The sequence below is a fragment of the Parus major genome, chromosome 2 (genome assembly GCF_001522545.3).
Source record: "Parus major isolate Abel chromosome 2, Parus_major1.1, whole genome shotgun sequence".
Classification (NCBI taxonomy): Eukaryota; Metazoa; Chordata; class Aves; order Passeriformes; family Paridae; genus Parus; species Parus major.
In genome coordinates this window covers 143,465,780-143,529,790 of record NC_031769.1, presented here as the reverse complement: position 1 = coordinate 143,529,790, position 64,011 = coordinate 143,465,780, and the positions used below count along the sequence as shown (strand labels likewise).

The window sequence follows — 64,011 nt, the reverse complement described above, 5'->3', positions numbered from 1 at the left end:
CCTTCCCACACCTTCCCTTCCCACACCTTCCCTTCCCTCTTTCCTTTCCTTTTCCTTTCCCACACATTATGCATTAGAATATAATTAACTACTATTTCTTCCTCTTAGCACTTGAAATACAGCTATTGCAAGTGGCTGGCCTGGTTTCAAGTGCTTCAGTGATATTATCAGTCTACCCAGGAGCCCCTTGAAAGTTTGATTGCAATTAGTGTTTTCCTAGACGTGGATCTTACCTTGTTTCAAAGGGTTGCCATGCTCAGGATTCAAGCAGGTCCCAGGAGCCTGCCCATGGTCCACATGACTCAGTCCCTCTCTGCTCACTGCTGCACTCAGGACAAAGAGCTTCTCTAAGCCACAAAAAAAAAAAAAAAGAAAAAAAAAGGAAATAATTTACCAATCAACAGTAATAGGACAAGAAATATCAAACCCACTCAAAACCAGTAGCTTATTAGCTGCTCAAGTTCATGAATAGACTGGGGATAATGTGGAACCTGAAAGTGACCTGGATTCAAAAGGAAATTAGACAAAGGTTATCAGACACAAGGACATGCCTCCAGAAGTGTCTGCCCTGTAGGTCACTAGGATACTCTGAGATTAACTCTGTATTTGCCACCTTCTTTACCCTGCACTTCCCATCTCCTACCACCATTGCCATGAAAGGCTGTTGGGTCAGATGACCTTTATTTGGGTGCAATGTAGTGACAATTTAGATAATGTGAACTAACACATCTGACCCTGTAGTTACAGCAGACCACTAAAGAGGGACAGCACAAAACTCATCAATTACCATGTGATCATCTGTTTGATGGGCAGTGGAAGCATAGCTAGGAAACAATAGACAAACAAAGGAAAGGCCTCACACAAGGAGTGAGTTGCCATGGAGCCATCACCGGCATGGAAAGGTTAAGGATTCTGTAATCCAAATCTCTCCAGGGTTTTCAGTTTGCAAATGAAAAAACTGTAATTAAGAAAATATGTCTATATCTGCAAGGTGATATTTTCCAGCCCCTTTTTGTCAATGACAAAAAAAAAAAAAAAATGGTTTAGTTTCAGCCAACACTGCCATCTCAGAAATAAATGAAACTTTTTATATCCTTCTCCATTCCAGCTATATTGACATTGCTTTTGTTGGCACTTCCAGAGAACAAGACTGAGGTAAGGACACCCTGCCAGTACCTCCTCAGAGGTGTCCCTGGATGAGTTTAGCTTTGTGCCTGTTGTCAGGGGATGTCCAAATGACAGCCTCTGATTAACTCTATTACATTCTCAGGTCTCAGCAGGATTTTCACTCATGATCTATCAGATGTCTTTGCAGAGTCACATTTTCATACTGGTAGCTCACCTACTAATTTCTGTATGAAATTTTAACTCTTTAAAACTTCCTTTTAATCTTGCAGCCCATCCTTTTTCAGAGGAGCAGGACTTCACCTTTTCTGTAATCTTGCTGTGCTAATTACTGTCCTAGCAAGTCACATTTGACATGAGAAACCAGCAGTACACGGATCTGGGGCTCTCCTGATCTCCTCAGAGGCTTTGCTAATACTGCCCACTATTTTTCCACTGGTCAAATGTTCATTCATAAAATCTCAGCATCTGTTTTGGTGTCAAGAATACGTTATGTGTCTCTGAAACACCTTAGGTGCATAGCACAGTCCAAGTCACAATGTCTCCCAAAAGGCCTATAAGTGTTCTCAAAAATATATGTTCTGTTTTTCCTGGGGAACCTACCAGAACTCTGCTGATGCACCAAGTGTAGAAAAATATTTTACTTCAGCCTTGTCTCCTGGAATTTCTCCCCAAGTAGGGAGGAGAGGGTGACTCCTTGTTATAAACAAATATATTTCTTTGGGGCTTGTACTGGTGGGATATTTTGTTTGTTTGGAGAGCCTTTGAAAAGACTATTCAGTCATCACTGAGTTCACCAGCTTTGCTGCTGTTAATTTTTTCAATTGTTGTCAGCCTTACAGCAATAAACAAATTAAGTTTCTCTCTCAGGCTCTACCTGCAGACAAGAACTGCAATAATGAGTTTAACAGGTGGGAGGCTGAGGTCTTCCAGTTGAGCTCTGGACTCTTCAACAGTTTGCTTACCCCAGGGATGCTTCTTCAGTGCCATTGGCCCCTTGACCTTCCAGAGGATGAAACAAAGGAGATCTTATGTTTCTTGCCTCTGTGATTTCTATACAAACTCCCTAAGTGGGAAATGAGTTTAATGTTGCATAAACTAAGCTTAACCCATTTATTTGCTAGAGATTTTTTTTTTCTTGTTAGTCCTGTAGCATTACTGTTGCTTGATCTCACTTTAGGTTGTGCATCCAACCTAGAATTAATAACTGTCACTTGATTTCTTATGTGAAGCACCTCACTCCCCACACTCCTTATCAACTGTCTTGTGATGGATTATGTCCAAGTTAAATAAAAACTATCAAAGTCATCAACCTGCTTCAATCATCTACTCTAAAAACAAGTCAAATCTTGTAAACTCAGGGAAATCACAAAAGGTTCATGCATATGAAGACAAAGGATAATCCCAGCATATTCCTGGACTCTTTCTCTGGATCTATCAAAGCAAGCACTAACAAAACAGATTATTTTCATGTCAACTACGTGTCAGCTTTTGATGCCACACTGAATGGATGAAGAGATGGATGAAGAGACCATGTGAGAAGTACTTAGGGTGAGGTGAACCTGACCTAAGCAACAGGAGCACTAACAGTAAGAGAACTGGAAGTGGATATAACAAAGGAAGAAAAAGAAGCTGTCATGACTCTGCACCTTTACAGAGACTGCTGATATCCTGTGTACCAAAAGTCCTCCTTCAAGCACTAATACAAAGAGGCAGCTTTGAAGGGAAAAGCAGTTAACAGAGCTAAGAGGGATCAAAGGTGACATCTAAGTGACAAGAAAAGCTGAAATGTTCTGTGGAGACCACTTTAAGGTATCAAGCAATGGAGTCAGATTTGAAGTGGCAAACAAACCTGAAACACATGCAGATGGTTTTCAAGTGGCATGCATAAGTGAGAAAGGGAGCATGTAAGTTTAAGGTGTCAAGCAGAGCTGAAACAGCTAAAACAGCCAAAGCTGGAGCAAAGCAGCATTTTTGCTAAAAAATTCCTGCAAAGGCATCTTGCTACCCAGCATAAGAACTGTGTCCATTCATCTGGGCCAGTGAGAGGATGTCCAGGGAATCCTAGGAAGAGCACATACTTGATGCTGGCAGATGGACCTCCTGCAGTAGTTGAACTCACATGACCCTGGATGAAGAAATGTGAATTGCTGAATAATGAGGAAAAAGTAACATCTGTTTATATACTACACTTAGATATTGTACTTCTATTCAACTATGTCCTGAGTCACTGACAACTTGAAGGAAGGTCTGGGGTCAGACCCTTACCAACATATCCTGAAAGGGGTTTCTTGTGCGTGCCTTTCCAAGCTTATTTTGTTCTGACCCCTAAAACAAAATTACTGTTTCAAGTGTCTGGGCAGCCTATTTCAACCTTCAGGTCTTGTAGAGGTTCTTGTGTGACTGTTTATTTTTCCCTTTTTTCCTTCAAAGAAACCAAACAGTTTTGTGGTCAAGAGACCTGACAGCTGAGTCACATTCTGATCATGTTGGTGCCGTTTGACCTGACCATATTACTCAGCCAGACAAAATAACTACCTACATTTTCAGAGTTTTATGTTCCAGGAGGCATTTGGTTGCCCCATTCTTTCCACTCTGGATATTTTATTTGAACCATTCAGAGGCAAATAGCCAGCTCAGGCTGTTGTTCCTGAGGTCTGCCTCATGCCTTGTCTAACTGATCAGATGTCTCAGTGCAGAACAGATCTCAGGTAACTCTTTCCAGAGAACTCACTATGCCAAGTAAACAGATTAATGTATTTTAGGCTGGAGAATCTTTCTAACAAATATTTTTTGGGGGTCTCAAGCTGTGAAACTGCACAGCTTTTAAGGTTGTATGCAATGTATTTTGTGATCATGCCAAGAGAAAGGTAGTTTTGGAAACATTAGCAGCTTTCAGTTGTACTTGCATCTGTCTTCCTGTACAACCTTCTGCTAATGCTTCTTTTTCTTCCTATGCCTGTGTGGATTTCTTCAAAGGAAATGAAGTCAGTTATTGCATTTGGCTGTTCATTTGGTTTGGTTTCCATCATGAAATTTATAGAGGTACACAAGAGAGTTGAAGGTAGAAGTGCATAAAGAAAATTCACTGCTAAGTTTCTGTCATAACTGAGCTGGGAAAGCTGCACACATCCCATTCCATCATCTTTCCCTTCTGTATTATTCTAGAGAACCAAGTAATGTCACTGTTATGAAAAGGGTTTGGGATTTGAAAATGGGACAGCAGTCATTAAGAATTCTTTTATTCTGATATGTGAGACACCTGAAGGCACTGACCAGTAGTTATCCAGCAGCTTTTTTATCTGTGGGTGATGCCTGTGTGAGGCAGGGATCAAGGTTCCTACAGAACTGTCTCTTCCCCCTAATTTATGAAAAGTGATGGCTCTCAATGCCATTTGTTTTAATGGTCTGAACACCTCCATTACAAGGATGAACAAAATTATCACAGCCCAAAACTGAACACATCACTGTAAATTTTTGAGTCATATTGAGTCCTTCATGACTAAAAGAACAATGGAGACAATGTCACCTCCCAAAGAAGAGGAAGACATGAGAATTATATGAAAATGCCTTTAGGACATAGCTTTGAAGTCTGACTGAGGGAAGAATTGTTTTATAGACAGACAGAGGGTAGTGCTCATGCCAAAGTGTTCAGAGTCACTGACTTCACTCATTAACAGTGGAATGGAGTGTGAAGTCATCCATTGATGATCTTGTAGCAAGACAACTGAATAAAGGTATGCAAAGAGAGGAAGGCTGGTTGTAAAATATTAGCACAGAGGTGGAGGTTGTTGAGCTATACAAGTCCTTAGGTAAGCTATTTAAAACTGGTTGGTTTAGCTTCAAAAAGCCAAAGATTAAGCAATTGCTAACTGACAATAATTTACTAAAGGTGTCCTATATTCTGTTTGCAAACAGCAGAAAGGTGGCTGAAACTGGTAAATCCAAAATGTGAATACCATGAGCTACAGCAAGCAGCAGGGATTTATAGACAGCTCTGCAGTGATTGACACAATGGCATTCACGAGCCTCAAAAAATGCTTGTTAAATTCTAGGCATATTTACCTTTTAAAGCTGAGTGGAAGAACTTGTGTTTCTGGCCAGCTCTGGTGTGACTTTTGCTCCTCACCATTCCTGTATTGATTCTTATCTCTTCTCCCTACCAAAACATCCTTTCCTTTTTCTCTTGATCAATTTGTCCATTCATACACCAAATAGCAAAGTGGAATAAACCTTCCACAAGAACCAGCAGGCCTCTGTGCAATGGCCTCTGGTGATGGAGCCTGCCTGAATCTCCATCCCTGGAGGTGAGGAGGTAGAGCAAGCCTCTTGTCCAAATGCCACTGTGCTGGCAGGGAGTGGAAAGGCCTCTGGGATGTGTGTTCCTGCCAGTCCTTGTTGCTAAAGATGTTCTGAGTGTGAAAAAAATTGGCCATGAGACAAGCTCCTGTTTTATGCCTTTATTAGAATTCAGCTCTTGGGGTGGGGGCCCGAGGAGTTGCTGGCACCACAGCTATTCCCACACTGTCAGCTCCAAGGAGGAGGCACAATTCAGCTTTGCAGCACACACTGCAGAGCTGGGGCTTCCATCCTCATGAGAGCAGCCAGGAGGCCTGTTATTCTGGCTCATTGTCTAGGGTGGCCAGTCCTTTCCAGTCCTCTTTAGGTCATGGTGATGCAGGAAGATGGTTTCTGAGCAGGCTTAGGTGACGCAGGAAGATGATCTTTCATCATAGCTTGCTAGAATGTTTCCTTGTCCTTTTATTCCTCTGTTAGCTCGTTGTTTTGGTGTCTTGCATGCTTTAGTTTACATATTATTCGGTTGCACAGCTCTCTGGGAGTTGTTTTGTTCCAGTGTGGCACAGCTCCCATGGGAGTTGCTTTGTTCCATGGCATAGCCCCTTAAGGAGTTGCTTTTGTTACAGCGTGGTAGGGAAGTCAGGGAAAGGGTACAGGAATGTCTCATAACAAGTCTTAAAACACTTCAGAAACTGCTAAGTAATTAACATTACTAATAACCATCAGAGTAAACAAGGGGTACAAGGTTCACAAATGGGATAAGAACATTAACTGTACATAATTAAACACAGTGTTTTAACTGGGGTGGATTTCTTGAGAGATTTTGTTCATGACAGGTGTAAGCAGGGAGAAACATAGGCAAATATTGCACAAAGTTCACAAGATCTTTAACTCTTCAGTGGTTCCAGTGTGCAATCAGGATCTTAGCGAGGTCCCATAGCTGGGCTACTGTGCCAGGTCACAAACCAAACTAGTCACCATGTACTACAGTCTCCTTTGCACTCGCACAAGAAATATCCATAGACCTGTCTCAGTTCTCGTGCTTCTGATGGGGGGAAGTATCTCCAGTGCTTTGTGGGATGGAAATCTTATTTTCCAGTTGGTGAAATTATAAAACACTCAATGTATTTCCAATTTTTGTGTGCTTGAAGGCAACACATTGGACTGGCTGAGGTATGTCTGGAAACTTCAGTGATACTTACACTATTAAACTAAACTGGTTTGGACTGGGTAATTGCTGGGTTGCTCCTTGGCACAGATTCTATCCCTCTTCTAGACAAGGCCTGGACACAGCTGGTGGGACAGCAGGAGCTGGGACTGCTCCCAAAAAGCAGGTTGAATGCAGCCACCCTTTTTAGTACAGAGACTCCAGCTGTTCTGACAGGAGGTTTATCATCTCTCTTGCTTCAATATATTTTGCACTTTTTGCGAGAGAAAACAAAATCTTGTGGTGCGCTGGGAACCTGGAGAGAAGCCTGAACTTCCAACTTGCAATTTAATTTTGTTCTCAGTGCTGCTGCTCATAAGAGAAAGAAGCCTGTAGAGTAGATGTTTCCATCTACTTGAGGTCATGGGATCATGAAATCAATAAATAGCCTGGGTTGGAAGAGACCTTAAAGACTATCGAGTTCCAAATCCCAGCCATGGACCAGGACACCTCCTGCTAGGCCACATTGTACAGAGCTTCACCCAAATTCAGCCTCAGAAAGCAGTTTTAAAAAGGTCATTATTTTAGATGTTCTTCTTGTCAACAAAAGAATATTTAGAATCTTTAATCTCTTTTTATTTGGGCCGGCGTCGTTCTTCAGTCTGTTATTTACATTACTGGGTGCCTTGCTTTTAAACCAAAGTGAGAATTAAGCTTTTTCAGTATCTATGCAAATGTCTTGAGCAAGGTGCTTAAATGTGAAAGCACTATGTCAATGAATGAGATTTGAAAACACTGCTAGAATTAAGTCCAGAAATCCTCTTACACCTCCATAATATTACTTCTTTATTGTGAGTAAAGGAAGTAAAGGAGGTACATAGAAGGAGGTAGGAGGAAGGAAATGCTAAATAAAGCACGGGAAATTTTTCTTTAACCTGTAAGGAAAGGATGTGGGCTTAAAAACTGTCACCTTAGAAAAAAAAAAAGGTGGGAATGTACTAGAGAGGGGGAAAAAAACCAGGAGTAGTGATTTCTTAAGCACTTTTGAGACCCAAAGGCCTGACATAACTTTTTTCCCTGAGACCCACAGTGGTTTAGCTCTTTCCCACCATTGACAAAAAATGTCCCAGTCTCCCAGAGCTCCACATTCTTGGCATTGGCAGTATGTCTTACTAAACACTTTTGTCCAAACCATGTCTGGATATCTATTTTCTTTTTCTTTTTCACTGTATTGCTGTTGCTACTCTACTTCAAAGGGTATTGGCATGTGCAGTTGCAGAACTTTTCAGAGAATGTGGGGAGTTAGCACCTAATTTTATCCTCTCAAAGACAATGTCACCTTTCCCTTTACTAGGACAGAAGATATAAATACCTGCCGAACAAGCTGCCTGACATTTTAGTGCTGCAAAGTCTGCTTTGTTCATTGTCACGCTTATCTGAGGTCCTGCAAGTACATCATCATAAAGCTGGTCTTATTAGCAATACAAAAGAATTGATCCAAGTCAGAGGCTGGATTTCAAACTCTTTAGTATTTGAAAAGTAAATTTCTGAGATGTTCTGAAATCAGCGAGTTCAACGTCCCTTCCTGGAGTAATTAGATTTTGTTAAGTGCAACAAGAGTTGTATTCCATATGCTGCATCATATTATTAAGTGTAATTTTATTATCTCTTATTAAAAAAAAACAACCCAGCACTTTGCTGTAAAAGAGTGCTGTTATTAGACTACATGATCACTGGAGCTGCACTGAGCAAAGTTCATTCAGTCACAGCCTTCAGATACACATCTAGCCAGCACCCCTGACAGCTTTGTACAGAAGGTGTTGACAGCCACTCCCAATGTTTTTTGCAGACACATCAGTAGGAAGAACCATTAATTTCCTCATACAGATCAGGTAGAGAGGGTTTTGACATTTTACAAAAAAGCAGTCATGGAAGGAGCAAGATGAAGTATTGAGCCTAATTTTACTGTGGTAAGCACAAGGTCAACTCAATAACAAGAAAACAATCTTCTCAGATTTTCTCAGCATATCCTCTTCTACTGTGTTGGTGAATATGTTTCCTTTTCTTGAGTACATGGAATAAAGTTGTCAGTAACAGTTTTGTAGGTTTCTATTTTGTTGTTCCAGATCCATACCTCTGTAGGTAGAAAGTGACAGGATCAGCAACTTGTTTTCCCTCTTCTTTTTTGCTCATTTAAGCAGTATTTTTAAAATGCTATCTTGAAAGATCAGTTGAAAATTTTACTTACATTTACCAGTTTGATTAATTCTCCTAAATGCAGGAATATCTTACTTAAATAGAATATAATTCTGAATTCCCTCCATTTGCTGAGTTTACTATCTCAGTTATTACTAAATCAATTTTTTCTACTTTTCTGAGGAGAGGTTTTTGCCAACTAGCTTCTAAACCTCTAATAAATATTACCCAATACATTCAGGCGGCTTTTCCACCTGAATCCCTTAGCTTGCCTACTGTGACACATTTTTGAATATGGAAATAAGGGAAAGACTGGAGCTGAACAGTCTATGCCTAGAAAATAGACACTGCAGCCTGCTGAAAGCACAAATGCTGATTAAAAAGCAAGAGCAGGCAAAAATAGTACAACTTTTTTACTTGTAGTCTTGTACCCACTTTTGCAAATGTGGCTTCAGACACCACCCTTTAGCAAACCACAGAAGGAAGGCAGAGCTCTCCTCTGGGGGGAAGGGAGAATGATGTGCAGGGAGCTGTGTCTGAAAAATGCCTCAGGTTTTGATTCTGAATAGTCCTCCCCTTCTCAATGGCTTGTAGTGATCTGTGTGCAGCTCACCTGGAACATCCACTGGTGGTTCAGGCACTCTAAAACTGGAATCCTTCCTGCAGTGCATTTCTGCTGGCTTCACAAGTCTGCAGGTGAGACCTTATTTCGAAACTTCCTGCTGGACATAAAAGAGAACTTAGTGATTTTTTTTCCTTTGAGCAATTCCTTGCTTTCTCTATGTTTATAGAGTAAGTTTGGAAGATGCAGAAAACTGTGGGTGGATGGGTATGGAATGTACGTGCTGCCAAAGATCACTTCATGACTGATACAATGAGGTAAACAGTGTTAATACACCATTATTTTCACTCAGGATTTAATTCTGTAATGCTAATAAAGAAATTATTTTCAATCATATCTATTTAGACCTCTGATCAAAAATGGTATCATCCTCTGCTTCCTTACATACAGACAGCTCTAGCAATAACTTAGATCAAAGGAAACATGAAAAATTTGAGTTCTAGCTGGTTTTTGGGTCTATGTTGTCACTGGTGCCAGGAGGTGGTGCCACAGAGCAGGAAACAGTTTGGGTATGTCCTGACATGCATACCTTGCATGATCATGAGATTAGGACATGGTTTCACCTTCTTTCAAAGTATATTCAAGGATCTTTGCTGAATCCTGTCACAATTCAAATATCCCAAGGTAGAAACAGAATATTTGTTTGTCATTCTATTTGTATTCCTTCCACATTAAAGTTTCCTTTTTAGTAAGACATTTTATTAGAGAATTCACAGCTTCTAGACCATGAAAATTCCTCCATCCTTCCATCACAAGCAGACTTAAGAGTTGTGTGTCATGAGCTATCTCCCTTACTTTTTCTCCCTCCTTTTCTATTACCTTTCTCACAACTCTTGGGGATTTTTTTTCTGAAATAGATAGAAAAGGATTCAGTCATCTGAAGCAGGCTGAGGACCAGCATGATCACTCCTTTATAAATTCTAGAAAGTTTCTCTTGTTGCCTTTCCTCATTTGCCTGGTTTAAGACTGCTTGCAAAAGTCTTCACAGAGAAGAATTAGATCAGCAAGTCAAAAACTAAGAGCCATTTCATGTTTTCAGTCCTTGATAGCACCATGATGTTTGCAATCCAAATTGGACACTATTTCTACAGAGAACCTGCAACTGCTTGTAGCCATGTACAGGGACAGTGATCCTTCAGTAAACCTCCAAAGAATTCCTTCTTCAAAGATATGCTGTGCCTTGTAAGTCACACAAGAATGAGTAAATCACTGTTTTAAAGAATTTGAGCTTGGGTGTGCAACAGGACCCATTGCCACTAAGGAAAGCATTAGTATGTTCCTGAACCTAGAGATATGACTTTAAACACCACCCTTTTTTTTAGTGTTTCAACGTCATATACTTTCAGATTAGTTGGTTTTCAAACCAGTTTCCCCACTTCATGTTCTCAGTATCTTGATTATGAATTTGATATAACCAGGTTGCCATCCTTCTTCTGTTGCATGAAAATCTGTTGGCTCTGTTTCCTTTCCAGATCTGGTTTTTCCCCCGCCCCACTCTCTCTTTGTCAGGCTCATGCATGATCTTTGTAGCATCCAGACTTTGCACTGAATTTCACAACATGCTTTTTGTTTGCTGCCATTCTTCTTAAGTTTTGCTTCCTCCACTGCCTTAGTCCATGGTTCACACACTCAGCTGGAGGAGCTGCTGTGTTTTCTTTCCCATCAGGTGGTGAAGTCTTTGCTGCTGGACTCTGACCCCCTCAGCTCTGCAGCATGATGCTTTCAAACATTTGTTTTATATAAAGTATCTTAAATCTGAGCCTCACACATATAAAAAGTCTCTGGCTTCTCAGAGAAGTGCCTTAACTCCTCAGGATGAGATGTGCTTCCTCTCAGGTGGTCTCTGAAGTACCCCTACTCCCTCAGCAGTGGCACAATCTCTTTGTTTCTGGAGAGGAGGAGAGCTATGGAGTAATTTTACTGTCTATGTTGGAGTGCCTGGAGAATCCCAAATGTGTATCTGTGGCAGTGTAATATGTCTGGAGAAAGTTTCTGGAGTGGAGATCAGCAGACACAGAACAAGCCACGACCATGCCACTGAACCCCGTCCTTGGACCACATAAAACTGCCTGGGGGGGAAAGTCCTAGCTGGTGCTGGGTTCCAAGCTTTGCACTGAAGTTTGCAGTAGAGTACCCAGCCAAAACCATGCCAGATGTTTGTCTGACAATTTAAGAACACAGACAAATATATCCCAGTGTTCAAGAACATTCCCTGATACTGTGGAACTCAGTAGTAGAGCTTGAAATGTCCAGGAGGGCCCTGCTGTTTCAAAACCTCTTATCTTTATTCCCCCTTGAAGTGTTTATGGAGTTTTTTAAGGATTTGTCATGTTTCTTAGACTTTGCTTCCCTCAATAATACCAAGGTTATCAGCTATAATCTTTGTGTTTGGGACACCCAGGAGATACAACAGTCTGATCACAGAGCAGCACAGAGCCTTTCCCTCCTTGTCATACACAGGACAGGAGTGCCTGTCCCTTTGGGCACAGCCAGGGAAACAAAGACAGCCAGCAGAGCATGCTGAGGACACTGGGTGTGTTCTCAGAGCCTGGTAAACTTTACTGGCTGTATTAACACTTCAGCATACAGCAGCTTCCAGCCAATTCAGATTTGGTTACCTGCTGCTTTCTTACCCTGCAGAGCTGCCTTGCCTTTGTCATCCTGACTGCTGCTCTTCTGTTGAGACCAGCAAATCAAATGGATCCAGTCAGTTTGCCAAGCTCAGATTGCATTATTTCTAGCTCAAATTTGTCCTGAAGATGCTTATTGCTTTGAAAAATGTGTTTATAGACAGAGGTCAGTTTAGCACAGAGAATATTTCTGGTCATGCTCCCTGGTGTCCCACAGCTTGACAAGTCAGACAGGATGAATGACAAGCTACAACATGTCTTGTTTCCTGGGGGATTTTTAATTTCTTTTCTACAGTCCACATTTTTATTTTGTCTCTTTGCTGTGCTCCTCAGCCTTGTCTGTGTGTCTCCAATAGACCTTTGCTCTTCAGTATGGCTGATTCATAGGCAATGCTGGGATCAGGTTTGTTTGGATGCCCATGTACCGAGAGAAGGGCTAGCGTCCTTCAGCAGAGTCTGTGCACTCAGACCATTAGAAAGTCCCATAACCACATCACTGATCCCTTCCTATGCTTTGGAATAACCTCCCAATCTTCTGTACAGTGTCTCTGCTTGTATTGATGTCTCCCACACAGTTGCCTATTGTACTTAATATTTTCTGGTGTTTTGCTAGAATTTAGTTCTGTTCAGACATCTATTGACTTCAGTATTTTTGGTCTTTAACACAAACATCTATTATATTTGCTAATTTATTTTGGTTTGGGTATTTTTCCAAATGAAGTAGTAACTTGCAATAGCTCCTTCTGCATACACAGTATTTATCATGATGGTAGCTTGGACAATATTTCCATCTGACTTGTTTCTTTACATTTATTTTTCTTTAGAAGAGATAATTAAGTTTAGCTCCATTTTCTTTCCTTTATTCTCCATGATCATTCTGTAGAATTTCCATCCATATTACCATACTTGTTAGTTTTTCTCTGGAAACTGTTGAATGCTGGTGATCAAGATACTTTTACAATATTTCTTTGCTGTACTTTTAAGTGATGCTTTTCTACCATGGTGCCTTATGAGAGGCAGTGACTTTTCACATCACAGATCTTGGAGTAGAAGAAAGTTACTCCCTTCATCTGCCACTGACAGTGCATGGTGTGGTGTCAGGTGTTCAGGGTATCATCTTCCTTAAGGAAAGGACAAGGAACCCAATACCTGGCTGCTTCAATCACTGTATAAAGGAATTAGTAAGAGAAAGGTGTAAACCCCTCACACATGGTAGAAGATGTGTCTTATTGTTTGGTAAAATCCCATTCTCTACAACAGGAACTGTCAACACACACATTTACCTCCAAGTGCATCACACCTCTGGATGGTTGCAAATGGTTGAAAATGTTGGTTCCACCAAATTCTTCTCTCCAGTGCTCTGCATATCCAGTATTTCCCCTTGCCACCTTGAAAGCTACTTGGGTACCAACTGTTTCTGAAAATCAGAGTATGCTGTGGTACCTGTCAGTGAATTTTATGAGCTTGGTCCTTAGAACCATTTCCTCTGCTCAGTGATGTATGCAGAAGTCCTGTGGGGCAGCTGGGCTGTCAGGTTCCATTTCTGCTGTGGCAGTTTATAATTGAGTGCATTTTCATGCAGATCATTTTTCTTTGGGCACAATCTCTTTTGAGCATAATCACTTCTCAGAAATCAAATGCTCCCAAACCCCTGTAGCCATTAGGGAAACTGGTCATCTGGCACTTCATGGAGTTCATAAAGACACAGGACAACTGCATCTGAACTCCCCACTTATTCAAATTGAACATGAAGGGTTTTCATCCATGAAATTTATTAAACTCTGAAATGCTAAATGCTGGAAATGTAGTCACTGGTTTTCAGCAGTTTGAAAGACACATTCTGTGGTTCAATGTGCAAAACACAAATGGAGAGAGAAGGAGGGCACCTTTAACTTGGGCTTTGTGATTCCTTGTTCAGGCTGTGGCTGTGGCTCTGTCAGAAGCAGTAAGTGGGTTGAAGTGTGTGAATAAATATGGATGCTAATAGTGAAGCAGGGAGCAAGGTGCCTGTGGAAATTGCAGACCACATAGCTTTCTCAGTCTTGCTTGAAAAAGTGGCTTGAGAAATCATGGGGAGGAATTAATCCTCAGAGACAGAAAACAGCCTTGCAGGTGCTGTTTGTCTGTTCCTTGTTTTCTTGCAAGAGAAGGTCGGGGGGGTGGTGTACCCCACTGACCAATGATGATGATGTGGTAGTTTGCTAACCAGTAAGAGTTTCTTTTCTGTACTTTTCACGTATCGGTCTATATAAAAGACCTGAGGTAATAAACCGAGAGAAATTCTCCTGATTGACTCCCCAGAGAGTTTGTGTCGTTCTTCTCACTGTCCCTAATAGAGCGACAAATAAAGATTATGAAGGATTGACTACAGGACAAGAAAGCAACAAGAGCACATGGAATTGGAGCATGAGGGAATATTAAGGAGTGGGAACATGAAAAACAAGTAAATGTGGTTATAAAACACCATTTTGTCCTGAGTAGAGTGAGGATTAGATGCAGGATAGACTGCATCTGCATCAGAGACTAAATTTTGCAATGTGTAAAATTCTGCAAGAGTTCAGAAGTCAAACTTGTCTGGCAAATAAGTGAGCAGCAGTAAGGATCTCTGAGATAAATAGAAGTGTTCAGTATTTCTGTCCTCCTCACCCCTCTGTGCTCCTTCTTCCCACGTGAACAGAACAAAGTCAGGAACATCCCTTGTCCTGTATTCCCCCAGTGAGATTCTAGAGAACTTGAAAAAGGCAGTTTCATTGCAACACCTTCTCCCTGTGAGTTCTGGTAGAGGGAACATCTTGAGAGGTCTAAGATGCAGAATATAAATATTAAATGTTTGAAGGATACCGTGCATATGATGGAAATTGCCCAGACTCAAAACAGGCTCAAGTTGACAGAAGTTGCTTTAAGTACTTCTTTTATCCCTTAAACATCCCAGAATTTTGTAGGAGCATAAAGGGATGGAAATATCTTGCAAAAACAAAGGGAGTGAGTGGTGTCTTTGACATCATGTTTTCCAGAAAGGATTCTCAGTGTCACCTCGACTTGGCATCTCACTGTGACGTGGAGGAAGCTCCCTTTGCAAACTTTTCAGTGGAAAAGGATGTAGGGGGAATCCAGTGTCTGAGATAAGAGTTAAGTAGGACACAAGTGCACCTCAGCACTTCATCCTCTGCCTGCTTCCTGCACACTCAGTCAGAGTGACAGTGCCCTGATTACAGCCCCTTTCCAGCTGCTGCAGCTGCAGTCAGGCAGATGCTGGTTATGCAAAGGCTCCCCAGGGGTCACAAAAGCAGGTTTGGGGTAGCTGAAACCCAGCAAAGCAAAGCAAAGCTGCTACTGGACAGCACTGAGCATCTAAGAGTTAGGCAGGTTGTCTATAGCCATAGTATGTGTTCCCTGCACCACCAGCAGAGAAGAGGAACCAGAGGGGTCAGCTTTGCTGAACTTCTCCTCCTGCTAATTACAGAGGAAAATGAAGTGACTGGCTTACAGAAGGTGACTGCTTTACAGGTGGCTAAAGAGAGGTGAAATAAAGCCCTAGGTCTTGTCAAGATCCTGAATATTTTCCTTCAGAGAGCAAAATTGCTTCAGAGCATTTAGACAAGCATCAGGCATTGACCTTTAAAGGTAGAAATAAATGTTTTTGATTCTTTCGGTACTTTGTGCTCATCAGAATAAAAATTCCCAATACTTCACCTGCTTGTCTGCATAAAAAAGTCCCACTAGTGCCTGGTCCTTTATTTATTTACATCTGTGGAATGGATGTCTTTGCTTTAAGACTGTGTGATTGATTAGGCACACATGAACAACACTCTGCTAATGTTTAACACAGGGTAGGGTTTGCTCCTGGGCTTTCTGCAAATGCATCTGGCTAGAGTGAGTTACAGAATTGGACAGATTTACAGCCACCAGCTGACCACTGGTCTCTCCCTTCAGTCTGGTGATGGATGACTTGTACAAATGCATTGAGAGACTCATAAGATATATCATACTAGCATATATTTTGTCCTGTTTTCACTTTGGGCTCATCAAGCACACACTTCTTTCTTCTAGAAATAACTGTGCAAACATTTTGAAGAAAAAACAACTCATCCCCCTAAATTAAACTACCAGAAATTCTCCAGTAACTTTTCAGCACTCTACAAAAATAATAATATAAAAGGAATTCCTTCCTGTTTATGTGGAGTAGAGGTTTGGAAAAAGTACCTCATATATCTAACCATGAATATTATTACAGTTTGTTAAAGTAAGAAGGATTGTACTTCTGCCACCCAGTCACCCCCTAGATTACTAAGTACATTTGTCCTTCGAGTCATCATTTATTTAGTGAAATTCAGAGTAAACATTCTGGGATTTCTCTTTTGGTGTAAACCTGGTCCTTATCCTCATTTGTACTAGAAACATTTCTTTCAAAACTGCTGCAATGAAAGTGGATTTATCCAGGTGCTGCACATGTAAAATCAGTCAAACAAGTCCCTTGTCCGATGCAAAGATCATCTCTACCCACCAGCAGACGTGACTGCAGGGAGGATGCTCGGTCAGACCAGGACACATCAGGCCAGGCCTGGCTGCAGGAGTCACTCTGACATTCCAGGTGCCTCCAGGTGCCACCCACACCAAGATTGTCACACCCACACCAAGTCACATTGGTCACACTCCTTGTTTGTGTACGGATTTGGTGCAGAATGGGAATGTCAACAGCTGGTCTGGCAGGAACTTCTGCAAAGTTATAATAGTTACACTGACCTTGTTGTAGACCACAGAGGTATCTGCTCCTGTCTGCTGTGCTCACATCACTGCAGACAGATCTTCCATTTTAATGTGGAAAAAGCCCTGTGGTGCTCAGATACGCAGGGGCAGCAGTTCAACCCAAGCAAACTGCCATGGGGGCACTGTTCTTTCCTTCTAAGCTAAATTGAAATAAGTTAATAGCTAATCTAAACTACAATAACAGAATTGCCCCAAGAGAAAGAACAAAACTCTTAAAGGAAAATATTCATAGGCAACACCCTCAGCCAAAACTCTCTTGGACTGAACAAGGAAAACTTTCCTGCAGTTTAATATTTTCTAGATTATGAAAATTCAATTCAGTTCAGAGTCACATTATATGTGCAAGAAGTAGGGTTTTTCCAGTGAAATGTCCTCCATCAGTCAGTGTTCTAGATGACTAATAATATTTACAAGAGGTTTTCTATTGGTTTAAATTCATACTTCCAGCTAAGCTATTACAGTTTCAGAGTGTCTGAGCCCTCATTTTATTTTTCAGAGCATTAGGGATTTATTTCACTTTTTTTTTCAGTGCAGTGAAGCTAAATTAATAGAAAAGTGCTATAGTAATTTAAGGGTTTCTACACAGGGATTTTTTGCTCTACCTGAAAAACCCTGAAATTCTCCAGGTGATATTGACTAAATAGATTCAAGGCAGTGATATGAATTCTGCAGCAGATGTGACCATAGAGGGATCTGAAGAAAGTGCAGCTGTGTCTATTTGAAGTCAAGATTTTTATTCTTTCTGATGCATTTCACTACCAGGAAAGAGCAAGGCAGAAAAGAGACTGGGGAAATGGTGTGGGAAGAAGGCTCCTGAGTTTTGCCAAGACCCTTCAGGAACTATTTCCCTTCCTCTCTTTCTCCCTCCCTCCTCATCATCTAAACCCCTTGGAATTTAGCAGTGCTCACACAGCTCCTACCTGGTGAATTGATGGGATTTTCAGAGAGGAGGAAAAAGTAATGGGATGAGGAGGGAAACTTTTCTGATCCAGTACAGGAAGAGAAATTCTACTTTCTATATTTTCAGCATATCTACTTAGAGATGAGTCTGGTTATGATGTAGCAGCTTTACTCCTGTAAATATTTATTTCAGAGTAAATATCTCTGTGTACAGGTACAGCTTTTCTGGAATGAGAACCCTGATCTTGTTCAGCCTAAGACTCTAGTATTGACAAATTAACTCTTAACTGGTATAAAATCTACCTCCATATGCTTCACTACCCAGAACAAAACAAAACAAAACAAAAACGCCAAAAAACCCAAAACAAAACAGATCAAATCACCAGTAGTGGTTTTCTGGTCTAGGATTAACTTTTAGAATTTTTTCTCCTACAGCAAAGAATTTTTCCCAGAATATATTTTATCTTACCTATTTTAAATTTTTCAGCCAAATCTTGATCTGATTTTTAGATGAGCCTTGTGAACTGTTCAAAACCAGACAGCTGCCCTTCCCAAGAATTACCTGATCAATTGTACCACTGAGAAGTACCCTGCTGTACTTCTACCACAGAATATCCCTGACACTTGTGCTACTCTGGATTTCTTCCACCATCGCCAGGAGGACTTGGAATTCAGATGTTGTCCTCCAGCATGTGCTCCCAAATCACTTTTCCAAGAGAAAATCTGCTTCCCAAGTGCAAGCAAAGTCATTCTCTCTAAGGGAGACCTGTCCCCTCAACGTTTTTGGAAACAGCATGAGGTTTTCTTAGCCCACACTCTGAATGCCTGCCTGATATTCCCTACATCCTGATAACTGTGTGTGTAGAATGAGAGAGGAAACTGGAATGAGAAGGCTTCTTCTACCTCAAAATGCAAGGGAGACCAAGGAGGAGCACTTGAGAGAGCTTGGTTGAGTGAGCTGACCTGCCAGCAAGAGAGAAAACGGGAATGGAGTCAGGCAAACAATCCCAATGCCTGCACACAGCCTTGTGCCTCTGGCTCTCCCTCTGCCAGGAACCTGCAGCCTCTCTCCTGTGCTGACAAGGTTTTTGCAGTTTGTCATGACAGCTGAGTGTTCTCAAACAGAGAGCACAAATTACACACACACATGCTGCACCCCCTCCGATCTCCCTGCTACAGCAACACCGGGAAAAGCAGACAGGAGGCTCCATTTAATTGCCATGGGACATGAATAAATGTCACTGGTTTCAGTGGGAGTTATTTGTATCCTGCAGTGGGAGAGCAGCTCCCTGGTATCGCTGCCGCTCTCTGGCTCTTGGTAGCCAGGACTCTGCAGTCCTAGCAGGGCTAATCCTGCTGCCAATTTTCTCTCTGTTTTTGTCATTTTGTGCTCTGCTTTTGTTGAACATATCAGGGGCTATTAGGAAGAAACTTCCCCTCTGGCCTGTTATTCCATTATCATTCATTTTGAGGGTTTTTTTCACTTCATCTGACACATTTGATGTCAGTCTCTGTCAGAAATGAGTTTCTGGACTGGGGGGGAATCCAGGGGTTCAGGATGCACTGAGAGCTCAGAGCTGGAGGATGGGGATGCTGCAGATGCAAATGAGATAGGCACATTCAGCAGCATGAAATCCTCCTGCATTTTGCTCAGTCTCATTGCTGCAGGTGACAGAGGGGATCTACATGTCCCTCTGTGACCCCAGAGCCTCAGAGGTTTCCCACTTCAGAGGACTGTTCCCAGCTCTCTTTTCATCGATGTCCCAGCATGCAGGCATGTGCTAATCACTTTTAGCAGGCCCATCATTTGATTGACTTCAAAGCCCGACATCCAGTTGTTACCCCTCTTAAAAGATAAGAAAGGCCAGCAGGACAAGGGTTGTTTTTCCTGCCTTTAGTTTACAGCTGTCCTTTTTGTGTAGGTCAGAAATAAAAGGTGTTGTTTTGTGCAACATTTGTTGGATTTCTTTCAGCCATTGTTGGATTAGCTACTCATATCTTTGTCCAGAAAATGCATCAGAAAATGTAACAAAACGTCCTTCTCTGGTATCACACATTCAGACTGAAGAAGTGTTGCCTTTGCTTCTTTGAGTGCCTAAGGTTAAACAACTGCAGTGATCTGCCATGGAATTCACTCTCTCCAAAGGGCACCAAAACCACAAGGTCCTGTACAGAAAGTACGATCTCCAGAACAATATCCACAGCCAAAAACTCCTGTGCAATGGGCTCTTTCCATGGCAACATCTTGCAGATGGCTGAATTTCAGCAGTTATCTGGGTTGACACATTCATTATCCTGCACTGGAAGAACGGGCTTCTTACGCATGAAATGGTCATAAAGATGAACATAAGAAGTGTTCTGAACTCAGAAATGGGAAATTTAAACAACTGCCTTTTTACCCATCATGAACTCAAAGGTGTGGGTTTTCCAAGGAGAAGTGATTTCTTTTTATGGCAAAAAATTTATTCCAGGACTATTTTCTTCCCTTCCTCTTTGTGACCTGATTACAAATCTCTCTTATTTATTCATTATTTGTGTGTTAGGTAAATACCTTTAAGCATTTGATTTTGGTGTGCAAACCATTTTGCACATAACATTTTGCAAGCCTTTTGCAGAAATCTGAGATTTCTGATCAGTGTTTCAGGGCTTGCTTTGAAGGGGGAGGTGCTTTTTTTATGCCTCCTGACTGAATGACTGCTGTTACCAACTCAGCCAGCTGGAACTGTGGTCAGGAAAGTGGTGCCTATCCTTTTTTAACCAATGCACTCCATCCACAGGGCATGCCTTCCAACAACTGACCTTCAACTACTCTCAGGATGGGTTCAAGAACCATGGATTTGCCTCACAGCTTTGTTTATTATGCATTGAAGGCATCTAAGTGGTGGATATTGTCCCTGTTCTTGTATCTCTTTTGCTTTTGGGATTTTCAAAGTGAAGAAACCAACTTAGAGGTGTTTTTTTTTTCCAAATACAATGCAGAAAAAGATAGAAAACTACAAAAATGTTCTTTGCAAAACATAAGATTTGCTTAGCATGGAGTGATGCTCTCTGCACACACTGCCCATGCCTGTGCTGGGAAGGGAAAGGTGAGACCAGTAGGTGACTGAAGGCTAAGCACCAGAGAAGAAAACAAATCCAAGTGAGGCATGAAGGCACGAAGAAATATGTAGGAATTTTTGGTGCTAGTGGCTCGCATGTGTTGAGCTCAGTTTTCTGTGGGTGTGGGGGTTCAAAGGAATTGCACCATCTTTTTCCTCCTGAAATGGGGCTAATGTTTCTGATTCTGAGTGATCCTGAGAAAGAAACAGCTGTGAATGAAAGGTTCCCCAAATGTTCCAAAGAATGTGAAAAAAAATTTAAAAAATCTTTTATATATTTCTTCTTTTTCCCCCTCCACTCCCTTCATGCTCTCAGCATTCACTCCTACATCCCCACTTTTGGGGAACTTGCTTTCTTCCAGCCTGCTCTGTTTAAAGGTTTCTGTAGCTTAACAACTTTTAAGATTTGAGTCATATGCCTTTCTCAGTGACATCTTCCCTTCCCCCATGCCTCATCTAAAGGTTTCTGGATGTGGATCCACCGGATGTTTCCAGTCTAGAGCACAGCACAGCCATTGTGTGAGTTACATACGTCAAACGCTGCAGTTCAAGAGAGACACGGTGTTTGCTGAATGCTTGGAGTTCAGGGGTTATTTGACAAGAAACATCTTGATGAAGGACCTCTCCTTTCTGCAGCCTGTTGTTTGTGCCTGCTCTTGGAGATGAACAGCAATCCCAGCCCAAACAGGGCCCCTCTGTCCGACCACTGAACCAAGATACATGCTTGTTTCCAGTTGCTTTGGCTAGACAAGAAACAGCAGAGTTAATGGGCAGAAGGGGATATTAATTTGCATTTGAATACAGCCCAACACAGTTACTCAATGTTACTGCTGGGTAACGGGAAAATTAAGCTGCAAGGGAGTTAGCATATGGAAAAGAAATGTATCTGATGCTGAGAAGACAGACTGCAGTTGCAGTGAATTAGTGGCCACAGCTGTTAAGCAGGATGCCATGCTGCTCTCAGGGCAGTAGCAAAAGTAGATATTCCATTTTATACACAGTGTGACACAGTGTGGAGTGGCTGGAGAAATAAAATCAACTAACAGGAAAAAAAAAAAAGTGTGTATGTGTGTGGGAAGTGATGGAGTTGCAATATTAAAAGTCCAGTGATGAAAAACCACAGAGGCAAAGGAATGCAAGGGGAGGTATCCTGCCCTCTTTAAAAAAGCAATAAAACCCATAAAAAAGTTTCCTTCCATTTGCAGTGGGGCATTATTATTTTCCAGGAGTCTGGCTAATCACAGCAATTCTCCCTGAGTCAGACAGAGCCCAGAGCCAGATCTTTATACACGTTTCTATGTGTTATTATAGTTGAGAGCAATATGTGGTTACTGTCTCAGAGCTATTGCTTTTTTTATTCCTTCTTTTCTCAGGATCTGGGTTTCCTTCCCTGGCTGAGGGTCTAACTGAAGTGACCTTGTGAGCTACCTGCAATCCCAGGGAAATCAGGGGATGGATTTGGGCTGGAAAGGTTCATACAAGCAGCTCCCTTTCAGCTCTGGGTCTTTCATTTCATTAAGCCCTGGTTTGAACTGCAGCATTCATTGCTGTGTTCCCAAAAACACACAGCAGACTAATATGGAAAGCCACAATGTCTCCCCTCTATTTTATTTTCTTTTTTTAATAAGTGAAGACTCTTGAGATTAAAACACATACAAAGGCATGGCCAGACATTCTCACCCCTTTTCTTACAAGACAAACTCTAGTCAGAGCATTGCTTTTCCAAACTGGTTAAAATTGGTATCATCAATAAGCCAAACTTTTTTTAATGGCACAGTGACCCCACAGTGTTCAATACACTACTCACCTAAACTTTCAGTACCCTTTCAATTTTGACATGTGTTCCAGGAAAATATAAATGTATGGAGACATTTGAATTATTTTTTTTTCCTAAAGAAATCCCTAGGATTTAGTTCCACATCTGCCAGCAGTACTGGTGTGTGGCTAAACACATTGCATGGCTTTGAACTTCTCAAGCGTGACTGCAAAAGGATATTGCCTGTGCTTCTTATTGGTTATATCAGATGAGTGCCACGTCAGTCCTTTGCTTGCTTTGCTGATCTCATTAGAAATAATTAAAGTTTTTATCGGGTTCACATCTAGTTTCTTTGTTTAGGTGGGGCTTTTTCAATGTGTTGGGGTTTTTGTTTTGTTTTTATTTTATTTTATTTTTTTAACAGATCATTTACTTGTGAAACCTTGCCACACTGCCGTTCACCCAGTTATTATTACTGAATTCTTTCTGAGGGTTCACTACCTCTCTCATAAATCATTACATTTCCATTTAACAAATTTAATAGCAGGATCTGGTTTCAATCCTCCCTACACAGAAAAGCTACTTCAGCTTTTTGTTCAGACAAGGAACTTGGTGGAATGTGCCTGGTGCTCTGAGCAGCTCCCAGCCCTCAAAGCATCTCCTTGCTGGGGTCAGCTGGGATGCCTGGGGCTGCACATTGCAGGGATCTGGGCCTTCCTCACCTCTTCTGCTGAAGAAATAAATGGAAGGAAGAAAAAATAAGGGCAAAGAAATAAGCTGTTGTTTTGGGGTTTTTTCATCAGTCTAAATAAAAGGGAGAAAAAATTCTGGTTTTGAGCTGAAAAATCATGAAGATTCTGAATACACTGAACATTTTGAAGGGGGCAGATTTTGAGTAATTGCAGTGCATGAATTAAGATATATTTATATACAAAGCCAGCACTGCCATAGTACATTGGACATTTCACCCTGCCCATATACCCTCAGAGAGGGAGATATACTGACCACCACCATATAGACACAGAGCAGCAGCAATTCTCATGAGCAGTTCACATCTTGTTCATGGTCCCTAGGTGTAAGAACATGCTACATGGAGGTGAGGAGGAAGAATTCAGCACTGAAGCTTGTCCTTAGTGAACACCTCCCATCTCAGACACCCAGCCATCATTCATTGCAGGGGATCACAAATCATTCCTCAGCAAAGACTGAAAGTGCAGACTTACAGGAATTTGCTGAGGACTAGCTGACATATACTGAATAATTTGTTTACCCTACAATCATATTTTCAGGTGGATGTTCCTTTAAAGGCAGCTGATACCTTCTTGTAGGCATGCACATAAGTTTTGGGGTTGTTCTTGATTTGACCCAGTCAGCGCTTGGCCTTGACTTTAGCTGATCCCAGCACAGAAGCCCCTTGGGAACTCCTGAGGTTCCCAGCTGAATACCTCACCTGCTTTGCCCCCTGGGATAAAGGGGGGATACTCTCATCAAGCAAAAGGCAGGATATGAGAGGAGAAAGATGAGATCCTGGGAGAAATAAGGGCAAACAGGAAGAATACACTTCCCTAACTCCCTTGGATTTGTGACTGCCTTCACAACACTCTGCAGCACAACTCTGCAGTGGTGACCGTCTCCCTCTGGCAGTCTCAGCTTGGGCAGGGCCTGATTCAAATCCATTAAAGCCACTCTAAGATCCTCTTTGATTTCAAAGCGCTTTGGATTTAGGCTTCTTTCCCATCCAACAGGAGCCCCTTCCAAATCAGCTCCAAGGCACATCAGCTGGATGCTGTGCAAAGGGTTTCAAGCATCAGTTTGAGCTCTGTGGGTATTAAAGAGCACAACGTCCTACTCGATTTTCAATCAGCCACATTCTGCCAGAAGTTGTATTTTGAAAGAAAGGAGAAGGGAAAGGGGAGGTAATCCCTCACACAAGTGTATGCAGTGTGCACCAGTAGAACATAAGGAAGACATAATGACATCTTATTAAAACAATCATTGAAATGAAAATTGATTATTTACTTTGTAACCCATTATGCTTTCCCAGAAAGTAGTTTTCAGATATAATTTTCAATTTTCTTTGAACCAGATGCGTCTCTAACCACAATCATATTTACAGCTCACAGATGTTGCCAATTTCAAGCCACCAGAGCAGAAAGGAACACCAGGAAGAAAGAGAGGGATGAAAACTGGTCAAGACTACAGGTCTGGTGTCTATGGGCAGGACCAGAGCTCACTTGCATGTGCAGATGTTTGTTTTCCCAAGGACATACTGATGTGCCACTGCAGGTGACATGGAGGGGCAGAAAGAGGGAAGCCCCTGACCTGGTAAGTTTTCTTATTGTACCTGTCCTTGAAGCTCCAGTCTTATCCAGGATTTAAGAGAACTGTTGTAGTTAGCAAAGAGGAATAACTTCATAAACCTAAACATAAAATAACTTCATAAACATAAACAATTAAAACTATTGCTCTCATCTTTGCATCTTTGGTCTTTATCTCAGAGTCTGGATACTAACAACTGGGAAGCTCATCTGGCTCAGTTGCAGTAGAAATAGATTAATAACTTTTTGAAAGGTCATCTCTTCTGTAAATAACACAAAGACTTGATTCCAAGCAAAGTTGTGGCACCCCCTAACATGTAGGCAGGTCAGTAATCACAGCCTGGATGACACCATGTGCCTGGCAAATCGGATCTTCACATACTCTTTCTTAAATGCCTTAGAGAAGAAGAAAATAATGGAGGATTTCAGGAAGAAAATGAACCTTTCAAGACCCTTCTAAGTCCAGAGAATCTGTGTCTGTGTCTTTCCATGACTGCAGGCTGAAGCAATATGAAGCAAGAGAAATGTTAAATTTGCACATTCTGTTTCAATGCACACGTACACACATCTCACATGCAGCCCCCGGGGTGGTTGGAGCTGTGACATGGAAACAGTTAACCAGAAAAGTTGTCCCTCACCAGCATCAGATTCCTGCCAGCAGGTAACAGATGTCTTTTGCCACCAGGAAGGGCAGGGGGAGCAGTGCCATTATTCCCAGCTCTGGAGCAGGTATCAGCTGCCTGTCTCATTCTTCCCAGGGCAGGCTTACACGGGCGCTGTCAGAAGGTGTGATTCAATCCTGCTTGGATCCCCACAGCCAGATGAAGCCCTGCATGAACCCATCAGATGGCAGAGCTCAGAGCTGCTCCCTCCTGCTGCCTCAAAGCCTGGCTCACTCTGGAAGTGAGCACCCGCTGTCAGGCTTTGTGTGCAAAGCCTGATTCGCCTGCTTCGTCTTTCCGCGCTCGGAACAGCTGTGTTCAATCAGATCTGACTGCGAAGTGAACTCCTGAGCACACAAATGCTAGCGATGATCTGTGCAATTTCATCATCCTGTAATTGGCAGCCATACTGCCTAAGGGGCTCTGAGCTCCTGACCAGCACTGGCACTTTCCTGAGCCTTTCCTGAGCTCCATTCCCCGAAGCGACGTGTGCATGTACAAGAGCCGAGCAACAAAACACTCCCCAAAGCGTGGTGGGTTCAGCCCAGCCAGCAGCTCACTCATTTCCTCCAGGTGGGATGTCAGAGAGAATCGGAAGAGTGAGAAAACTTGTGGGTTGAGATAAAGACAGTTTAATAGGTAAAACATAAGCTGCACATGCAGGCAGAGCAAAACAAGGAATTTATTCACCACTTCCCCTGGGCAGGCAGGTGTTCAGCCATCCCAGGATAGCAGGGATCCATCACACCTTGCTGGAGAAGACAAACACCATCACTTTGAACATCCCCCCCCTTCTTCTTCTTCCCCAGTGCTATGTGCTGAGCATGATGCCATATGATGTGGGATATCCCCTGGGTCAGCTGTCCCTGCTGTGTCCCCTCCCAATTCCTTGTGCACCTTCATCCTCCTCACTGGTGGGGTGGGGTGAGGAGAAGAAAAGGCCTTGGCTCTGTCTAAGCTTTGCTCTGCAGTCAAAAAACCATCACTCTGTTTTGGTCATGCATCTAAAAGCACAGCTCTACACTAGCAACTAGGAAGAAAATCAGCTTTATCCCAATGTGCTCAGGGAGGAGAATTGGGCATCAGAACCTGGTCATGGCTGGCACAAATGAGAGAGATTCTGTTTCACCAGGTTATTCCAGTTCCAAAGGACTTCACAGAGATGAAAATATACCTTGTCCAAGGCCAGGTCAACCCTCTTCTGGTTTCACCAGCCATGCTGGTGCCCTAAATTCCCACTGTCCTGGTTAGCAAAGCCCCAGCCATTCTGAGAGTGTGTCAATGAAGGAGGAGGCCAATTGAGAGCCAAACTCTGGATTTTCATGTAAATTCAAGGTAAATCCTAAATCACAAAAAAGCTTTCAGATTACACTGAAATATACTAATAATTTTACTGGAATTATTTAAAGTTGTGAGCAATTTATGAGATAAAACAGGAACTGGAGAAAATGTTTTTCCATGAAGGTAGCCCCAGCTGCTGTCAGTTCATGGCCACATCACTGGATTTTTCCCTTACACCTTCTCACTGCAGCTGTGTCCAGGTTTGCACAAGCTCAGCAAAGCTTTTGGCACAGCTGCTGCCCTTGCTGCTCTGACAAGTGACCCAGCATTTATCTCTTCTATAATCAGGATGACCCTGAAAGTGGCCTATGGTTGATTCATAGCTTTGTGAAGCCTTTCCAAGGTGCTTGCAGCCACATGAATCTCAATTCTCTGGTGTGCCTACAGCCTTGCTTGAGATTGCAAGCCCCCCTTAATTCTGACTGCGCAGGACTGCATATCCAAGCCTTGGTAGGACCTGGAGACAGGGTGGTGATAAAATGTGCTGCTCTACTGACATGGCTTTTCTCTTCTTCCTGATGGTGAAAGTAATTGCATTTGGATCTCTCTACATCTCCATGCAATATGTTTCTGAGAGACAGAATGGGTGGGAAGATTTCAAAGGGCTGCTCTTCTTCTCTTGCTTTCGCTCACAGTATGAAGGGTTCTGCACATCCTGCCACAAGCACTGCTCTTGCATCTCAGCTCTTCTTGTGCTTCCTGCTGGAAGGCAGAAGAAGCAAGGGTTTAAATCAGGTGCACTCTCTTACCAGGATTTGAGCCAGCCTTGGCTCAAGGTCTCTTAAACCTGCTGCTGTGAGGTTCATTTCCCTTAAAAATTAAAGCCCATGTTAAAATTAGTATACTGTAGTATTTTGTACTATATGGTGCCCATGCATTTGATGTGTGGAACGTGTCCTCATACGAACCCAGTGGCTATTCAAACCTGCAAAGTTTTGTTCATTGTGTTCATCTGAGAGAGCTACAAGAGCCTGTCCCTGGATCCTGCCTGCAAGGCTTGCTGCCCTTCCTGAGAGCTCATTAGGCAGTGGAATTGTACACAGGACCTGAGCAAAAGCCCAGTGGAGCCAGTGAATGATTTTCTATTGATCCAAGCCCTTGAACTGAAGCAGCACAGGCAAAGCAAATTGAGAAAAGCTTCTGCTTTCAAACCATCAGAACAATATTTAAATTTCCCTATATTGCCTCTTTTATTTTATTTTGTTTGGGGTTTTTTTTGACTCTGAACTATTTTGTTCAGATTTTCCCTCTATATATCTTCTTGTATTTCTAAATGCAGTTACTAGTCAGGGGAGAAGATGATCAAGAGGCAAAAATCAAGGCAAAACTATGGTAAATGCATCTTTATTTAATACACTAACAGGAGAAAGGAGTGAACCACAAACTATTGTAAGAATAATTGCAGTATTAAAACAGTAACAAGAAATTTTAATATATCATGGTCTTGTTATTAAAAATTGTTCTTTATCTGATGAGTTCCTTGTGCTTTAATTTAATTAAATCTTCCTCACTCACATGGTATGCAGAAGACAGAAATCTTCAGCAAAGCTGTCAAATGGCTACATTATCTGGGAGTGCAATGCACACTTCCTCAGGAAATGAGCATTTTTCTTTGGAAAAATCATGTTTACTACATCTACTCTGGCAAAGCTTATCCCCATTGAAACAGAAGAACAGCTGAGGAAATGAAAGCTTCATTTACCTGAGCTGAGACAGGGAAATTTAGAGCAAAAGAACCCAAATTTCTAAAAAAACAGATGTTAAAATCTGGTGGAAAAAACACAGCTGGAAAAGAAGGAAAAGCAAATGTTACATGGATACTGCATCAACTGCAACATCATCTTGCTTTTTTGCCTCGTTAGCCTGCTGTTCCCCTTGCTTGATTTGTTGAACCAGCGACAAGAGACTCTCCACCCTGGAAACAAACTCGCATTAAAAGAGAAATAAAAAGTGTGTGTGTCTCCTATGGACAACTTACACTGGGAACACCAGCAATAGACTGGGAAATTAATGCTTCTCTAGGTGTATGCCAGCTGTCCAGCTTACACTAAACAATGTTCTTAATTAGTGGTAATGGGTAGGCAAATTCCTGGAAGTGCATAACTGGTTTTATTTTTTTTTATAGTTATGATCACTTTAAGAAAACAACATATTACAGATGATGGCTAACAAGGACAAAGGAAATGTCAATTAGAAAATATGGCTCTAATCAACTGAAGTCACCTTAAAGCACGAATCACTGTAAATGCATTTTATGTTCAAATAGTAAAAACAGAGCTAGCAAAAGACAGAAAACTGTGTTGTGAAAAGAAAAAGCAGAGCTTTTCTGCTAAAAGCTATTCTGCTTCCCAAGCTGAAAGGACAACACAGAAATTAATGAGGAATTGTGACAAATCACACAAAGGCACTGTCCTCATGGTGCTGCCCTTGGTGAGCAGAACGCGCCTGCACTGTCAGAGCAGGGGAAGGGATGTGGTCTGTACATCTCTGTCACCACCTGCAAGGCACTTGCAGTGACACACTGTTGCTTTGATGAGCGTGGCTATTGCCCCTTTTATAGTGGCACTATATATATTTTATTTTTCAGGATGTACCACTTAATTTTCAGGTGTCTGTTTTAGGCTTTTTCAGCTCTCTTGGATATTAACACAACACTGGCAGACGTGATATAGGGCCCATGGAAAAGCTGTGTCCTCCTGGAGAGGCAGCTGGAAGGCAGATGAGTTATGTGAAGGGAGCCAAACTGCATTAAACATCTCTGTTTAGACATCTGAACCAAGTAAGGAGAGATTTCAGGTCCTGTAAATCCTGTGCTGTCCTTGCAACATCACAGCTTGCCTGGCTCAGTATGGACCTTCCCACCAGACACTCTCTGAAAACTGCTGAACACGAAGGGATAAGGCAAGATCACAGCTCTGAGCTCAAAACTATGTTCTACACCCAGAAATGTACTGGCATTTGAAATTTAATTCCTTCCTCTGTGGAAGGTGTACACTTCAGATGAAGAAGCAAGTGGGCACATTTAAGGGAGGTTGTGGCATTGAGGAGGGCATCCAAGAAGTTACATCTCTGATCTTTCCAAACTTGAGCTTCTGTGTGATTGGTGACACTGAAGGGAGCAGAGAGTGTCAGGTTTCAGGAGAAGATTCCATGAAAAAGTCCTTTTGTGGTGTCTCTTCATTGTTGGCACTAATGAAGATTGGAGTTTTTAAGATAATTTTTGTGGGGTACTTGAGAGATGGATGCATGGATGGATGGATGGATGGATGGATAGATAGATAGATAGATAGATAATAGATAGATAGATAGATAGATAGATAGATAGATAGATAGATAGATAGATAGATAGACAGATAGATAGATAGACAAACAAATGTAATTTTTGCCCCTAGCTTTAAGGACACAGAAGAAAACTGTTCCCCCAGAGCACAAAGTAACCATTATCCAAACACTGTTAAATGGAGCAGATCAATCTGCAAAGTGAGGAAGGAGATGTCTCCCATCCATCATGATGGCACTGCTGAAGGCCAGGATACGAAGGTTTGATTTTGTCTACTCTGACAGCACTCATTCAGCCAGCAAATCTCTGCCACCTTACACACAGCTCTGAAAGGTAACTGGCAGCATATTCATGACTTAGAGATACACTGACTCAAGCAAACACCATGAAAATATATCAGCATAATCTGGAGAGCAGGGGACAGGGAGGGATATGAATTATTCCCCCTTCAGAATAGGGGTGCTCAAAACTGCTATTTGTGCTGCTCTAAACAACTCAGAAAGCAGAGTCTGTGCTGAGAATACAAATCTTGCTATTATTATCTTATCTTGGTGGTTTCAGGGTAGATTTTACCAGGAACCAGAGATGAGCAGCTTCCTCCCTTCTTAAGTAGCACTTTCAGTATTTGCAACCATGAAGGATTAAAACTAGTATTAAGCAGCACCAAAAAATTAATTTATTTGAAAAATATCACAAGATAAAAGGAAAGCCATTTCTCTTGGTAGCCCTATCTTTTTTACTTCTTAATCCTTTTTACCAAGGCATGACTGAGTACCTCCATCATTGACCACAGCATAATGTACTTTCAAATACATTAACTTAACATAACAACCTGGCTGCAATAGCTTGGATTTGGCACTGGCAGAAAATCCTATTTGAAAGGCCTGGCAAATTCATTCAGGGTCTGAACTTTGTGTTGGCTGACCCAGGTCACTGTCACAGCAACCTGGAGAGCTGAGGGACAGCTCTGGCTTCAACTGGCTTGACGTCATGACCAGGCTGACAGGGTGGGTGTACAGCTTCAGCATGAAAAGTCATCCTTTAACCTATATAAATGTAGATTTAATTGGCTGGTAACTCTCTCCAGGTGTCCCATGGGAAACTGCAGGTAAATTACTGACTTTAGTGACAAGGTGACCTCTGGGAATGGCAGACAATTTATATTACACAGAGGTTTGGAGGTTCAGTACTGCCCAGTGTGCTGTCAGCTTTGGCTGCAGATCAGTGCTTTAAGTCTGTTCACTGGCAGCTCACAACGAGAGTGGAAGATAAACCAGCCATGAGATCTTGTCTGGGACATCTTCACATCATCTCCTCTTGTGTCTGGACACATTATCCACGTTTCCAGGGCATGTTTACATTGGAGAGCTCCTTGCAGGGATTCCCAAGATCACCACACCCGAGATGTTGCTGAAGCAGGACACTCCATAATCACCTCAGCAGATCTCTACCCCAACAAATTAGACCTCTTGAGAGGCAGCTGATTATGAACCTGAGAACACTTGGAGGCTGCACCACTCTCCACATCACAGCTAGAGTCTGCACTGTGTGTGAGCCCCAGCCCCTCGGTGCTCTCTTCACATTGAAATCATTTGTACAGCTCCAAGCAAAAATAGGGCATGATCACCAGGGAGTCTGATAGAATCATAGAATCATTTAGGCTTTTTAAGATCATTGAGTCCAACCATAAAATAACTTTCAGGAAACTATACAATCAGGGAGGGAATAAATTGGTCCAGAATGAGCTTTGTGAAATGGTTGCAGACCAGGCCAGAAGAGCTCGAGGATTAAGAATTTCTCTGATGCTGAGGCTCAGTTTCCTCTTATGTGTGAATGTATTTTGATAGCTGGCATGTACACATTCCAATTAGCATTTCAACTAGACTTGGAAATCTCTCACATTCAAGTGATGTGTTACAACACACCCATGTTTTCTGGAATCTTCAAGACAAAGTGTAAAATATCCTTAGAGCAAAGAGACATTGTCAAGTTGCCCCATTTTCACACAGGCCAGTGACTAGCCATTATAGGTATGTATTTTTTAAATGGAAAAACAAAGATTTATTGAATTATGCCTTTTAAGGCATTTTCATAGCTAAAACCTGCCCCCAACCTGCAAAGTAACAGAAGCAGGGCAGGAACTGAAGCAAACATTTTGGCTCTATGTGTTACTACAGCATGAAAATGAAAACATTTAACAGTTACAGATATTCTGGCTGCAAAGATTAATCTGAGGTCAGTTCCTGCCCCTAGACTGCCCTGCAGGTCTATTGCATTTTGTTGTAATTGCCTAAATGTAATTGAGAGTGAGAGTAGAACCTTCAAACCTTTTTTTCAGTTTTTCACTGTTTTGTTTGTGCTTCTGCTGCCACAAAGCATTATGAACTGATGAAAAAATTAGCAGCTCTGAAACAAGTTAAAATTGGTTGGGAATCAAAAAGACGAGGAAAATTCAAGTGAAAAAATTTGAATATAAATGGAAGAAATGGCCACCTCTTTCAGCATTGCACTTTATAGTTTAGTTATTATAGTTATTAATATATTATAGTAATATATAAATTATTATATTATTATATTATAATTATTATAATGGAAAGCAATATTGTAACATGGGAATTGCTGTGACTTATATATGGTTTCATAAAAATGACAAGAATTTGAGGATTGTGCTGCCTCTTAAACAAATAAGAAATCTTACTGCCTCAGTAACATTTGGAAATTTGAGATAAAGCCAAAGACCCATATCTTATATTAACAAATTACTGTCTCCTAGCAGAGGCCTGCATAGCCTTTTGTACAATTAGTGACAAATTTGGGCCCTGTCACATATTTAATGCATGGAAAGTAGAACTAGTCTGTATGATGGATGATGACTGGGTAATGATTGTAAGTAATGGTGTATTTGTACATCTGAACAAAGCAGAGAAAGCAATTAGCCCTTCCCGTAAGCCCTCCATCACTGACAGGCTGTCATGCTTCTTCAGCTTCCCTGGGCTAGAGGAGTGGAGAGGAGAAAAGGAGGTGCTGGGAAAAATAACAGAAGGTAGAGAGGAAGGAGAGCAGAGCAGGCTGTTCCTGAAACCCAGTCTGGGTGACTTGGGTGCCCTTCTTTCTGTGTCCCAGGGAAGCCTTTTTCCCTTCCAGCTTCATCACTGCACATGCTGTGCATCCACTTGTCCCTTTTCTGGCTCCTTGGCAGTGTCTGCATGTCTGATCCAAGTGTCTCACCCCTAGGCAATCACATTCCAGCACTTCTTTCTTCCTCCTGTCTCTTATGCACTTGCTCATGCTCTACATCATAAATAATTGTGTGGAAAGAGCAGCTCATTTCTGAGGAGCCAGCTTTGTCTTCCCTCCACCCCACAAAAATAAGAAAAAATAAATACAGGGAAAAAAAATAAGTTTAATTGTTAGAAAAGAAATAAGGAAAAGAGCAAAGAACTTTATTATGGTAAAACACAGATCAACCCTGAACATTTGAGTAGACTGTGCAAAACTTTTCTAGAAAGTGGAAAATGTTCAAAGGGAAGGAAAATTTGATTTGAGGAAATGAACAGCAGCTAAGGAGATTAGTGTTCATCAAACTGCAAGGGTAGAAGAGTGAAGGAGGAACTATGGAAGATCTATAAAATTATGAGTCCCAGTGAGTTGGTGATGTGAGAAAAATTATTTGCAGTCCCTGCCAGTTGACAGCTAGGGGCAATCAAATAAATCAACTGGCAAGTCTACACCAAAGCAATCAAAGCAGGATATTTCTTCAGACAATGTACTCATCTGGGAAAGTCCCCACTCCTGCCATCTCCCTGCCTAGCTTTCCTTTTTCATTCTCCTCTACAGTTCAGGCAATATTATTTTCTCTTTCTACTCCACACCTCTGCACACATCAGAAATCCTCTCCACAATATTTTCCTCCTGCACATCCATTGGAGCTCCCAATATCATCACTGCAGCTACGCTGGCTTTTACTCTCCTACTAATTGGCCCTAGTACAAGGCAGTGCCCATGAAAATCTCCCTTCCATCCTGAAAGCCAAATCCACGAGCTGTGTCATTCCCTATAAGTCATAAATGCAGAAATACTGACCTGCAGACATGAGATTCACATCAGCATTCCCCTTCTGCTCAGGTGGGAGGGGAAGGTGCAGATTGGGTGATGTGAGTTCCTTTCTGAACTGAGCATTGCTGCAGATCAGGAAGCGCCAGACCAGGATTCAGGTATTTCAGGTATCTTGTCTGTCATCCCGCTCTGTTGTCTCTGAGTATATCAGCAACTTTCTCAGGGTCACTGGGATGTCATCACAGCCCATTAATTCTGCAAATGTGCTCATGTCCCTCAGTGTACAGAGGGACAGAAACTCCAGGGGCAGTTTCTGGCAGTTTTTCCTCCTGGAAGTGGAGAAGGCACAGAGAGCGAGACTGGCACAGGAATGTACTAGAGGCATTTGCAGAAATTCACGCTCCTGTTCCTCAAAACAGCATGAAAAAAGTCCTTCTTTAATCTTTAGTAAAGAGCAAACTGGGTGAAGACTTCACAGAGAAATGCAAAATACTGAAGGATATAATGGTAACAAAGATACATTTGACCCCAGGTCAAATAGAAGAGAGAAAGAATGAGCTACAGATAAGAAAGCTGCAGGCAGGAGGGAGTGAGGGGAAAGCAGAGGGCCAGGGGAAACAAACAGGAAAAATACTTTCTTTGTTCTTGAGTTTTAATTTCTGTATGCCTAGCTGAACTTCTCTATGAAGGTTGTTGTGCATGGTTTAGATTTGGGGGTGTTTTGGTGTGTTTTTGTTTATTTCAAGGAATAAAGCCACTTCTATAAAGTGGTTGGTAACAGAGGAGTTTTTTGAGTATATCTAATACTTATTTGAATAGGGGAATTCCTTGAATTTATATACAATAAACAACATATTATGTAAATCTGCTGTGGGTTACAACAATTTAGCATGATTTCACCAGAGAAATGGCCACTCAACTCCTTCAGATGTTTTAACATCTGTGCATGGATGTTTTAATATGTTACTTTTTGTCAGTCAAAACATTTTTATTTCTGAGACTACCCCACCTGACACACAATGCCCTTTTGGCAGTGTGATATGCATTAAGTTTGATTTAAAGGAATGGAAATACTCGAAAAATAATTTCATTATAATAATTTAAGAATCATCAGGTTGATTTCCCTCTCTAGTACAGTGAAAGAGTTAGTAATGACAAAATCTACCTGCAAGAATCTTTGTCAAATCTTGACATCTTTTTGGGTGGCTGCAGGGTCAGCAGCTGGAGGTGGCACTGACACAGGCCCTGTTGGGCCAGGGATGGACCTGGCAGCAGCCACAGGCTGGAATGAGTTTGTTAAATGTGATGATTCTGTTCCCACTGAGGGCTGTGCAGGAACTCAGAGTTCCCCTCTCAGGGAGACACGAGGTGCTGGTGGCAGGATTGTTGTCTGCATATTGTTTCTGAGAGAGGTTCTAGTGCTTTCCTTAGAGCCTATGATACCACTTCAACCAACTTTTAATCTGAGAAAAAATCCACAACCCACCCATTGCCCCTGTCAGCCCATTTGCTTCCCACAAATGTGTCCTTGATCACCCTCACCATACTCAACTGGCTCAGTGCAGAAAGTACTGGGCAAAAATACCTCAAAACTGGGTTTGCAACAGTTCAGTGAGATAACTCTAATGGTCCCTCCTGGCCTTTGTGTTTGTGATTCTTAGAACACTCACCCCTGCTGTCATGAGCAAACAGGTCTGGAAGAGATAGGGCTGGAAACCAGGAGATCCTCCATTCCATTCAGCTCACAGACCATGAGGTCAGCCTTTTCTCACTGTCTATTTACCTAATGCTATAATCATATTTAATCTATTTTTCAGACTAGGAGGAGAAAGTCCTGCTGGAGACTTTCATCAGTTTATTTTTCCTTTTAGCTTTGTCCAGCTCTTTATGCTCAAGCATATTAGGTGATTCTAGTGAACTAAAGCCCGGTGAAGCTGAAATCCTTGTCTCAGAAAACTTAGTCTTTCTCTTGCCCTTTTTCCATTTTCAACAGCAATTAAAGGAAAAAATGTCCCCTTATTATATCCCATCACCTGCTGAATCATGAGTCGATATCCTGAATTACAGTGGGAGGCTTTTAAAAAATACTAAACTCATTATTCTCTGACCTAGTGATTTATATTGTGATCCTTCTCGGGAAGAAAATGCACCAGGGCTGCAAAGTGGGAGAATGAAATCAGGAGCACGTTGTAATAAATTGAGCAAATGGTACCCCAAATGATAAAAACTGCAGTCAGGAGGAAGGAAAATACCAGGGCTGTGTGAAATATGCCAATTTAAATTGTCATGGTTTTGACAGATCAAAACCTATGAGCTTTTATTTGAGGTAGGTTTGCTTTCTCAGAGATCTCACTGAAGCCATAGGATCTGACAGAGCCCATGTGCAGCTGAAAAGAGAAATGTCTGGTGATCTTGCCAGATGCATCTATTTACTGCTGAGACTTACCAAACATTCACAGCAAGTCCTGAGATGCTCTGGATTGCTCTTTTTGGAGCTGAATAACATCCAATGGTTCTTTCTTCTAAAGGCTTCAGGTGACAAGCAGAGTCTCACTCGTCCATCTGAAGGCACCTGCCTCAGACTGATCATTCATTCAAGCATGGCCTTTCTATCTACCACACATTCAGCAACACAGATTTTGGCAATCTTCCTCCAAGTTCTGTCCATAGTGGGTACCAGTGAAGATCAGAGACAGGCAGTCTTTGAGGAAAATAAACAGTCCAGCATTAATGTCCTCCTTTAACCTGTTCAGAGGGTGTGGAATTGGTGCTGTACTTTCCAAACTGGAAACTCTTCAACATTCTTGTGGTATAACAGTGAGTAACCAAAATGCCTGGATGCTCTTTTCACATGCTGTGTCTGCCAGAGGGCCCTCAAAGAGGCAATTTAGCCTTTCATAGCAGCAGGTTGGCTTCAGTCACAGTCAGCATTGGAAAAGGAAAGCTGTTCTGAGCAATGAAACACAGAATAGCTAACACTGCCCAACAGTGCCCATCTTTACTGCATTTCACACAAACCAGGCTGATGCGACTTCAAAGACCTAAAAAAATGCCCTGAGGTGCAATGCATTTATCAGGTGTTTCACAGGATAAGTCTCTTCTCTCAAGTCTTTGGAGTTTTCCTGGCATGAGATAATAATAGAACAAACCCCATCTTGCCTATGCATGTTAAGTTAAGATCAGCTAAATTAATTTCTCTTAGTTTGGACAGTTATTATTTTGTCATTTGCCTCTGGATTTTTACATCCTGTAAAACCCAACTGCAACATGTAGTGCAGTTCTGTGCATACAAAAAAATATCAGCTGAAGTTTGCTGCTTAAAACAGGTAGGAAACCTCTGTGGAAACAGGTCTCACATATTTTTACAACAGTTTATCCAACCTTACTGCTGGTAAATCTTCAGGGAAATATTTGTCTTTATTTTCAGCTTCTTTAAAAGGAAAGTTTTATCTGTTTCCACTTTCATTCAATCTTAGTTAATCTTGTTGTAAGAGAAATAGCAAAGTTCATGCTCAGGCTGAGACCAGTCCAGGGAAGTACTCACCAGTGTGAAATGTCCTACTGACTTCCAGAGGGACTGAATGTTTCAGCTTCTGCATGCTCCTAAGTGCATTGATTCTGGGGAATTTCTGATCTCTAAACCCGAAAATATGACCACAGAATATATCCCAGGAGGGTGTCAGCTTGGCTCCTGGGGAAGCAGGAGCAAGGAGGGTGGTGCAGGGGAGCTGTGGGTGCTCAGCTGCAGAGCTCCAGACTCCAGCAGCGGGGCTGAGGTGGCTGCCATGGGAGCATCTGTGACACCAGAAAATGTGAGCGCCCTACCCTGTGCCCTGCCTCCCCATGGGACACTGCAGCAGAGAGCAGAGGCTTAGGACTGCAAAGTCCAGAATATCTGTACAAAGCCAGAGTCACCAGAGGACTAAGATAATACACAGATCATGAGGGGCAGACAGGCAGCCTCTTCCCATGACCTTCCTCCGTAGCAGGGCGAGGCAGCACCAGCCCTGGGCATGGCACAGCACTCTGCAGCTCTTTGCAAAGGTGTGAGGTGCCAGGGCCCCTTGTCAGGTGCCCGTGGCAGCACAGGGAGAGGTGATGTTGGAGGCTGCCACACAGACCCGCCTGGTTTCTCTGGGGCTCGGGAGGTACAGCACACTTCTGTTATGTAACCAAAGCTTTTTTATGCAACTGCTCCTCCAGCGCTGCCCAGTAAGATCCGATTATTATGGAGGATGAAAAACATTGTTATTTTTAACAGCTGGATCAAGGCTCAATGGGCTTAAAAGGACATTCAGTAGCAGCTGCTTCCGTAAGGCTTTCAACAGTGGTGACCACTGCAAAAACTGTTTGCCTCTGTTTTGGACACTGCTTTTCCATGGCATTTGTGTCGCCTTGCAGCTGCAAATGAAAGGTTGAATCTTTTTTCCATAAACTGCTTGTTGCAGTTCATCCAGGCAATGGAACAACAGCTTTCCAAAAGCTTCCCTTCCATGAGGTTAGGGAACATGAAATAATACCAGTGCTTCTGGAAGGTAATATCTCAAACCACAGCCTACTGTTCACACAGGACATCTCTCCCTAAGCACCTATTGCTAATAGCTCATACATTGTGCGATATTAAAATCCTTTATCCAACACTCAAATCATTCTTGATTTCCAAGGCTTTGAAGTACTGCAATGTTAAAAGTCAAAGAGTGAGACTATTCCAACTGTGCCATACCTGATGCTCACCTCTGTGCCTTGACTGTGGTAAGTGTACTGCGAGCCATTACAGTGCACAGGTTGAGCAGGAGGTGTCTGGGCTTTTGAGGAAAAGTATCATAGTTTAGTTATTCAACTTCCTGTCTTTCCTGAAGAAAAACAAAACAAAACAAAAAAAAAAACTAACAAAAAAACCACCAAAAATAACCAAAAAAGCAAAAAAACCCATACCTGAAATGGTCAGGTAAACTTTCATTTTTTGTTCAGATGCATATGCACAAACCTCAGACCTCAATCTTCCTGAAGTTTTCAGAGCTGGGGTAGAAGTTTGTTTCACTCCAAAGGCAAGTAAGGTTCCAGCTGAGATCTCACATACCTTGGATGTCCACAGTGCTAAAGGACACTGGAATGTCTTTTTTCTCTGGTGCTAGATTAGATGGAATAGAGCAGTACAGATCTTATATTTTAGATCAGTCATCTAAAGCATTCTAAATCTCAAACTATTCAAGTTTATTATGCAGATTATTTCGAGCCTTACAGGCTGAAGTTCCATTGATTTTCTGTACCTTCTCAGGCCAGCAGAAAGTGTCTGACAAGTGTTGGACAGTCAGAGTATGTTGTGAGTCTTTATGGCTCACTGAGAATTTGGAAATGGTTCCAGATGTGTTTCTGTAAAAGGTTCTTCTGCAACCTGAACTAACAAAGATTCGACTGACTGGAGTATGCAAATCTAAGTTCTTTTACTGCCAGTGGCAAAAACCCACATTTTTCATCAAAGGATGATTTCTTTCACCTCAAACATCTATTTCAGAATGGAGCAACTAATCAGAGATGTGATTTATTGTAGTGACCATATCCAGTTGGCAAAGACTAGGTACAAATTTAATTCTCAATAGCTGAAGAAAATTAAAATCAACCTTACCTGGAAAATGAAAAGAACCTCTCAAGAGTTTTAAGCAAGCAGAAAAGTGCATAAAAATCAAATTTTATTCTGTGTTGCATGTTGTATTAGATTGAAATGCAGTGCACTAGGTGAGCTGAAAGATGATCACGAGACAAAGCAGGATTAACTTGATGTTGATCACACAGCTCTGTTAGTCAGGGTGTGCAGCACTGTGACAGGAAGACTAAGAGTGGTGGAAATGGAAGGTGTCTGGGTGTGGAGACACCAGGAGGAGCAGGGCACAGGGCTCTCAGAATGTTTAGGGCACACAGAAGTCAGCAAGACTCCAGCACACTGCCTCGAGCTTCACAGAGCGCCCAGACCCGGAGATAAAGAATGACCTGATGATTCACAGAGGTGGGACAGAACGGAGATACTGATCACTGCCAGACCCAAAAGAATACAAAAATACATATTGGAAACCTAGACACCCTGAAAGAATTGTGAGAGACACGAAAAAGGCTTAACAGATGGTGTTATGGACCCTGCATCTCATAGTTGAACAGAAGCATTGCTATTCCTGGCTGCCAGGCTGATGTTGGTCACCACAAACACGCTGCTGCTCATCAACATGAGACTGGGAGAATGAATCAGTGAAAACATTTTTTCTTTCAGTTTGAATTCTAAGAAAAATCACCTTTTCTTACTGTAAAGTCACGAAGGCCAAGACTATATGTGGGATGAATACTTTCAGCACGTGTTGATGGAGCATTGTGAGAGTGTTCTGCATGCCAGTTGTCGGTGTAGAGCAGGAGTTATTTCCCCTTCAAAGAAGCTTGGTGCACGCTCTGTGCTCTGTTTCTGTGATCTCAGAAGCATCAGTTTGTCGTGGTTTAGCACAGCTGGCAGCTCAGCCCCACACAGACGATTGCTCAGCCTGCCCTGCTGGGACGGGGGAGGGAATCACAAAGGTAAACGTGACAAAACTCGTGGGCTGAAACAAAGGCAGCTCACCAGGTAAAGCAAAAGCACACAAACAAAACAGATCCAGGAAGTCACTCAGTTCTTCCCATGGGGGCTCCATCACATGTAACTGAGATTTGGGGATAAAAATGCCATCACTCTGAGCATCCCTCCTTGCTTCTTCTTCCCCAGCTTTGTACCCTAAGCATGACATCAGATGGTGTGACCTGTCCCTTGGGCCAGTTGGGGTCAGCTGTCCTGGCTGTGCCCCCTCCCAACCCCTTGTGCACCCCCAGCCTCCTCACTGCTGGGGTGGGGTGAGGAGCAGGAAAGGCCTCAGCTCTGTGTGAGCTCTGCTCAGCAGAAAGAAGCACTTTTGTCTTATCTCAGAAATAAAGATACAATGCCTGGAAATGACTGATGCAAGCTGTTATTAAGGGAGATATATTCATGCATTTCAGCAGAGTTAGATGATGATGAAGTTGAAGCTAATTCAATCTTGTAATTGCAGATAGCTGTTGTTTCAGGAACAGTATCATCCAAAAGATCTGGACTGTATCATCTTGATGTTTACAAATAAACAGTGAAGTGGAAATTAAACTCTGGCTAAAATGAAATTAGAAGAAGTCACCTCCTGTGGTGCAGTGAACACGCAGCACTGATCATCAGCAAATGATTTCTACTTTGGTAGCTTTGCTCAAATAAGCACTTCCAAAATAGCACCGAGCCTTATTTGTACATTGCAGATCATTTCATTGTACAATATTGTGTTCTTCAAGCTGAAAACAAAACTGAGTCACTTGCCTAAAATAGTAAAATTGGCCTTAAAGCAATGGCATTTCATTCAGGAGTTATCAAAGCAGGTTTTTAATCTAAATGTTACACCCCATCTTGCTGTTCGTCGCTGTAGAATGTAGAGATGATACCATGAAAAATGCTGGTATTTGAAATAATTTTTTTATTCAACATCATTGTCTGCCATTTCCTCTAGTTTGAAAATTTATTTGCTTATAAAAAGAGGCACTATAGGATACTATGATACATAATATTTTTATGGTTTCAAAAGAGTGATAGCATTTAATACCAGCTGAAAACTTCCATTCTTGGATAGGCTCTGATGAAATCTTCCACATCTCTAATATCTTTCACATTTGAACCAAAAATAAGTCTCAAGAAAAAAAAAATAAAAAAAAAATCTGTATATTTGGTCAGGTTGAAGACAAGTGGAGCCAGAGTGACAGACTGAGTTACGTCACTTCCATCCTTCATGACTTCTGTGGTTGTGCAAGAATCACAGTTTCTGAAGGATTTACTGTGGTGGCAATGCCCTCACCACGTACTGGGGGTTGTCAACATCAACTTTAACATGAGGCTTTCTATTTTTACTGAGTCTCCTTCTATTTTTAGTTTAAATGCAGAGAAATATAAAATCAGAGGCTGATGTCCTCAAGTTCACCTTCTTTTCACCACAGTGTCCTTCAAATTTGCAAAGTCCAGTTGAATCGATATCTGTGAAATTTTCTGTAGGGCTTAGAGAAACTGGGAAACATTTTGGCTGAACTTCCTCTGTGCTGCTCCCAGGGTGCAAAACAAGTAAAAAACTGACTTACCCACGCCCCTAAACAGAAGATGATCACCAAGCTGTGACACTATTTCCCTTAGCCTAAATTAGTCACTTCTGCCTAACCTGGTTATTCTGGAGTGCCCAGTGAAGATCCAGCAGGTATTATACAGACAGTTGAAAGTAAAATTCCATTTTTCCTAAAGCTGAGAGCCAAAACAACGCAGAGGAATCAATACCCCAAAAGTACTTTCTTCTCCACACTGAGCATAAAGACAGCTCAAGTTGACCATCTCAAATGAATAAATGTACAGTGGAGATGTCTAAAGGAAGATAAGTTAAATGCCAGCTGTGGCATTACAGATTAATGAACCCCCATTCCTGATTTTTGTTGCCTTTGGAGGGGGAAGTTGAAAGGAAGAGTGCAGGACTGAATTCCCCCTGGGCACTGTACAGCTGATGAGGAGATGAACTGCTTCCTTCAAAGCCTAGATATGATTTATCTAGGGCAGAGAAAAATCAGGAAGAATAAATAAAGAAGTAGAGAGATAAAGCAATTATCCCAACAGTTTGTGGACTCCTCCATCAATGCACTACTGGTGGAATGTGACCTATGAAATTATAAACTTGTTTAATTTCTATGTTTGCTTAGCAGTGATGTGATTGATGTTGTCTTAAACTTTATGAAATACCAAGTGTTTCAGACTGGCACAATAGAACTTAAATTAAAAATAAACAGATTTTGCCCATTGTGGCTGCTCTTCTTGATGCTGTATCCTGGAAAAGCTGTGAAGAAGCACAAGAACATTCACCCCCAATATGCATTTAAATAAGAAAGCTGTCATATACCTATTTTTCATTTCATATTGTACCTAACTCTGAAATACAATTCATGAAGGAGTCAAAGAACTACCTACAAAACATCAGTATTGTAGTTTAGAGACATAAGCATAATTTATTTTTATTCTCCTAGAGAGTGAAGCCTAAGGACATGACTAGTCATAAAATATGCTTTTCCAAGAGAAGAAAGTGTATAACTGTTTGGATTTGGTGTGTGAAGTATGCAGAATGCAATGCTTCAAGAATATTACACTGTAAAGAAGGTCAAGGTCAATGCCAGCAGATGTTAATGTCTTCTCCTAGAAAAGGAAGAGTTAGGCATCCCAGATGGCAAAGGCCTTAAAAGGAAGAACTGCAAGAACAAGCGGTTGTCAGTGAGCATTATTTCACTAAAGGCAGAAATACTAACGAGAAGTGAAAGCGGTTTTTCCTTTCTTGTGGAGCAGTATCCTTTATTCCAAGTGGTCTGTTAATATTTTCAAATTTTATTTTTGCTTTTTGAGCAGTCTGGATACTCACTGGGAACTTAGACCTGGCATCATGAGCTGAAAGATAATGCTTGGGAAAACTGGGGGATGCAGCAAAGTATGGTTCCTCTTAGGCCTGACAGCAAATTGTCTGGTCTGCATTCATTCCAACATCCCACAATAACACAGATTACATCTGTCCCAAAGGATTTAGCTTCGTGGGTGCTGTTGTTTTCGAGGAAATAAGTATTCAAATGACTTTGAGGACCTTGACTGTTCTGAACATTTAGCAATTTCTAAACGGCACCGTGCATTCATGACATTTAAATTTCATTAGCATTCACACAAGTCACATCTTGGCTATAGGGGTTATGCAGGAAGATTTTAAAGACTGCCATCAAACACTTTTAGCTGCAGGTCTAGTTAAAGTCAAGTGGTCTAAATGACACCTTTTCTGTGCTCAGTCAGAAGAGTGAATGTGGTCACAGTTCTCTAGGGGTGAGCATCAAGGTGCCAACCCACAGCACCTGAGCCACTCTGAGCTGCAGAATCCGAGCTGAGGGTGCCAGAGCTGCTCCAGAGCCTGCTGCCTTTGCTGAGCACACAGGAGAGGGAGGAAAGAACCATCACCAAACTGGAGGAGAGTGTAACACAGAGTAGGGAAGCTCTCCTGGGGAGGGAAAGAGGGAGCAGAGAGGCTGGGCAGCTCTGGGGCATCAAATTCAGCGGGAAGGTTCGCTTCAATTTTGTAACAAGAAAACTCTCTCTGCTGATTCCTGCTCTGTTCAGTGTACCAGCATGATATTTAGCTAGTATATTTAGGTTGCCTCTTTAGGCTCTGTGCTTAACCAGTAAACAGTAGAAGCTTCCTCCAGGACAAATTTCAGAGCAGGGACTTAACAGAGCTGAGCTGGTGACTTCCCTCAGTCTTTAATCTGGGAAAAACCTCGGGCTACTATTTTAAAGCTCCCACTGTTCCCAGCTTAGCATAACTCCATTTCCTGCACCGTGAAACTGAAGTGGTGATATTTCTCTCTCTTGGAGCAGTGTCTACTTCATTAATGTTTTGGAGGTGTAGGTGCTATGGTAACGAGCACCACAGTCAGTGCCTAAAGAGGAATTTACATCGCAAAAGATGCTGTCTTTGAGCAGCTTGACACATCTGTTCATGAACAGCAATCTGATCCTGTGTCAGCCCACAGAAAACTCAGCTGAGCTGCAGCTGGATCAGACAATGCAGTTGTGTAGGGATTTCAGAGGTAATCTGAGGCAGAGCCATGTAAAATGCAAGTGAGAATGAGAAAATACCCAGAGGTTTTAGGAGGCAGCAATATTTATTAGGAGCCTGAAGTTATCTATTCTAAGCAAGGCAGTAGGAGAAGCAAAACTTGTGTATAGCGCACAGGCAGCAATAAAGGCTCTCACCAAACCGAGAGGATTAATGCTCTCCTAATCCTGTCACTCTTCAAGGAATTTTGAAATATTGGCAACTTCTGGTAATCGAATTTTCCCAAGAAACAAAAAAACAAACAAACAAAACCACTAAACCTTGCCTAGCTTCAGACAACATTAAGTATGGCAGGAAGAAATCATAAAATCAAATTAAACTTTGGAATAAGCTGTATGAAGCTTTCAAGTCTGCCTTGAGTGGACTGTAATTGCTGAAATCTTTTTGCCATATATAGCCATAAAACTTCATAGTTTTCCTTTTTTAGTAAGTTCCACTGACTTTAACTCATGTGTTTTCTAGAAGAAAAGGAAAGATTTCAAAGCTATGACAAAATATTCTTTGATTTCAGTAAAGAGAGAAAAAGCCAATGATGATGATAAAAAGAAAACAAAACAATACCCATTGAAAAGAAATACAAAGCAAAGATATTGAAGGAATAAAATCGGTGGATAAACAAAAAAGAGGAAAAAAATGGAAACAGAGGGAAGAGAAAAAACATATTTTCAAAATTAAAAGATCCAGAAAAGCAATTAACAAAATGCAGTTAAGCAAGAAGCAGAAAACCTGTTCCATCACTTGGCAAAAAGAATAGGTACTCTAAGCTAGTGTTCTGCTGCAATTAGGAAAAAAAACACTAGGAAAGTCTGAATATAAGGAGATCTTTAATTCGATTTTTTCATTAAAAACCTTATGTAAAAATATAGAGGGAAACATTCTTATTTCAAATATTTACACTAAAGAGATGTATTTCACAGAAAAGCAACTGTTCATGTATGGAGAATTAGAAACATAAAGACTTGTGCTAGCGAAAATAAGGAGAACCAAAACATGAAACAGATACAAAAAGACACAGAACCACATGGTTAACTTTACCATCCAGATATTCTCAGTGGTGATGTATAGACAATATGGTAATGTGATTTTTATTGCAGTCCCAGTGGATAAGAGCTCTGTGCAGGGAGGAGGATGCTGTGGAATGCTCAGCTGCTGTGCCACCTGTGCAGCCCCTCAGGTTTAACAGATGGAGTTGGGGGAATTCCTATTATTGAACTGGGAAAGGGGTTGTACACATTTTTTAAGGTATTGCCAAATCCCAGTTTGGATAATTGCAATGAGTGAAATGTAAATAAAAACTTAAATTGTAACAGTGACAAATTTTCATCTTGAACGGTTAAAGAGGATCTGAGGAAAACCCCTACTAAGCTCTTAATATGTGATCAAGAGTGGTTGTCAATAAAGAAATCTCACAAATACACTTAAAATTTATCAGATCCCAGTATTTTTAAATCATGTCATTATATTACTGACTTCCTCCATATAATGAAAATTTATCAGTCCAGGTATAATTTAAATATTTGGAATGTAAAGTGATCTAAAGTGCTTTCCCTCTACCACCAGCTGAAAGAAATAAGAAATAATAGAAGAAAGAATAGGAATTGATATGAAACATTATTTAGACGGATGGAATGGCCTGGCACTACTTTTGGATACAGAGAACACATCATCTGAAGTTTCTGGATGCTTTTAATCACTCATGGACCTACCTGTTCCTGCTCTGGGAAACAGAAAGAAAGCAGCATTTTCTGAGGGCACTTCAGCAGCCTGAGGATCTCAGCTGCCCTCTGAGGATACCTGTCCCTTTTCATTCCCAGGGAGGTAGTTTGGAACAACAACAGGAACAAAAGCATGCATGGACAAATCTGAGCTTTGAGCAAAAGGAGCAAAACTCCTTCTCTGTGGTTGCTGCAAAGTCTGTGTGGTCCCTGAATGCTGGATCATGACAAATGGGAGGCCTGACACATTTAGAATGAGTTGGCAATCAACCTTTGTGTGTATAACTTTTCAATAGGCATGTAGCCATAGGGAGTGCTCAAGATAAATAATGAAATATTTGTGGGTGCAGTGCCCTGGGGGGCTCTTCATTGACCCAAGGGCAACTTTTAATTGGGATGAACCTATTCCTCCTTTGTCTTGGAACAAAGACTCTGTTTTTCTTCTCTGAGGCCCTCACACTCTTGTGTTCTGTAGTTTAACAATAGCCCTTACTGTTGAGGGTTTACTATGTCATAGTTTGGCCATGGTAAAAACTGGAATGCATAATCCACTACAGCCAGTTGTTTCACTCTACAGTGCCAAAACAAAGCTTGGATTGTGGTCAGAGTAAAGACTCAGATCTGGATGCGTTCTCAGACCAGAGTAAGTGCCTGTGTAAGCAAACAGGAGATATGCACTTAGCATTTTGGAAATCTGGGGCAGAGGGCAGGAGAAAAAATTGATTTATTCTGTGCTCCTCTTGATCATCCCTTTCTCTGTTTCTTCTTGTTTTGTTTGTCTTTCCATATGTTTTGGCACAAGAGTGAACCAATTTCCCTTCCTAGGCCCTCAAGAGGGAACATCTTCTCCCTGACAAAGAGAACCAACTCAGCCTGGGCATATTCCAGCAATTTCCAATTAATGTTGAAGTTCCAATTAATGTTGGAATTCCAATTAACATTTCCAGATGGAGATAAGGGATCTGAATAAACATGTGAACATGTTGCTTTTCATTGCAATTCACAATTAAGCTTCTTAATAATGTTCATGAAGAAATTTTGGTGGGAGTGGAAGACAGTGAGATAGTACCTGTTAGAAATAGGAAATTGGCTGCAGAATGGAGTGCAGTGCTCATTCAAAGTAGATCTGATTTTGCCAAAGCCATTTTTCATTTTTTCATATCCATTACTGCCTTTTAGCACCAATTTCTTCCCCCTTTTTCTAATGAAAAATTACGGCAATAGAGTCAAACCAATATATAGGATTTTTTTTGATGTTTTCAAAGGCAAAACAAGAGCATGCATATTTTCAAGTGACATTCTGCCGTGACTAAATGATTTGTCATCTGCTGGGGGTGCTAATTAGGGGTAATTTCATTAAGATTTACCTGCCAATGTATTTTGTCTTCCAAAATATTACATTTGTTTACTTTGGGAATCTCACAGCTTTGTGGATATAAAGACACTGGGAATGAGGGTAAGATGTGGCAGCTCTCTGACCAGGATGGCACTATCAGTAACACTTGCCTTCATCACTTATCTTTGAACAGGACTGTGAAAATTCCAAAAGCCTTTCAGCAGTTTTCAAAAATAAAAAACGGGAAGAAAGCAGAGCTAAGAAAAACAAATTATCTGAATATCTGAGCAGAGAAAGTAGACTGTGGAGATTCCAGAGTGTGGCCAAATTACATCACTATTAACTGTGGCAGGATCCCAGAAGCAACAAAACCAACCAGACAAAATTCAGTAGATTCAATAAAAGAGAAGAAATTAAGTGGTCACAAAACATGCCTCGTATCCATCGAAATTTGAGCACGTATATCTCCATATGTTAAGAAGACTACAGCATTACTTCCAGCTCCTGCATTTTTGGTATTTCTCTAGATGAATTCAATCCCATACCACACTGGAAAAGGAGCTTACCAAACACTCTGAGACAAAATGTTTGCAGCAAGGAAATAGCAAGCCTTTGTCACTGCATTGAGACATAAATAAGCAAGGCTAAAACCACAGAAGCTGTACATTTTTCCTAGCTTGCCATCATGCATTTTTAGATGTAGTCGTGCCATCTCTGCATTTTTAGATGTCTTCCACCTCGTGGAATTCACATGATTCCATTAGACTCCTAGGCTATCACTGTAAAAGAATCAAACATCTTAGAGTGAGATCCACAAGATCTATCTTGTAAGGCTGCTTCAGTTTTCCAGGAGGATGTGATCATTCCTCCTAATGGGTCTCAAACTGAGACAGCATCACAGCTCTCCAAATGAAGGAGTTTATCTTGGGGTTTCAGGGAGGGACTTTCCACAGTCACTCTGCACCTTTTTCCTAAAGTACAGGAGAACGTGTACAGGAAATTCATCTTCCTTTATCCAATATGACACTTTACCCATGAGACTGAAAAAACAGTCTAGTTGTACACTCCCTGTTCTACAAAAAAATGGAGGGATGATAAACTGAGAGTGTTCCACTCTCAATGACAATCTGGATCTAGTCTCTCCTTTGCACCCCTGCTGTCTCTATTCATCTACTCACTAGAGGGTGGATGTCATCACTGGACTGTAGTGACACTTGGCATACATTAGATATGAGATTCTTCTGCCTTAGTGTGGATGTTTAAAAAAACACAAGGGACCCAGTCAGCCCAAGCTCTCATTAGTGTTAAAAGGAAACAGAGTAGTGAATCTCAGGTGCCACCTCATCTTAAGGTGGATGCATAAAACAGATTCACTAAAATCACATCCTGAAAATACCTATTTCTGCCAATTGACTGAGGATGACCCTTATGAGCTCTGATGGATTTATTCATGTGGGAACAATATCTCTAAAGTATCACATTTTTTAATGTAGATCCATAGTTTCACAAGCAAAATATTCTTGAGAACTGACCTCAGACTCACAGAGTACAACTTTCTCAAGTCTGTTTTTTGTTCTCCCACACAAGAAGGTATTTTTGTAAGGAACTGACTATGTGAATTTGATAGTTTCTGAATAAATAGTTCACAGTTTGATATTTTGGAGAGAGTTAATCTCACCAAGAGAACCCTTTATTGCCTGTTCACAATAGCAGGTTGGGAGATTTTCCTATCCAAAGACTCAGTGCACTCTACACCATTTAAAATATGTATGTATCCCATGCAAGAAGAGAACAGTAGTCATATTTTAATGGTAAAGTGTGTGAAACAGAAAACAGTTATAAAACTTGAACAGAGTCACAGTGTCAACAGTGAGTGGGCAGAGATAAGCAGGCACTAGAACCCTCTGGCGTTTATGAACTCAAAACTTCTTCCTCCTGTTGATCAAGGAAGTCGGGGGCTTTTGTCATTGTAACTGAGTTCTTTAAATGCCTTGCAAGTCAGGAACAGAGAAGCAATTCCTTAGAAACATGACTCTATTTCTTTTCTGTTATAAAAAATCTACCCACATTCTTCAGAAGCAGGACAACTTGTCCAATACTGTTTGCATCACCATGGAGTGCTTGGCAGCCATCAGCATTTTGGAAGAACCTCAGCAATGTACATTTGGAAACACTTTCCACCACAGGTTTTCTCTTTCATGTACATTCTTGTCATTTGATATATACTGGAATATCAAAAGATATGAAATAACTCATCCAAAGATGATACTGCTACCTTTAATTTATCCTTTACACTGAATCCCAGAAGAGCAACTTGAAGAAAAAATGTGGAGGTGTCAGGTTATTAAAGCATATTGTCTTTCAAACTGTTTTTCCTCTCTTTTGCAATTTGCAAATCCTGTTAATAAAGGAGGTATTAAAAGCAGTCAGTCTGATTTCCTAAAGAGTAAGATATTAATTATTCAGATCAAACTCCTTGAAGAACAGATGAGGTCAGACAGAAACAAGTGCAAGGGGAAGAGGAACTAAATGTGTCAAGGCAATGTGCAGAAAATGAGGATGCCTGTGTTTCTGAAGGCAAATGAAGTGATGTCTTCAGTAAGAGAGGTGGGACACTGACCCCACAGATGCCTTCCCTGCCCTACACCCAGGTTATCTGATGGGCTTTCTTACCTGGAATTGTGGGAAGTGACACATGTCATACACATCAAATTCCTCCATGCTCCTGCTTTATGTACCAAACCTATTTGAAGTCGTTTGATACATGCCATCAACTCTAACAGCCCAAGGAATCTGGGTTTCATTGTCCTGTAAGTGCTCTTTGCCTTTTCTACCTCTTTTTATGATGCTTCTTTTTAAAGCACCTCAAATAGTCTATGAATTAAGCAAACTCATCTTATTAGAAGAGTCTCCAGGGTGCCTTCAGTACTTCAGCTTCTAACTTCAGACCCTGGACACAATCAATGAATGAATCAATAATAATCAATGCACAGAGCATTTCAGCAGGATTAATGACTGGCTGGGAGGTGCTGATGGGCAGAAATTAAGTCAAGGGCCATTAATCCCAGCTGGTCACTTGGCTCCAGGCAGCGCTTCGTGCCAAGGTCATTACTGCTATTCTAAGAAAAAAGTGAAAGGAAGCTGATGTCGGCACATGGATATTTTTAACCTGGCTTTTGCAGAGTCAGTGGCTCCTTATGACTATTAAATGTGAACCCCCTTCCAACAGGCACTTCCATTGCAGAATGTGTCCCAGCAGCATTTTCTCCATTTAGTGAATCAGCAGGTGTTTTCAACCACCTACAGGTTGCAAAGAGATGTCCTAGGGTTTATGAAGCCTGGCAGACCACCATCTCCTGCAGTGAGGATTTACTCACTTCTTCTTGACACTCAGCTGTGAGTAGGATAACTTCTGTATGCGCCAAATTCTAAGAATTGTGTCAGCCACATATCATGTCTACCTGGCCCTCAGAAAATCCTGTCAGCTCAACTCAAAGAGGGATCACAGAAGGGAAAGGACTTCTAAAGTTCTTCGTGGATAAGCCCCAGGATGTTCATCTATCCACACAGATACACACAAACATATGGGGTGACTTTAGATCTATAAACTTAGAATCACAGAATGGTTTGGGTTGGAAGAGATCAAAGATCATTGAGTCCCAACCTTCCTGCCATGGGCAGGAACACCTTCTGCTAGACCATGCTGCTCAAAAGTCCCATCCAACCTGGCCTTGAATAGTGCCAGAGATGGGGCTCTGATAAACCCCACCACCCTCAAAGTAAAAAAAAAAATTATTCATAACTTCTCATCCAAACTCTATGAGTTCAAAGCCATTGTCCCTTGCTCTATGATTAAATGCTCTTGTTAAAAGTCCCTCTCTAGTTCCCTTGCAGATCCTTTAGGTACTGCAAAGCTCCCATAAACAGTATATAACTTTCCCAAAGTATCTTAAATATTACTGACCCATGATGTATGGCAGACATACTGTGTCTACAAGGAATTGTAAGAGCAAACATTAATGTCAGGACCATGCCTGTTGATCAGCTATGCCAACTGCTAAAAGGTTGTCAGAGACAGTTTGGCAAACCCACCTGCTGTACCCCAGAACATCTTGTTCTCCAAAGCATTCCAAAACCTTCCAATGAGTATCCTGAGTGTGAATTCCTAAGGTTCAAAGCCTGTCCCTCACTCCTGTGCTCGCAGACTGTGTAGCTGGAGCTACAACAAGACCAAGTGGACAGTCCCAGTCAGGTTCCTTCACATCAGGATGCAGCTGTTTCCTTTTGCAAGGAACACATATTGAGGATGTCTCTATATTGCTCTTGGTTGGTCACAGTGAGAAAGGAGCTAGGCAGTCCTAATCATGCTAAATCATAATGTTATGGTTAACTGGAGATTGCCTTGTTTTACTTGCTGTAAAACACACTGAGGTGCATTCAAAACACTGCTCAGAATTTCTCCCCTTTTCAGGCTTTTATGTCAATCAAACAGGAAACCAAATAAATTGAAGCGCCCCTCTGTTCCTCCATGCAAAAGCAACATGCAGCTAAAAATGATAAAGTCTGAGCCTCTCCATGTGCTGCACAACCCCACAGGTGGACTAATTTTCCTGTCAAAATGCAAATATGAAAGCTCAAAAAAATGTCTTGAATGGACATGGATCTTTTGAAGGTAAAGATACTAGATGAAAATACCTGAGACAGCATGTACTATTTTCTGATAATTGGGAAAGTTTAGCAGTGGTGTAAATTGCTTTCCAGGAATTTTGGAAAACTCGTATCCCAGGGAACACAGTCTACTAAATACAGTAAAAATAGAAAGAGCAGAGAACATTTGGCTCGAGACAAGGTGAAAAATCCCATGAGGGGAGGAATTTTTCTTTATTTCATTTGGGCAGAAGAAGAAAAAAGCAGATGAAGCTTGTATTCAGTGCAAACATAATGTCAGTAGCAGTAGTCTACAGACTGGAATCCCTCCATGTGCTGTGTGAATAATAGTTACTTTCTGTGTGTAATTTGATGTAATCCAGTTTTTGCTAAACAAAAAACACCTGGGAAAACTGGTTCCTGTTCACTTTCTGTAAGCATTTAATGATTTATAGATATTGCCTACATACCTCTTATGGTCTGTCATAGGATGGGGTCAGAAAGAACTATATACATGTTTATTTTTCTCTATAGCAGAACAAATTTTCTGTTGAAACATTAACAAGGCAATCTGTGTGTTGCAAGAGAAGCTGATCAGGTGCTATTTTAATGCTTGAAAAAAATTAATGGTTGGCAAATAAAGCAGTTTTCTGCACACAGTTTGTGTCATATTGTTTAATGAAACTAAGAGAAAAAATAATGGCTCACTTAATGGCTTAAAATCCTGAGGAAATCGTGCAGATCTAGATAGAAATCTGGATACTGTGGGCTACAAAATGTAACCTGTAGCTTCAAAAGAAGCAAAGACAGTCTAGTGTTGGCCTAATTATCTTCACTAATAACTAAATCATTCTCAGCCTATGGCTACAGACATATTGTAAGATGTTTCTGGTGTGGTTTAGAAGTTGGTGTTAATTCAATTAGCAAATTGCTACCTCACCCTGTACAGGCCAGTATTTAGGTACAAAGTGCAACTCTGCAGTGGTACCCTGGGTTTTCTCCCAGCTCCACCTCCAGGGTTTAAGCCCAAGGTGTATCTATGTCATGTTCAGTGAGATGTGGTGTTTTGGGGGCTTTCTGGAGTGCCAGCTGCACTGCAGGTCCTGCTCTCGTTGGTCCTGTCAGCTCACACAAACCCAGCCAGTACTGCAAGCAGCATCCTGCTCCAGAGGAAATCCAGCGTGTTTCCTGGGATACATGTCTGGAGTCAGAGAGACTTCAGAAGGAGAGATAGAGAGAAGGAGAGTTCTAGAAGAAGCTAAATGAGAAATAAACTTAAAGAAAGTGGTGCAGAGGTGACTCTGCAGCTGCCATCCGAGGAGTCCCGGGGTGAATTCAGTGCCAGTGTTGTCTCACCTCAGCTGCACATCTGTGGTTGTGCTGCCTGGCTTCTTTCACTCCTATTGCAATTACAGGGTGCTGAGCTGCTCCTGCCTGTCAAATCACTTCAACCCAGGGCTCAGAAGGCTCTCAGTCCATGATGGGAGTAATGCCCATGCCCAAGCCTCCCTGCCACTGCTGTGGTCACTCCTGGGAGCAGGGGTCCCTTTACCAGGGGGTGGAAGAAGAGGCCAAGCCAGACTTCCAGACTGCATGGAAGCAGGGCTTTGCAGCAAGGGAGGAAAAGCTGAAACAGGCAGGCAGGAAACAATGTCTAGCAGCTCAAAATGCAGTTAAAACATCAGCCTGGAATGATTTCTTACCTCACAAATATTTGAAATTGGTTCCCAGGAGGGCAGATATGAGATATCTTGTGTTGTTTCTGACGAGATAGTAACTCTGTTCCTGGTTGAATAAACTGTGTTTGCTTAGAGAGAGAGAGAAAAGAGACTTTTAAATCCAAAGCTGTAATTAAATGTGCAGTAATTCTGAGAGTATTCGTCCTGGTAAATATTATTGACATTTCCTTTCTGCTTCTTCCAGAGGAAACAAATTATTAATACCCCATTGTTGCAATAATGAGCTCTTGATAGACATAGATTTGATTTTTTTTTTTTTTGTATTGCTTTAGCACTGAATCAGTTCTCACAAGTGAAAAATAGAGATCATTTTGTTTTGGCATGTCAAGGCTGTTCTGGAATCAAGGAATAACAGGCACCAGTGCCAGTTGCCACCTTCCAGTCGCTGGAATGGGATGATCTGGGTAAGCAGTAACTGAGAACCTGACCCAAGCCACTAATGATACAGAAACCAGCTCTTAAATTATTTCCTTTCCTACTCCAGGTAGTTGGGTAGGCTTGGAGTTCCAGTTCTAACTTGGAATTCCTGAACCTACTGCCCCTATGGTGCTGTTCTACAAGCAGCCACTAACCTGTCCCCTGAGCAGTTACAGGCTTCCTTTCTCCTTTAAGGTCAGTGGGTTTTCTTTCTTTCAATTTTCTAGATACAGATACTTTAGAACATTTAGCAAAGGAGACTCTAGAAATCTGGATAACTACAAAATTATAATGCTCAGCCTCTCTCCAGTTTACCACTAATTAAATGTCCTTAGGATGCACTGGGACAATTATAATAATTGATGGGTTTTTAAAAGGAGCTGAGTTGAAAATACTTTTCTGCCGGAACATGCATCATTGTGGAGCTGGAAAATGAAAGGAAATAATGTGATAATATTTTGTCATACAAGAATATAGAAAATAAAAATGTATCAAATAAAAAATAGAAAATTCAGCAGTTTGATCTAAGCAGCACTAATCATACCAGTAATGAAATGGCACTTTTTTGTTGTTTTGAAAATTATTTTATTTTATGGACAAGCATGACTTATAGAGAGAATTAATGTCTTTTATTACATGGGATGATGCAGGTGGAAAAAAAAAAAATCTCATAAGTATGTAGTCCTTCCTTTTCTTATAAAAATATAACATAGCGAAAGAAATGTTATGTCAAAATCCAAACAGATTGCTCCAATTTTTTTGGAAACAAGACATTCAAAATCACCTGAATTCTCCTACAGTCCCATTGTCTTCATTGCTGCTTTGGAATGGAAATAAGTGTTACCTGTGCCAAAAAAAAAAAAAAAAAGGGGTTTTCAGTTCAGCCATACCAGTATATTAGGGATGAAAAAGTTCCAGACACCAGATTTGGATCAAAATGGAACTCTGTGCCTGGCCACTGAGCTGTCTGCCAGCAGAGCAGCCTCCTTGTACTTTGATCCATTGATTAGGATGTTGGCAACCAAGGTCAGGTGTCCCAGCTGAAGTCCAGCCCAAGAGTGCCCTTAACTCAGTGGCTGTGCCCTTAACACGGTGGCTGTGCTCTTAACACGGTGGCTGTGCCCTTAACACGGTGGCTGTGCCCTTAACTCAGTGGCTGTGCCCCTAACACGGTGGCTGTGCCCTTAACACGGTGGCTGTGCCCTTAACACGGTGGCTGTGCCCTTAACACGGTGGCTGTGCTCTTAACACGGTGGCTGTGCTCTTAACACGGTGGCTGTGCCCTTAACACAGTGGCTGTGCCCTCCTGGGGGCTGATGGAGAGGGTGCTAAACGTGCCTTGGCACAACACCCACCCTGACACCTTCCCAGGCTGGTCACATCGGTGCCTCCCTCCTTCTGCCCTGGAGCTGGGCTCTCCTCGGCTGCTTGGGAGTGTTTACTCTTCCCTGTGAACACAGTCCCCCAGTGTTTATCTACACTCAGAAATAAAGGCAAGCAAATAAAAAAGAGGCTGGGACTGTTTCCCATCTGCTCTGCCCCAGAGCACTGAGCATCCTGCGTGCAGCACAGCTGAGACCAGCAGCTCCTGCTCCTCTCTGCTGGGAACAGCCTGCCTTGCAAGGGCTTCAAGCTGTTTTAGGAGCTGGTACCCACACCACACAGAAATACAAAGTCCTTTGTGCCTAATTTACCACTGTGCCTGGCTTTGAAGAAAAGTGGGATGTAGAGCCTTTTGCACAAGGCAATGCACTGTTTTCTTTTATAATTTTCTGTATTATGTGCAGGTTGATTTGAGGCACTTCTGGAACTTAAAAATCCCAAGAAAGAACTTATTGCTCATTTTCACTATCTCTAATTAGCAACTTCCTTGGAGAAAAAAAGGAAAAAGTAAAGAAGCTTGGAAACTTTACTTCCCAGTGCATTGCAGATTTGTTGGACACAGATAGACATCATTACTTGGCTGCTATAAAGCTGCATTTATTGACTCTTATTTCCTCTTTAGTCCAGGCTCCTTTAGGGCACCTTGGAAATAGCTGGGGCTGTAGGAGAGCATGCAGAGCTACTTGGAAAATGATTTGCTGGCTATGCTGCCCTGTAGGACCACTCCCCAAGCTGATCTTCCTGCTTTTCCAAGTCATGGTCCATTGCTCTCCTGATGCCATGGGAAGCAAGAAATAACAGCACAAACTTGCCCTGATCTGAAACCCCCTTTGTTGAAGGCAAATTGAAACTATCTTTGTTCCATGATGTCTTGGCTCCTTTGGATGGGCCATCTCTTACTTACTGTGTTTCTTTCCATGTGCTTTGAAAGCTTTCCCCAGATATGCCAGAATATATCAGAAATAATTACTAGTTTTAAAGTGATGCATATTTTGGATATGAACAATGCAATGTTCAAACTCTATCCCACAGCTTTCCTCCAGAAGCAGATGGAAAAATGCAGCATGAAGGCACTGCAGGATCCTGCTCCTATGGGTCTGGTGGGCCTCCTAATGAGCAAGGAAAATTGCTGAGAATGAGATTTTGGTAACTAAGCCTGTCTTAGTGCTGGTGAGTATCTGTAGACACAACTGTGTAGAGTGCCCTGTCATGCAGAGGTGCTGTTACATTTGCATGCAGTCTGCAATGTTATTTACATCTGAAAACTCAACTGCAAATTATTTCTGGCTGCTGTCTCTGCTTTAGGGGAACACATGGATGCCTTTCCTTGCCCACAATATTAAACCATAGTCAGGGAGTGGGCAGTGCAAATGCATTTGGCTCTCATCTCGAGGTCCACGTGGTTCATGGCCTCTTAAGTGACATGATGAGCCCCCCTGCCACAGGAAATGCAGCAGATATTGTTTGACTAACCTAGGAGCATAGAAAGAGAACAAAGTACCCTGATGGGAAGAAGCAGGAGGAGAGACACAGAGGAAACAGGATATTTCTGTGTAGAAGAGATGGGGACTGCACTTGAAGAAAAAGGACATAAAGGAAAGGAGCTTATAGGACAGTTTTCACAAATTGAAGACATAATGGTCCATTCAGGGTGGTACACTTGAGACCCTCCCTTATTCTGTCATATGGTGATAATATGAAGGAAAACAGATGTTACAAAAGTGGGTGCTAGTATTCCTACTGCTGTGTGGAGATATACAGCTTCTTGTTCTCTGAGACAACTGGTGAGGGTAACACTCAGCAGGCTTTGCTGGAGCAGACCCACCACACTCATGAGCAGAGACAGAAAATTTCTTTATTCCCAGTCCAAACTTCAAATCAGGAGACACTAGAGAGAACACAGGTGTGTGATATCCTCTCATCCATAGCACATCAGAAATTTTAATGTGCAACCTAAGGTGCCTGCTATGTGGTAGAGAGAAAAATAGTGTAGGCTATGCTTCACTGAAAAAACCCCACATTTTTAATATGTTGGGTCTGTTTATCTTTACTTAAAAAGAATAAAACCTCACAGATAATGCAGACTACCTGCCTGTAAAGAGTATTTTGTGCCTAATTAATTTTATGTATGGACACGATCTGCTTTATCTGCTAGATTAGGTATCAGTTCTAAAGTAACGTTTCTTGCTTGCAGCTTGGGGCACAGGGCACCATTTTATTAGCCATTTTAGATTGCTTGTTTCATTTTTTTATACTTCAATAAAACTTCTGGCATAGTTGCCATTTTCCCTTCTGTCATAGTTGAACAGACAACAATGTAAAGTTTTCAAGCAAAAACCCTGGAGGTTTTACTGAGCTCCCAAAGATGAACAAAAGCAATGAGCACAGTCAAACCTGTCAACAGAAGTTGTTTTGTTTCAATGATCACTCCACCATGTAGAATTCTTGCCACATAACAAACTCAAAAGCAGCATCTCCCAGAGACTCTCTCTGACTCCTCCAAGTACCCTAGGAGAGGTGGAAGATTAATGGTTTGTACCTTGCCCCTAAAGAGAGACATATGGTTACCTGGATGGAACCACAGAAGGCACTGACAGCCAAAAATCTTCCTTCCTGCAGCCATCCTACAGTCTCTGTGCCAATACCCTTGTGAGGATAAGCCAAACCCTGTCACTCACTGAGAGGACTGAATAGCTCAATAACAGCTTTTACTTAAACTCCAATACATGGAAAAAAATGTGCATAAGGAAAACCTGATGTCCAACATCACGCAGAGCAGGAGCAGAAGAGTCCAAAAAGGTGGGACCAGAGGAGGCACTCCTTGCATCCAAGCTCAGCAACAATCCTCTCAGAAACACACTCAAACTGCTCAACAAACTGGTCAAGGAAAGAGCTTTGACATCAGTGGAGCTTAAGGGCTTGGGCTGAAACTGAGCTCCAAATGCTCATCTTTGAATTGAGGACGATGGGGTAGTTTAGGAAGCAATATGAGCTTGAAAATGATACACGATATGATATAGACTTAACCTAAGAAAACCAGAAGAGCAGCAGAACTCCCACTGTATACAAATTACTGGCACTATATATGCCAAAGTATGACCTCCAGCTAGGATATAATAACCAGCTTTCATGAACAGCACTCATTATATTGTGTCCATTATAAAACTGCAGCTACATGACAGTGCCATAGGCTATAATGTTCTCACTTAGAAGAATTTCAATTTTCTTCCAAGAGACAACGTCTTCCTTTTTCAGGCCTATTTTGTTCATCCTGGACTCATTTTTATTTTATAGGGTGGGATGTGGGGTATATTTTTGTGTTTGTTTTTTTTTTTTTCCTAAAGCAACAAAGGAACTGCACTCAAAAAATCTGTCTTGATTTGGGAGGCACAGCAAAGCAAGGATTTGAACAGTGTAAATCAGCATTATGTACCCCAGATGAGGACTTTTTCCAGACAACTATAAATCTGATAGATCAAAGTGTTTGTCAATGACCAAAAATATCTCACAGAACAGGCCTGGCTGGTCCTCTGTTGACACAACAGAAAGATATTGCTAAATCAGCAAGAAACCTTGGATTTGTTGTGTGATGACTTAAAAGAGGTTTTCTCAGTTATTCTCTCAGCTTTTCTTCCTGAGTAATGAGTGTGAGATAACTCAAGGAGAACAAGTATCTGGCTAAGGAGTGGGAGAAACACCTGTGGGATTTTGGATAAAATACTGAATGGCACAGGCAGAGCCAGGCAGTCTGGAAGAATTTATCAGCTGTGAGCTACTGCACTTCATCTGCTCCAACACAGCCAGGAAGCCACAAAGACACCTCCACATGCTGCTAGGCCTGTCTTAAGAAAACCTACAGACCTCTACCATATAGAAAGCTACACCTGACAAAGTCTTCCTCAGCACCCTTCACTCAGTGGTGTGGAGATGGAGATCAGGGAGAGCAGGATGCCACTCATCTAATCCTGCAATACCTAAAAACAGCTGGGAAGAACAGCATCTCCCCACTGCCTAGCTCCTTCTTATTAGCCCTAAAGGAAGTGAAAAGGAGCAAACTCCAACAGTTCTGGTGTTTTCATAAAGGCCTGAGACCTGGCAGTCACTGTTCCTAAAGAGATGCCAGTCTGGGGGAGTTCATGGGCTGTGTTTTCCCAGAGATGTGGGGAGATGCCTGGGAAAGCCTGGCCCCAGAGAGACAGGACAAGCAGGTTTCCACTCCAGGTGCAGGAGCTGTTATCTCTTGGCCCAGGCAGATACAATTACTCTGTGATACATCTTGCACTGAAGGCGAAGAGCCCTCCTGAGGACTCTCTCTAGGATAATAAAGCTTTCCACACAGCCAGGAAATATTGTCCAAGGCTGCCTTGAGGGCACATTCCTGTGAAACCCAAGGCAGAGTTCACACCGGTCCCTGTCCTCAGTGTCACAGCAGGGAACCAGGGCTCCTCAAAGCCTTGACAGGGATGGTAGCTGTGTTAAATCTGAGAACAGATTTCCAGCTCACAGTAGAGGCACCTGCAGCTCCCTGCTCAACCTGGATTCTCTGTGGGGCTGTAGTGGGGCTGTCTGGGCTGGAGTTAACTTTCCCCACAGCAGCCCTGCTAGTGCTGTGCTCAGTGTTTGTCTCTGGCACAGAGCTGATAACAAGCACACCTGTGTTTCAGCTGTTGCTGAGCTCCCACAGTATCAAATCTTTCTTTCAATTCCTCCCTCAAAGACCATAGGCTGTGTGTGGACAGGACCCACTGTGGGCAGTGACACAGCCAGGACAGCTGACCAAGATGACCAAAAGGCTGTCCCATACCACAGGATGCCATGTTCAACAAAAAAATCTTATAGAAAGGGTAAGGGCAGGCTATATGTTATTAAGATATTTGTGTTCTAAAGCAACTGTTACAACACTAAGATCTACTTCACAGAAATTAGCTGAACATCATATGCTGATGGAAAGCAGTGGTTTTTATTTTTTTTTATGTCCTTTCCTTCCGTGTGTGGCCTTTGCTTTCTTTCATTAAACTTGAATTGTCTTGACCAACAAGTTTTTCAGCTTATTTTCTCTCCCTGTCCTGCTGAAGAGAGGAACTGAGAGAGGAATTGGGTGGGCACCTGAGACACAAACAAGAGCAATGCACCACACAGAAGATGTTGTCAATTAGTGGTGCCAAATCTACACCTAGAAAAAATGGATGTAAAAAATAAAATTGTCAGTGGTAAATAAGCCCAGCAAAGAATCAAAAAAATCACTACACAGGAAGAAGGAAAGACTAGGGAAGGTGAACTCACCTCCAAATCATCAGTAGTGAAGCCATTAATGGAGAGTTTGTGGTTTCCTGGGTCATTGCTGATTGGAGAGTTGCAAATGTTAATAGAGACATTGCAGTGTTGTCTTCTCCTCTCCAGGATGAGAGCCCTCCTCTGACAGCTCGGTGGTCCCACTGTCCTCTCTCTGCCTGGCTTGCAGGACACATCCTCAGATCAGATTTCTCTGTTCTGTCCCATGTTAGTAGCTCTTGCCAAAGTATCCCAGCAACAATCATACAAATTTTGGGGAGTGACAGAGAAATTGTCTCATGTTCCCTGAGTAATACCAGTCCTTTCTTGCAGTCACAGTTTCCAGCTAAACCTTTTTTTGTCAGTCTCTACTTTTCTTTAAAGCCCACTGTCACCAATGCAATTCAGTTTTCCTGATTAGGCTCTCTGTCTGTCTGTGTGATTTGTACTAAAAACCTCTGAACCTGCTGGCCAAAAATATTGACAGATGTCAGAGCTGTGAAGTTCTAACACTTTATGAAAACCCTGTCAACCCTTCCAGTGAGAAAATCTTGGCATGAGGCTAACTTTAATGAGTAAATGCTTCAAAAAGCTTTGCTAGGCCACTGCTGGGTTTTTATTTCACTCAAATCATCTTCATTGCAACACATTTGGGTAGGCTTTTTTTTTTTTCCCACTGAGCTAAGATCTTGCTTGTGCAAGTAACAGTGTGAAAACATTGGGGAATTTTCATTATGGCAAGCTTGTGGAAGAAGAGATACCCCATACTCTCTACAGGTGATATCAGAGAGGTAGAGGATTATATTATCATTTTTGGCTGGTCTACCCATCTCCTTCATGCAGGAACATTTTATTTACAGCCTAGGTGAGATGGCAGACCTTTAGCATATGGTTGACCATTAGGATTCATGGCTGATTCATAACACAAGATGAAATTAAAAACCATTGCCAGAGTTCCTGAGCTCTGGCTCCCCTACATTTCCCATGAGAGTTACAGCAGTACCTGCCCTAGTAAAAGCATCAGTAGGGGATTCACTAATAAGTTCAAGTGCCCAGGAAAGGTGTGGGAGGATGTGCTTGTTGCAGGTATCTCCTGTCTCCAGGAGGAAACATACCAAATGTATTTTAGTAAAGGTCTTTCCATGCATTAATTAGAGCAACACTGAGTCACCCATCTCATTAAACTGCTGATAGAGATCAGCAAATACTTCCTCCACAAGATTTTTACATCTTCCAAGGGCTGCAGGTAAAAGTACAAAAAGACATATATACACCCCCTCTTTTACTGAGAACCTCTGTGAACTGTTTTCTGATGAATCTTAATGTTTGCTGTCAGCTTCTGCAGGATTAAACACTGGATCCTCTTCACTCCCTGTATCCAGGACAGATACTTGGGAGTTGTAAAGAAGGAGATTCACTGTCCCTTCTTTACCCCCAGCCTGTCTGCAGTTCCCTTAGCTGAAATTCTCAAAACAGATTTGATATCCTCTTTGACTGCTGGGAGATTGTAAAACAGCTTTTCCTGGTGAAACATCAAACTGTCTTGAAAAAACTTACGTTTTTCAATGGAAAAACAATTCATTTGACCATGTCCATTTGAAGTCTTTTTTTAAACAACTCTATCAAAAAAGAAGTTGGAGTTGGTGATTTCATTTTAAAATGAAATTTCTGTCAGCTTAATTTATGGAATATAGAACATGCTATTATGTAGAAACTGAGGACCGTGTCATAGCCCATTTATGATTTGGTTTAGTATTTTAGGAATCAAGAAGTTGGCATTGTTAAAAAAAAAGTATTTTCATAATGGGAAATAATGTGCACTTGAGTGTCATAGAGCAGCACTCACATGTGTGTCCCCACACCCTTTTTTCCTTCTTATAAGTCAAAGCACAAGCTAGACAGCCTAAGTTGCATTTCAGAGTATCACAAGCTCCCTTTGGCAGACAACTTATTCACACTGGAGAAAAAGCACTTTGCCAAGTTCAAAAATTAATTAAAAATGCCTAATGTGACTCAAGAAATCACACACTGAACCCCTGTGATACATTTTTAATGAAAAAATACTCCTGAAATTCATTAAATGTTATAGATTTATACCTTCCAAATAATTCAAAGCAACATCTCCAGAACTAGCAATGATCTAATCTCCCAAACTGAAAATTATATGAAATAAGGCATTTGACATTCAGTAAATATTCCCGGATATTGTTTAAAAAAGAGGGAATAAAATATACTGGTAATTAGGAAGACTGGAGGAGAATATTTCATTTGATATAAATCAGAAATGACAGTTCACAAATAATTCAGTGCTTCCATTATTATACTTAAAGGGTTTTGTAGGGCATACAGTGCTGTTTGCTACCAAATAACTCCACCCCAAATGCAGTTATTTGGGATGGCATGTCTGGAGTTTCTGTATTGATTTTGTACAGGATGACAGCAGCTATTTAGAAGCAATAAAAGATCTGTGAAGTGACTTGTGCTCCAAATTGACTGTATTTTTTGATGGGTGTCTTGAGACACCTTGGAGGGACATGGGTTTTAAGGATTCACCATGCTCAGTGCTCTCAAGTGTGTCTGATAAAAGAAGTTGTGTACCC

General features: G+C 41.6%; 2 long non-coding RNA genes across 2 annotated transcripts; both read right to left on the bottom strand.

The window, feature by feature from the left end:
* Positions 1-5,576: 5,576 nt before the first annotated feature.
* Positions 5,577-16,884, bottom strand: LOC107215260. The gene is made up of 3 exons (XR_001525124.2): positions 16,763-16,884; positions 9,381-9,486; positions 5,577-8,707 (listed from the first exon to the last, which is right to left on the bottom strand). It is a non-coding gene; the product is annotated as an uncharacterized LOC107215260 (long non-coding RNA).
* Positions 16,885-26,136: 9,252 nt separating this feature from the next.
* Positions 26,137-38,165, bottom strand: LOC117243990. Its single transcript, XR_004496262.1, has 2 exons — positions 34,225-38,165; positions 26,137-27,563 (listed from the first exon to the last, which is right to left on the bottom strand). It is a non-coding gene; the product is annotated as an uncharacterized LOC117243990 (long non-coding RNA).
* Between the last annotated feature and the right edge of the window lie 25,846 nt (positions 38,166-64,011).